General features: G+C 36.4%; 2 protein-coding genes and 1 pseudogene across 4 annotated transcripts; all 3 read left to right on the plus strand.

The window, feature by feature from the left end:
* The first annotated feature begins 1,256 nt into the window (after positions 1–1,256).
* On the plus strand, positions 1,257–27,385 carry LOC138386607 (phospholipid scramblase 1-like). 2 transcript variants are annotated; one of them, XM_069473126.1, is made up of 9 exons: positions 1,257–1,319; positions 6,606–6,631; positions 8,985–9,068; positions 13,258–13,502; positions 15,804–15,846; positions 18,968–19,188; positions 19,307–19,468; positions 24,795–24,956; positions 27,226–27,385. In XM_069473126.1, exons 2-9 carry the CDS (start codon positions 6,619–6,621, stop codon positions 27,280–27,282), a joined length of 987 nt encoding a protein of 328 aa, XP_069329227.1. In that variant the 5' UTR covers positions 1,257–1,319; positions 6,606–6,618; the 3' UTR covers positions 27,283–27,385. The 2 variants fall into 2 exon arrangements, with proteins under 2 accessions (XP_069329227.1, XP_069329229.1); XM_069473128.1 differs by lacking the exons at positions 1,257–1,319; positions 6,606–6,631; positions 13,258–13,502 and having other exon boundaries at positions 8,963–9,068.
* A 19,807-nt stretch (positions 27,386–47,192) lies between these two features.
* Positions 47,193–71,132, plus strand: LOC138386608 (phospholipid scramblase 1-like). Of its 2 annotated transcripts, none has more exons than XM_069473129.1 (7): positions 47,193–47,232; positions 48,924–49,189; positions 51,302–51,344; positions 57,767–57,987; positions 59,306–59,467; positions 66,976–67,137; positions 71,076–71,132. In XM_069473129.1, exons 1-7 carry the CDS (start codon positions 47,193–47,195, stop codon positions 71,130–71,132), a joined length of 951 nt encoding a protein of 316 aa, XP_069329230.1. The 2 variants fall into 2 exon arrangements, with proteins under 2 accessions (XP_069329230.1, XP_069329231.1); XM_069473130.1 differs by lacking the exon at positions 47,193–47,232 and having other exon boundaries at positions 48,935–49,033; positions 49,085–49,189.
* Positions 61,086–62,191, plus strand: LOC138387748 (glutamate dehydrogenase 1, mitochondrial-like; annotated as a pseudogene).
* Positions 71,133–72,089: the final 957 nt, after the last annotated feature.

The following is a 72,089-nucleotide window of genomic DNA, read 5'->3' on the forward strand; positions in this document are numbered from 1 at the left end:
CTATATATATATATATATATATATAAAACATATATGTATATGATAGATATATAATGAAACATTATTCAGCTTTAAAAAAGGAGGAGATCCTTATCTTCCTTAGGGTACATGAAAAAAAAATGAGAGGAGATCCTGACATTTGTCACCACATTGTTGGACCTGGAGGACATTATGCTAAGTACTAGTGAAATAAGCCAGACACAGAAAAATATTGCATGATATCATTTACATATGGAATCTAGAAAAGAAAAGTCAAATACATAGAAATAGAGAATAAAACAGTGGTTACCAGGGCAAGGGGGAGGAGGTGATGGGGAAATGTTGGTCAAAGGATACAAAGTAGCAAATATGTAGGATGAACAAGTCAAAAGACTTAATTTACAACATGAGGGCTATAGTTGATGATAGTGTATTGTATTCAGAATTTTTGCCAAATGAGTAGATTATAGCTGGTGTGGGGGGAGGGGAATGGGTAACCACATGAGATGATGGTTATACTAATTTGTTCCACAAGAGTAACCATTTAACTATATGTGTGTATCTTATGAAATCGTGTGTATACCTTAAGTATACACAGTAAAATTTATTTTTTTAAAAAACTATCTAGGCACAATATTTATAAAAAAGAGCTCTTAAAAAATTAAGATAGTGATTAAAATAAATTAAAAAACAGTAAAACATAAATTTATTGGAAGGAAAGAATGAGCAAGACAGCAAGAGAGAGAGAAAAAAAAAAAACATAAAGAAAAACAATCTTGACCCCTGCTCATTTGTACTCTAAGCAGCCTTCTGCTCCCCTGCTTTAAAAAGCCACAGGAGTCTGAGGGATTCAGGTCAAGGCCAGAGTAATGGAAATTCCCTAGAGGAGGCCAGTCCCCAGTTGTTGACTTCACAGTTCCAGCGGATGTCGAGGTACCAATTCATCTCTGTTGAAAGATTTTGGGGCATCTCTCCAAGGAGCGAGAGAGCAGACGGTGGGGTGGATGGGGGTGGGCGAGGAGCAGCACCCATTCCTCCCTTCAGCTTGGCCGCCTTCAGGAGTGACGCAAGACCTCGGGGACCAGCGTGGGGATCAGCATAGAGACCAGGAAATGAAAACCGTGCTCTACGCGTAGGATGCAGGAAACGAAACCGAGAGCCGTGCGTGTCAGCACCAAGGTTTCTCCGAGGTTACTCCTTTTCCCCGCTGACTTCAGAGGAGGTTGTGTGACATCTGTGCCGGGCGGTTAAAGGGCAAAAAGGAGAAGAGTCACCGCCCGGCGCCCAGGTCCCAGGACCTTGGCTCTCTCCGCGCTGCACGGGAACAACTGCAGCCACAGGTAGGTAAAGCAGGTTTCTCTTTCGCCTCGGGGGCCGAGGGAGCCTACGCGGAATCTGCGCAAGTCCCAGGGCCAGGCGCAGGGGTGGGGGCGGTTTATGCGGAAGGAGCCCGAGACTTGTGTTTGCTCTGAGGATGGACAATGGGGGGTGAAAGTTGGGAGCAGGGGTCCAAGAGGCATCGGATAGGGACCTCGGAAGTGGAGCGGGAAAGTGGAGCTCCAGCTGGCCCGGCGGTACCCATAGTCTGCCCTGGAACCATTCTGATGACATGTGTCCTGCCTGAACACACCTGGCAGGGCTCTGCTTCCCCTTAGCTGCGCTGCTTTACAGGCAGAGGGCAGCCTGAATCATGGTCAGAAGCTGAGCTCAAGAGTTTCTGCCAGCATAGTGGGAGTATTAAAAGGAACGATTCCTAGAGCCTACTGTCTGTCATTTAACAATAAGTATTAATTGGAAATATGACTGGGGCCCCAAACTATGCTGGGCACTCTAGGATACCAGAGCAAAAATGAAAGGTGGAGGCTGTACAGAGCATAATGGCTGAGACCAGTAGCTCCAGAGCCAGGCTGCCTGAGTTTGAATCCTGCTTCTACTATATTTCACATCTGTAGATTCTGAGCCAGTTTCTTCGTGTATGTTACTTCCTTTGCCTCATCTCTGAAACTGTGTAACTGTTAAGAGAATTACAAAAGTTACAGAGTATTACATGTATTGATGTAATGTTATTAGAGTTACTAGCACTGCAGGAATACTCTGTGACAGTTAGCTTTCAATGTTTTAAATATTTGACAAAGTCCCTCCTTCTCCAAGCTCACTATCGGCTGCCCATGTGGTTTTATTCAGGTCCTGTTATTCCTGAAAGTCTTGACATGGCTCCTTCTCAGTTCCAGGAACAGGCAGTCATTGCTTCTTCCGGTTTAGCAATTTGAGATACATGGATAGTGCAAGACACACTTGCTTAATGAGAATTGTCAGGAGGTTTAGGGTTCCCTTTTCTTTCTTGAACTTTCCTACAGTAGATGTTTCCCTTAATAACACAACAATAGAAGGGCTTTGAACAATGAGCAAATGCAAGGAAATGAAAAATAAAATGAGTGGATTTCTGCAGCTGGATAGAAAAGTGGCATTTAAAATAGCTGGGTTGCTATCCGATTTTTCCAGCACCATTTATTGAATAAGGATTTGTTGGAAACTATCAGGAGAGTAAACAGACAACCTACAGAATGGGAGAAAATATTTACATGCTACACATCTGATAAAGGGTCGATAACTAGAATCTATGTAGAACTCAGGAAAATCAGCAAGAAAAACATCAAACAACCCTATCAAAAAGTGGGCAAAGGACGTAAACAGTAACTTTTCAAAAAAAGACAAGACTAATAGCCAACAAACATATGAAAAAATGCTCAACATGTCTAATCATCAGGAAATGCAAATCAAAACCACAATGAGATATTGCTTATCTCCAGTGAGAATGGCCTTTATCAAAAAGTCCCAAAACAATAAATGTTGGCATGGATGCAGAGTGATAGCAACACTCATACACTGCTGGTGGGCCTGCAACCTAGTACAACCTCTGTGGAAAGTAATATGGAGATACCTCAAAGAGCCACAAGTAAGAACTGCCATTTGATCCCCCAATTCCATTACTGGGCATCTACCCAAAGGAAAAACAGACATTCTATGAAAAAGACATCTGCACTAGAATGTTTATACCAGCACAATTCAATTGCAAAGATGTGGAAACAACCCAAGTGCCCATCAATTCATGAGTGGATTAGTACCATGGAGTTCTACTCAGCCACAAAAAACAATGAATTTTGAAGCCATAACTGGAAATCCCCTGTGTTGTTTCTCCCTCTCTGTGGTGGTAGAGGTTTACAATTATCAAATAGTCCAGAGCATCAACGGGGACTTATGATTTCTGATCAAATGATTTTAATAGAGATGTACTTATATGTACACAATGTACCTATAATATATGATGCCTCTATCGCTTCTCAGCCTTTTGGCTAAGATCAAGTGTAATATATGATGCCTCAATTTCCTCCAAAGCTCTCATTTAACAGAGTTAGGAAAAGTATGTAGTAATTATATTTTGAAATTCTGTTGTAAGTATGTAGTACTTGTATTATATTTTGAAATTCTGTTGTTTTGGGGTAATTATGATTGCAATGGTATAATATATAATATGACATTATTATAGACTTTTTTTCTTTTGGGACAGCATAAATATGATTTTCTCTTTCCCTAAAGTATTTGTAAACTTTTTAAAAACTAAGAATGGTAGAAGCCATTGTTAAAGAGTTATCCTGTTAAATTAATTCACTAATTAATTCAACAAGAACATATGCAGTTATTCCTCAAACTGAGTGACATATGTCTTAGAATATACTCATTAAATTTTAGAGAACCAAAGGATCATTATAACAGCAAACAGAGTAGGATCCACATGGTGGATGACTTTATTCATCTGATATATAGTACTTTATTCTACTTGGCACAGGTACAGGTACAAGAATCACTTAAAATTTTGCATAGAGCTTATGACATACCATTTTCAATGCTTGAGATATTATGTAATTGCTAAAATTCTAAAACCTATAGTAAAGTGAGGACCCGGATTTTATTCTGTAGTAGTTTTGTCATAGGTAATCATCCTTGCTAACTTATGTTTATATGACTTAAAATAGTATAACTAAAGGGGAAGAAAAAGAACAAATATGAATAAATGAGCACTATTATATAATCTGCTTAGTTCCCCTTTCTGGGAATTCTGTGCAAGGAAAGAATGAGCTCTGAGCCCATGAAAAATAAATACTGTGTATATTCACAATTAGTACTCATTTGACAAGGACTTGGAAACTTCTGACACTCCGTGGTTAAGATCCTCCACCTGTTCTTAAAATTATGCAGTGTTAGTTTATGAATTCTCTATCTTCCTAGCAGAAAGATTCTTTTATTTCTGTCTTGCACTGGATTTACCAGCCTAAAACAGCTAAATGCTAAGGAGAAATATTTTTTAAATTATAACAAAAATACTGTCCATCTGAAATCTATAGATTTGCAATCTAGAAATTATGAAATTTTTTCCCAATTCAATGGTATGTAAAAAATAAGAAATAAACATTTGCTCTATTTCTCCTCTTAGATATCTCATTTAGGATTTTTCATTAGATGTTACTTAGTGCCTTTCTGACATTGTAGGCAACTTAAGAATAACTGAAACAATAGTCACTTAAAATTACTGTTAAAATTATTATAGTTAAAGGCCATAGAATTATTTTTAAAACTACGAATGTTAAGGAGTGGTGTGTCCTGTAAGAAATGGGTTAGATAAAAACTTTAGAGATGTGTAGTCCAGCATATTAATTAAGGAATACTACCTATTTCTACTCCAGAATTTATCAGTCTTTTTTATATATCTGTTAAAGTATTCTTAACATGTTTTAAGAAAATGGGTATTCATTTTAATGTATATCCTTTGATGATGGAAACATGAGCTTGACAAAAATAATTTGGCCTTTTGTATGTATAAATTTGGTCTCTTTTTGTAGTTTTTTAGATGATGGAATCTGAAATACAAACATGGCCTTGAAAACTTTTAGTCTACTTCAGTTACACATGTTTATTAACTTATTATTTACCTTATAGATTAATTGCAGAAAAATATAAATTTTAATATTTCTGCCCTTCTGACTCGAACACAGCAGTTGATTTCTGACCAGTTAATGCAAACCAGGGTTCCTATTGTTTGAAGAAAATCCAGGAAATTAAATCAGTAGCACAGACACATTTTTGGATTTATTCCAGGTTCAAGTAAACCCATTTGAATTATTCAACCATTGCTGAACTTCCTGTGTAAATATAATTCAGAGGTGACTATAACTGGAATAGTCTGAAGAGTTTTACCAGATTGTGAAATTTTATGCTTAAAGTTGGCAATTATAAAAAATAATTTTGAAACACAGTGGAAGAAAGTGGTTTCTTCTTGGGAACACTAGATTTTAGCTGAGAGTGTAGAGGGATCAGGTGACTTAGCTAACAGTTAGGATTGTTCAGTAGGAGGAATTGGTGAAGGGCAGCCAACACCGGAATGTGCCTGGGAAGGGGAAGGGCCAATTTGGGGAACAGTGTTTTTGCCTGATGTGTAAATTGTAATTAACAAGCATGAAGCTGGTTGGGATTCATCATAGACAAAGTAGTGACTGGATAGTAGTGGGAACAATTAGGATGGGATCAAAGCACTGGAAGGCAGAGTATTGAGTAGATTGTTTATTGTTATTTATTCTGTAGAAATAACCAAGTACAAAGTTTCACTTGAATTGTCAAAGTGCTACAGTTATGCCAACTCTGGAGAGTGGGTTCTGTGGTAGAAAAAAAGAACATGTCTTGATGCAAAGAACAGAGTGTCAAGCCCTCAGATTTGCTATTCAAGTTGGGCAAAACAGGTCCACAGGACCTGGAATTTGCAGAGATAATTGCAACAGTGTGCCCTGAAATTAACCTTTCTTGCTCTCCTGCTGGACCATTCCGGGAGCCTGGCTGAGAGACTGGGCACTGGACTACATGTTTCCTTTAGGTTGTGTAGGTTGTGAAGGCAATATATATATATATATATATATATATATTTTTTTTTAGTTTGGTTACCATTTGGGTTTGTTTGTTTTGTTTGTTTGTTTGTTTGTTTGCTTTTTTTTTGAGACAGAGTCTCACTTTGTCACCCAGGCTAGAGTATGGTGGCATCAACGTAGCTCACAGCAACTTCCTGGGCTCAAGCGATCCTCCTGCCTCAGCCTCCTGAGTAGCTGGAACTACAGGCACGCACCACCATGCCCCGCTAAGTTTTTCTATTTTTAGTAGAGACGGGGTCTCACTCTTGCTCAGGCTGGTCTCAAACTCCTGACCTCAAGCAACCCTCTCACCTTGGCCTCCCAGAGTGCTAGGATTACAGGTGTGAGCCACCATACCCTGCCCACTTGGGATTTTAAGTTCACAAAGTTCCTTTATGGTTGTGTGCTTCATTGAACCCTCTTCCCAAAGACTTTTAGAAAGTGTTCACCATAATGGACTGATCAAGATCTTCTAAATTCCTATTCAGAAACACAGTAAGAGGAATGGGGTCAAGTCCAAGGGGTTTAAATGACTGAATAAGGCTTAACTAGATGAATGAAGAGCAATATCCTATGAGTGTGCCTGTGTAGTTTTAGAGTATCCTGTTTCAGCAGTCATATTTGACCTGTAAATTTGTAGACAATATGTTAATATCAGATCTTCTTTTTCAGAACTATTTAAATCATGGATAAACAAAGTAAGTAATCTACTTTACGTTTCTCCCTATAATATTAATCTGTTGGTAACTTGTTACTTGTTATCATGTTTTAATTCAATTTCTGAAAATATGTAATTTGCTTTGTGTTATTTATACTCCAGAATCCAATATGTAATTCAGTATTTTGAATGTGGAGAGATGTACACAAATATCCACTATCACTAATTTTTTCATTGAAATAAGAAGACTTCAGGGAAAACTAAGAAATTTTAGGTGTATTGGGAAATAGATTGTATAATGTATAGTATATTCCATTCAGAACAATTTTCTCTTTTTTCTGTGCATTTTCTAAACATAAAGATTATTCAAATCATACTAATTGACAGATAATAAATTTAAGATATCAGTTCATTGTAATAAAATCCTTATCTACAAACTCTGATGTATATTTCATTACATAGGCTTAAATAAATATCAATCACTATGTTCTGGCTTTTTTTGTCTCAAGATAATTGTAAATAAGATGGGTACTTATCAAGCATGTAATGAAAGACTTTATCTTATTAAAATTTTAAGGTTTGGAAGAGAAAAATACAACATAGCAAAAATATGAAAAAGAAAATCCTGATCTTCTGAAATGTTTTTTATTCTTTTTTTTATCTTTTTTGACATAGTCAAAAAATATTTATCTCTCACTATAATGTCAGCCATGTAGGTATATTGGATAATCTTTAAAACTAGTCTCCTTACTTTTCTCATGTGAAGTTTTATGATCATTTTATTTATAAAACTCAAAGCTTTTGAAATGTAAATTTACATAAAATTAAGCTATTTTATTTGCTACAAGCTCTAAGATGCTTCCACTCAATTTAAAAATATTCATTTGGCCATGGTCATAGTTACCTTTTAACTCTTCAGTTTTGTATATGTAGTTGTATGTGTCTATGTATATATGTGCAAAAATAGATAAAATGTGTATACGTATAAGAATAAATGTGTATATAATATGTATGTATACACATATAGAAGTAAAAATAAAATATTTTAAGACAAAGTGATAGTCCTATGATTTTTGTAAGCTATTAAATATTTTAAATTGCATTCACAAATACAGAAATCAACATGTAATTCATATACTCATTGCTCTGCTTGAACTCCTGCCCATTAGCTTACTTTCTTTGTATGAATTCCTCCTGTAATTCCTAAAACCAAGATATTTCTCAGGTACCAAAACTGTTGTCCCGGGAAAAGTCCCTGCAGTATCTGTCCGGGGGAAGAGTCTTCATTTGAGTAGGAGAGTCTTTATTGCTTGAATTTACAGTTTCCACGGACTGCATTCTGCTCAAGTTATTATGAAGCCAGTTGAATGGAGGAGAAGGGGTCATGGGGCACACCCCAGCCTTCCTGATAAAACCACATGATTAATGAGTTGAGTGTGCTTTGAAAGTTCATAATAGAGACACATTCAGAAAATGTGTCAGATTGAAAGTTTAGCCAATATATTCTTCTATGTTGATGTCATGTCTCCATGGTTCAAAAATAAGAGATTTTGAATTTTACAATTAGTAGCCCATAAGTAAACAGAGAAGGAGATAAGTGTAGTGTCTACTAGGCTATAAGTTGTATGAATGCAAAGCCACTGTAGCCCCAGAGCTTAACTCGAGGGTGACACAGGAGATGCTCAGTAAATATTTAGAGACCAGCTGGGGTGAATAAAAATGACTGGAGAGACATGGACAGGAAGAACTAGGAGGCTGAATCACTAGTGCATATACCAAGATTACACAAGCCATATTAACTAGCAGGTAACAAAGTTTAATATGTTAATTTATTGTAATTAAATGTTATGGTTTTCATAGGTCAAAATCCATCATGTTTTGTAAATTTCAAATAGTTAAGCTGATTAGTGTAGTTCCAGAGTAAGCATTAAAAAGATAATAAAATACTGAAGTATATACATTATCTTAAATATTTTAAAAAATTCATATAACAATGTTTAGAGATATCTTTTAAGTCACCCATAATCCTACCACTACTCACATCCAACTAGTTTCATTTATCTCTTTCTTCATAGTCTATATGTGATTTTAAAACTACATTTTTTCTAATACCAACAAAATCAAAGTATGGAACTGAACACTCATCTAGCATATTTGAAAACTGTGAATTCAGCTCCAGTAACTCAGCTATCTCATTTTATCTAAAAGAGAATTTATTTGAAACAGGATTCCACTGCAAATTAGCTCTGATGACAGGCACAGTTTATGTTAAGTGAAGAATTTACTTTACCTATTTCAATACACAAGTGAAAATTATCTAAAGACAATGCATTTGTCTTTCTAATGTATATTTTGTTTAAGGAAACATATATTTACCTCTCCTTGAATTGCAGACGTGCTAATGAATGCTCCTCATCCAAGAACAGATGTGCCGCCACCTGGGTATCCTCCTCAGTATCCACCAGCAGCATTACAAGGTAAAATATTTGATTAAAGAAGAAAAAAATATTTCCCAGGGTGAATGTGTGTGTCTTTATTTAATAGTCCTTTTTCTTAAAATCACATTAATGAAATTTTGGCAGCCTAGCTGTTCTTGATTATTTTTTATTTGACTACCTGTTTTCCATAGAAATAATTTTTATTTATAGAGAATAATAAAGGTGTAAAGGAAAGCACATAAAAACAGTAGTGAGATTATATTTAGTAAAAGCTGTATATAAACCCGAAAATACTGATATAAGTAAAATATTTTATTGATCCTCTATCTGTTCTGAAAATTGTGATCATTTAATCACACTTAAGAAATTTATCCCTGGGTGTTTTTGAGTAATATAGTAGTTGGTATTGTGTTTAGTGAGAGTCACAGAAAAAATGATAAGACTGCTTAAAACTGGAAGCAATAAACATGTAGTTACCTGGGGATAATTCTCATTTTAATTTTGTAACACATATGAAAGCTTTTTTTTAATATGCTGACTAATGCCTTGTGTTTAGGAGGAAAGTAATTGAGTCATATCACTACATACCAGGGAGTACATATTTTCTTTTGAACCAATGCATAAAAAAATTCAGAGATTTTCATTTAGACAAATGCAGTTATCAAAATTACTAGAACTTTACAAATGGCAAAGTCCATGCTGCGTCCAGATTTGCTTTGCAAGTAGGCAAGCTATCTACATCTTCTGAAAGAGCATCCTGGGGATTTCTATTCAAAAGGAATGGGGTTTGGAAAGAAGGATATATAAATATATATATATTTTATTAATTTTTTTTTTTAACAAACCAGTCTGCTGGGAGCTTAGTGTTCTGTTTAATTGTCAAGCCAGAAACCTCCCTGTGGGTCCTGGATCTTATTCAGATGTTTGCAATTAAAAGAATATGCGCCAGATAAGCTCCAAGACTCTAAAGTGGTAGTTCTCAACTGTGACTGCACTTAAGCATCAGCCAGAAGCATTTAAAATTACTAGTGCCAGGGTGCCATCCCAGAGAAACAAAATCTGAACTTCTGGTGGTGGGACTCAACATACTCCAGGTGATTCTAATGTGAAGTCAGGGTTGAATATCTCTGCTCTAAATTCTTATAGGATTGGTGTTTGGAGAACTATTAGCAAGTCTATAAAATTTACCCAAGACACGTAGAGAATGATTTAACCCACTTCTTAACTAATTAAAAGTAGATATATACAGATAATTAAATTTAGATATAATCAGACTTGAAATAGCTTGATTTTATTTCTCAAGTCCAAGGCCACATATCTCACAGGTCTTGAGATGACAATGATACTAACAATAACGATAACTTAAAATTAAAAGTTTATTGTGCTTTTTAGGCATTGTTCTAAATGTGGAATTAATGTTGATTAACTTATTTAATTCTCAGAAAACTCTTATGAGGTAAACAATATTAATTATCCTCATTACATTTATGGGAAAACTGAGGCATAGAGAGTTTGGATCAGGCTTCAAGTTCTGCTTTTTGTACTTATAGTTGTGTGGTTGACTTAAACAAGTTGCAGTACCTTGAAGCCTGAGTTTTCTTATCTATAATTGGGGATAATATTTTCTAATTTAGATTGCTTTGGAAATTAAGTGAGAGTATATGTACAACATTGAGTACAATGCTTGCAAATAATAAGTGACAAGTATTTGCTAACATATTAGTAATAATACTATGTTAAATCAATTGAACTTTATATAAATGAAACTATTATCTAAATTTCAGGTAATTCTATATGCTTAATTCATTGATTTGAGGAACAAGCAACCATATTCTCTCTCTCAGAGAGTCCTGAGAGGATTATGATGTTAATGATGTAACCAATCAGCTCACATCTCCACATCCCCACTGGCTTGCCTGTGGTCTGGTCACTGCACTGAAGCCAGTTATCCTTAAAAATGTAAATCTTTTCATATTACAGTTGGTGTTCAGCCCCTACTTGATAAGCTCCCATTACTTTTAGGAGAAAGGCCAAAACCAGACCCTGGATCACCTTTTTCCTGCTGTCTCTTTAACTGTCTCTTAAGTCTAGCTCACTACTGTCCAGCTAGACTGGCTATTTTTCAGATTTTTAAAGGCCTATGTTTGTTGCTATCACAAGACTTCTTCGTGAAATGTTTTTCTGTGCTTCTGGCCTGCTCAACTCCTGTGCATCCTTCAGGTTTCAGTGGAAAGGTGATCCCTCAGGAATGTGTCCCTACTGCTTCCCTCCCGCTCTCCCCATCTCAGTAGCTTCCTTTGGCATATGTAGTCATAAAGCACTGGTCCCTTACTTCAAAGCACTGTCTCCAATTCTAATTAATCAATTAATCACACTGATGTTGTGGCTCCCTAGAATTAAAGAGGAGTATAAAACCGTCTCTCTTATTAGGTAATTATGGCAGAGATTGCATTTGTTTCCTTTTGTAAATCCCAGTGCTCTGCACTCCTAAAAATATTGTAAGGTATAAATGAGATCATGGAACTCACTCTCTTGCTTAAAATCTCCCAATGCTTGTCAATCACACTGGGAACAAAATCCAACTCATTAGTAAGGGCCTACCTAGATGAACTGCTTCCTATTGCCTTAGTGACAGCCATCCCTAGACTTTCTGTCTCTTATGAAATTCCTGTCTCTTTCACAAACATGCCAGATTCACTCCAAAATCAGGGCTTTTATGTATGCATTTCCTTCCTCCTGGAGCATCTCTCACCAGATCTTCACATAAAGCTTTTGCCTTCTCATCTTTTAAATCTCAATTCAAATTATGTTTATCTAAAGTGTCTGCTGTCTCATACTCTTCCATCTCCCTCATGTATTGTCTCCACCACAACAATATGAAATCTTTTTGTTTTATATTTATTTTTTGCCTTCCAGAAGTTGACTGTACTCTGAGAGGAGGTTGCCTCCTTGAGAGCTGTGTCCCTGATTCTGCAACAGAGCCAGTTACATTATAGGTCATCTATACATATTCATTCAATGTAGAACGAATAAATTGTAAAAGCTATATTTAAAAATATTATTATGAGGTTTAATCTGTTTTATAAGCCTTATTTATTTTATATGAATTTTATTCTAAATGCTCCATTTAAAGGTATTTATAAATTGCCTAAGTATAAAATTTTACATGGCCTTTAATATTAAAATATTGAGGAGCACAGTCCTTCGAAATTATATTCGATTTCTGTGGAATTGCTACTCTGTGGACTATACAAATAAGCCTATGAAGCCTCGTTGTAATTACATATTCACAGAGATTATAAAGCATATACTTATTAAATTTTTGCCCCTACTCTGCCTCTTATAACTTTTGCCTTTCTTGTTTCTCCAATTATATTTTCCAGAGTAAAGGGTGCTAAATTGAGAAATTTAAATTTCTAAACTAAAAATCATAATGAAATTTTTTTAGTAGAGAGTGACTTGGGAAAGGAATACACTATAGATTAAAACTCCAGACAAACTGTTAACCCAAATATCTAAAACATACTAGAAAAAATGACATGCTTTTTTCTCTGTATCAGGGTTTCTCAACATGATAATATTGTGATCTGAACAATTCTTTGTTTTCAGGGGGATGTTCTGGACATTTTAGGATGTTGGGTGGCATCCCTGACTTCTATCTAACGGATGCCAGTGTCATCTTCCCCTCCAGCTGTGACGCATTAAACATCCCCAGACCTTGTCCAATATCCCTTGGGGATGGAAGGGGCAAAACTCACTTACTTCTATATATAGGATATGCCATTTATTATAATTCCAGAATTATCACTTTTCCCAGCTGCTTTGGCCCTAAAAATGCTGGCTCAAAGCCTTTATGTTGGGCCTTCTCCCTCATGCCGTCTCTCTTTTACATAAAGGCACACCAGAATCTTTACATACATGTTTTTAGATTATGGCTGGTTTATTATCACTTTCCCAGGTATTAAAGCATATTTTCCAGCGAAGTTTTCAATAGTTTAAGGCTGTGGGCCAACTCTATTCACAGCCTACTACCCTCAAACTAGAAGTGGATAGGAAACTACAGATATTTCATTGAAAAAAATCTCTGAAGATAAAAGCACACATTAAGCTTCACAGATACAGAATTTCTGAGGTGAGGAGTCAGTTTGTAGATAGCTGGGATAATTCTAAAAGGGTTGATGATTTTTTTCTGTGCACTGACAAATTATTTTACCTGTTGCTATTTCAGGACCCCCAGGCCATACTGGATACCCTAAGCCCCAGGCTGGCTACCCAGTCCCACCAGCTGACTACTCAGTTCCACCAGCTGGCTACCCAGTCCCACCGCCTGGCTATTCACATGGTGGCCCAGCTGGCTTTGCTGTTCAGAATCAGCCTGTATATAATCAGCCAGGTGGACCTGCAGGGGTACCATGGATGCCAGCACCACCACCTCCATTAAACTGTCCACCCGGATTGGAATATTTAAGTCAGGTAATTTAAAATACTCAAATTCTCATACAAAACAAAACTGTGCTTCCAATTTACTTAACCAAATTAACAAATGAATAATTCAACAAAGTCTGAAATGGTAAGACTAAATTGCCTGCTAACAGATTACTCTGATTCTTCTACATCAGGTTCTTTTTTAAAGCAAAATACCAATGTCTTAGGAAATTGTGTTTTCTGTAATCTTGATCTCTGATAATAGCCAATAGCAAATATTTAGTAAGCACTATTCTCCAGTATTTGTCCGAAGCCTAATACATATATTAACCCATGTAATCCCTATCGAAAATGTATGATATATAGGTGCTATAATTATCTCCATTTTTCAAAAGAGGAAACTGAGGTCCAGAGAAGTTACATAACTTGTTTAGGGTCAAAAACCTAAGAAAGTAGAGCTGGCTTTTAATCCTGGAACTTCGCTTCTGAACCTCATGCTCTTTAATCTCAACACTGCAAAATTACCCTGCAATTTGAAAGAAACTTTAAATAAAGTTTATTGTTGAGTTTCAATAAGTGACATCAAACAAGGAGTTAGTATTTTGTGTGTCCTGTGGCTCACCTTTTTATTGTAACTAATAAAACTACATTTTTATTATGCTGCTTTTATTCTTCAGAAGACTCAATTTTATAAATGTCATCCATAGGGGAATAAAAAGTTCCAGATTTTGCTGTACTACGTAATAGTTAATCTGAGCAATATGATGATTAACATTTATTTGGTGTTAGAAATCTGGTAGGTAAAATAGAAATATGAATCTCTGTGTGTCCTATAAATATACAAAGATTCTTGTGATATCCAGCCGGTTTACAGTCAATCAATTCTCTCCCTTGCACTATCTGTACTAACTTAATTTCCCATAATACACTCAAAAAATCTCATATTATAGGAACTTTTGGTCATTATTATATTCTCCAAGAAACACATAAAAATAGATATTTTAAAAATCAGGATTTCATCAAATACATAAGGGGAATTTATCACCTATTACAAATGATGATATCAAATACACTTAAAAAAATTTGAAACTTGTTAAAAATCTTTAAATGAATAAAAATTATGATACTTCTTAAGCCTCTTCTAGAAAGAACATTGTTTTCTAATTTCTTTATTGTTGCTTTTGATATATAATAATTGTACATACTTATGTTGTACAATATGGTATTTTAGTACATACAGCTATGTGTGATGATCAAATCAGTATAATTAGCATATCCACCACCTCAAACATTTATCATTTCTTAGTGCTGGAAACATTCAAAATTCTGTCTTTTTGTGTTTTGAGAATGTACAACAAATTCTTGTCAACTGTAGTCACCCTACAGTGCAATAGAACACTAAAATGTATTTTTTTTATCTAGCTATAATTTTGTTTCCTCTCACTATCTCCCCTCATCCCTACCCTTGCCAGTCTCTAGTAACCACTATTGTAATCTCTACTTCTATGAGATGACCTTTTTTAACTTCCACGTATGAGTGAGAACGTGCAGTATTTTTTCTTTCTGTGCCTGGCTAATTTCACTTAACATAATGTCCTTCAGGCTTATTCATGTTGCTGCCAATGGCAGGATTTCATTCCATTTTATGGCTGAATAATATTCCATTGTGTGTATAAAGAGTGAATTTTTAAGCATTTTTCTGTTGATGAACATTTAGGTTTATTCTATATCTTGGCTATTGTGAATACTGCTACAATAAACATGGGAGGGTAGGTATCTCTTTGACGTTACTGATTTCCTTTCCTTCGAGTATATATCCAGTAGTGGGATTGCTGGATCATATGGTAGTTCTACTTTTAGTTTTGTGAGGAATCTCTGTCCTGTCTGTCCTCCATAATCGCTGTACTAATTTACATTCCTACCGACAGTGTCTAAGAGTCCCCTTTCTTCACATCTTTGTCAGTGTTTGTTATTTTCTGTCTTTTTGATAAAAGTCATTCTAACTGGGCTTAGATGTTACCTCATTGTGGTTTTAATTTGCATGTCCCTGATGACTAGTGATGTTGAGCATTTTTTTCATATATTTGTTACCCATTTGTGTCAGTTTTCTAATTTTTATAGGTATTTCAGCATAAGCCAATTTTATTTGACCTAAACTTTCACACATTAATAGTGAACACTTTCAATAAATGTTTTTATCAATTAAAAATATTAACTTTAGATTTACACTAAAAAGTAATATAAACTATTAAATAATTGATAATCAATTACTTGTACTTTTTAAACTATAAATATATGCATATTAACTTGGTTGGCTTAAAAACCTTAATTTTCTTTTTTCTGTAATAGATAAATCAGGTACTGATTCATCAGCAAATTGAACTTTTGGAAGGTATGTATTCATTGTATTCACTATGTTTCTAGAAAGAGAAGAGGTTTGTGAAGAGAAAAGCATGTCAACCTCCACAAATACAACACTAAATCATGTGGGACAGTTAAACCTGGTTATTTACAAACATCTCTCTTCACAGTAATGCAATTATGAACATTGTCAGCAATCCACTTCTAAAAATTAGTAGTCAAATGCCAAAATACTATTATGCTGGGCATCTGTCCTCATGATACAGACACTAACTTAGAAGGAAAACGTAACTTACTTTTGCTTCTCTCTCTCTTTATACATCACTTTAAGTGATTCTATCATTTGACTTTACTTTTACCACCTCAGCTATTTTCTTCCCAATTGCAGTTACCTTGAGAATAGCACAAAACCAAATTCCAAAGGAAAGGATCTTTTTGAACTTGAATTTGGGGATGTTTTGGATAATTATTTCTCATGCCTATAGTTTCTCTTGGGAGTTTAGATGAACTCTATAAAACCTTTGTTACTGTTATGGTCTGAGACGCAAGAAATGACCACCTAAAGACCGAATTGAGCCAAATTAGGAGTCTTTATTAGCTGGCCAGTGACTACTCCTGTGCTGCAGAGAGTACAGACATAGACAGCAGCCCTGAGCCTTCGAAGCAGAAAGCTTTTATCGTGGGTGAAAAATCACTGGGGCAGAGCAAGCATGATTGCAGGGGCAAAAAGCAGCATTACATCACTCTCATGTCCTGGTGCAACTGGATCTGGGCAGTTTAGGGCTTGGTCATGCAGAACATGGTATTGCATTCCCACACTTTGGGCACTGTCTTTAGCAAGCAGTTTTATAGAAGCAAAATAGCAGGCTAATGATTTTTCAGCACGAAACTCACACTGTGACATTACAGAAATAACTTTGACAGTGGTAAAATTTCAGCCTTTAACATTATATGGATAAATTTAACATTATATGGATAAAAGTTATAAGTCAGTAGTCTTGAAGCTTTTGGCCCTTAACAGTTACATGGGCTGTAGATTGATTACCAGCCAAGATGCAGGGGCACTGGAGTATTGGGGGATGCTGACCAGAAGGCCTGCAGGCTTGGCTTCCTAGAAAAGCACTGCTGCTCCTGCTGAATGAGCCTGACGTTTCTCTGGGCCCAGTGCTCCTAGGTGCAAGAGTAAACTTGGGGAGCCACTACCACTAGATGCTTCAGGACAGCTGCCAGGGGAATGAGACCCTGGGTGGATTTATGAACCTTAGTGTCTGTCTTCTACACATAAAGGATTTAGTGAAAACTCTATTTATTGGTTTTTAGAATATGTCTGTTAAATCCATCTTCATCTATCTCCAGAGTTTCTTTCCACTGGTAGAAACTAGAACATGAATTGTACAAGCAAAGTAATAGATTTGGCTAAAATATACAATTGTCACCTCTTACATTTAAATTACTTAAAATGTACATTATTTGATATCTGTAGTGTTCTTGATTTTGTTTAGTTTCTTTAAACAAAATTATCTCTGGAAGAGAGTTCTTTGTTGTTTGATAATTTGTATTCTGGAATTTTTTAATGTTTATTTTGTGGTGTATATTATTAAGGTTATGTAATTCAAACAGACAGGTGCTATACATTACACAGTTCACCATTTAACCTTTTTTTAGATTTATAATCTATATAAATATTTGTAAAATACATGTCTTAATCATAAAATATAAAATAAGTTCCCAATTTACTAGTCTTTAATTCTGCAGTTTTTTAAAAAAGATGTCTCTAATTTTCTTGCCTTCTTTTTCTCCCAAATTGAAAGTCTATATTGTTTTCTCATATTACAAGTAATATAAAGACGATGAAGAGTATTCAGTTTTTTAGCATCTGAGCATATAACAAGCATTTATATTTTCCCTCAATTCAAAACATAATAGACAATAAAGATGTAAACAGAAGTCTTGTGTGCTTTCATTTTTAAGTAACTAGAAGGAAACGTGAGGATCATGTAAACCCATGTTGGTTTACAAATAAACAGCCTGGAGATTTTTGAGACTAAGTTTCTCAAAATGAAACAACTAGTTACATAATATATGTTATCTCAAAATCAGTTTACTTTTTTCTCACCAAACATTTCTTATAAATGCAGTCCAGGGCCTTCTAAGTCCCACCAAAGACCTTAAGGGAGCTCATGGTGATAGTCTTGTGAAGGACATCTCTATCTGACTAAAATTCCTTCCACGCAGACATTTTAGAGTGATTTCACCTCCATGTATTTCTTTTAATCACTCATTATTTGTTCAGGCTTCTGACCTCTATGACCCAACTTGCTGAGGGCTATGGACAAGTGGGACCATTCGTTTCTCCTCTCTGGCTCTAAACAGGGAGAGGCTTTCAATGTGCGGCTCCACATGGGAAACCTTCAGTAAGATATCATATGGCTGTCAGCACTTCTCATCCCTCTGTTCCCTCCATGAAGAGATTAGCCTGTCTAAGGTGCTAAGTTCACTTAGGCTGCCCAGAGCCTAGTTATTCAATGAGTTGAAGCCCTGGTTGTCAAGCACTTTCCCCCTCTAATACCCATCTGCTACTTCTGAAAAGCTACTGCTGAACTAAACAAGGGTGCCCTGGGTCCAATGAGACATTCACCTTTCATTTTCATTCACTCCCTTTTTACATTTGTGCATTGAGAGTAGCCTTCTTATGGCCTTCCTTCAAACATGGTACAAAAATTAAAACAAAGCTATGGCTTATGAAACAAAATCTCAAGCCAGTTGATTTAATATATTTCATAGAGCATAAACAGCAATCATCATGTATTTCCCTCAATAATACATGAACATTATACTGGGTAAGTGGACATTTTGTCCATACAACTAGCGTCAATGTGTCCAGCAGAAATTCTCCCTTTTGACAGGAGTTTATGAAAGTAGGAAGGTAGGACTTGTTTTCTTTTCCCTGTGTCATGTCAGCCCTCTTTATTTCTCTATACATTAGCAGCCTCTCCTCCTCCTTTTCCTTTGCCTTTTTTCTCTGCTTCGATCATCTCTAAACACCTTTTCTTGAAGTATCATCTAAAACTGGTATACTAGATATTATACCTAGGATAGATTCAATATTTTTAACATAAAGATGACTATGATTTTCTCTTTTATATTTTTAGTCTTAACAGGTTTTGAAACTAATAACAAATATGAAATTAAGAACAGCCTTGGACAGAGGGTTTACTTTGCAGTGGAAGATAATGATTTCTGTACCAGAAATTGCTGTGGGCCATCCAGACCATTTACATTGAGGATTATTGATAATATGGGTAAAGAAGTCATAACTCTGACGAGACCGCTAAGATGTTCCAGCTGTTGTTTCCCCTGCTGCCTTCAGGAGGTCTGTGAGCAATTACCAGGGCAGTTTGTAAAGGATTTGCACCCTTTCATTGAACTTTTTATCAAACCTAGATATCACAATGATTATTACGTTTACATATATTCTTTTGCCTTTATAGTTAGAAATCCAAGCCCCTCCTGGTGTACCAGTAGGTTATGTTATTCAGAACTGGCACCCATGTCTGCCAAAGTTTACAATTCAAAATGAGAAAAGAGAGGATGTACTAAAAATTGCTGGTCCATGTGTTGTGTGCAGCTGTTGTGCAGATATTGATTTTGAGGTAAGAGATTTCATAATGTTTATGTGATTTGTTTTCCTAATAAGAAGAATAAAATTTTACAGGATGTTACAAATACATTAACTAAGTATTGTGTACTAATATCTCAATAAAGAGATAATGTTCTCATATATTTAACTTTGGTCAGAGTGGTGGTTACTACTCTCATTAAAGGTCAATGTTAATTATAATAAATGGAAAAAAAGAGAAGTAGAGCTCTGCAGTCAAATAGAAATAAGCAAAACATCTAATATTTACACATGGTGGTTTCTGTACGATGACACTGCACATTATCCATTTTAAATAGATCGTTAACTTTGTTATCTAAGTTTGATTGTCAAAACATATGGATCCTTCCTTTAATCTGAAATACAGGCTGCCATTGCTTGAGACCATGTTCAGAAATTCTGACATCATTGAGTTCCTACATAAAGATCAATTAAGCAAAGACAGTTTTGAGAAAGTTAGTATAATATGTACTACCCAATTGTGCTTATCATATGTAGCCTCTTCTTTATCCCTGTATTAAATTAGGTTGTTGGAAACCATAATATATCTGTATATTTACTACATAGTAGGATTTCATTACAGCCATTCTCCAACAGATGGCCTAGCCTTAAAACCTGAGTTTTTTGCTTGCAAATGTTTAACAATTGGGAGATTTTATGAATGAATCTTGATTTCTTGTTTTTCTTGGAAAATCAGAAAATTGAGTAAACTACCTTTCCACAGAAGGGGCAGAAATCTGCTAAAGTTGAGTAGGGCTGCCCCTTTACAATATGACAAGTGAACTGTACCACTATCTCCACTACTTCGTTAGGTTTTCCACTCTACAGTGTCATTCACTTATATTATCTGCCTGCCTTCTTTAATCATATGGTTTTCAAATCTTCTGTTGGACTCTGGCTATACAAAGATGAATCCTTCATCTTGTTAACTTCATAGTCTAGTTACAGAGATAGGCAGTTCTAAAAAAAACACACATGATGTAGAAACTTTTAAAAAGCTCTTGTAAAGATATTTGTATAGTGTATGTGTGTGTAATATGCATGTATACAGATTTTATATAGAGGTATGAATAACAATAGTTCTCCACATAGTGGATGACATACCTATCATAGATCCAGACGAGTGAAAAGGTAATTGCTCCTTCAAGGAACAATATTAACAGAAGTTTAGCTGACATATATTTTATTTTTAGGAAATAAATATGTGAAAACACTGGAAAAGCATTGTGAAATTCTTACATTTGATGCTAAGAAATTAAATTTCATCCAACAACCTTTCCTGATGGATGCCTTAAAGCATCCATTACATATAATAATTAACTTTTCTTCTGTTCATCTAGAATGATCATATCTGATACTGTCTTGGAGAGAATTGATAAACAGTCACTTGAGTCATTTCCTTTAGGGTTGATGACAGAAAGTTTGGCAACTTAAAGCAGAAATTATCAGCATGAGGAACCACTGAGGAACATGGACTTCATCAGGGTGTCATTGAAGTTAAAAAGAGATTAAAAAAAAAAAAAAAAAAAAAAAAACCTCGATCCACAGCAGAGGCAGAAGTCATTCTAAAGAAAGCAATAATTCAAGAGACATCTCATAGGTGTATTGTGGGGCACTGATTCATGGATTGATGTCAATTGAGGATGAAAGAAAACTTGGAGGATTCTGATGTCTTATTATTCTGATGTCAGGTGTTCAAGCAGGTGAATGAATAATGATACCATTGGCCAAGTTAAGAATCTTAGTGGAGAAACACTTTATTTGTGGAAAGCTCATGATTTGTAATTGGGTCATGGTGGATTTTAGTTATGTAGGGGAAAACGATGGAGAGTTTTCAGCATATGGATAGTAGTTAAAGCTGTAAGAATATTATCACAGTGGTGAATAAGAGTGAGCCAAGTAGATCTTCTATCCAATATAGATGGTAAGGGTGTCTGTCTCCTTCCAGGCCTCTTGATAGGGGAAAAAATATGGCCACATGAAACTGATATCCCAAGTCAGTCCTATCTATGAGTTTGAAGTCTGAATTCATGCCACTAATGTGGTTAAGGAATCTTAAAACATAGAAATTGATTGAGTGGTGATATAGATAGAAGAATCAATGCAAAAGCATACTATAAAGAGATTGATCACCAAGGCTACTCTCTATTTCTACCCCAAAATCCTATCTTCACATGAAAGGATTGAAAAATTACATACAGTTTGAATATCCTTTTTCCAGATATCTTGGGGCCAGAAATGCTTTGAAATTCAGATTTTTTTTTCAGATTTTGGAATATTTGCATCGTGCTTAGTGGTTGAGCATACCTAATCTGAAAATCTGAAATCTGAAATGCTCAAGTGAGCATTTTCTTTCAGCATCAGGTTGGTGTTCAAAAAGTTTTGGATTCTGGAGCAATTAAGATTTCAGATTTTCAGATTAAGGTTGCTCAACCTATAACAATTTAGGAACTAATCTTCAAGAATACAAGTCAACAGATAAAACAAACTGCATGTAATAGAACAATCTTCAACTAATCGTAAAAGATATAACTACATAAATATTAAACATACAAAAGAAGAACAAAACAGGCCATAAGAAAAAATGAGACTATAAATAAAGGACGGGAAGACTTAGAAACAAGCCAAATAGTATCTCTGAAAATGAGAGATGGTCATTGATAAAACCTTGTTGGAAAGGTTGAACTGCAAATTAGATACAAGTGAAGGGAGAATTAGTAAACTGGATGGTATATATAAGGAAACCACATATAAGAAAAAAGAAATATAAATTTGAAGGGAAAAATAAAATCAAAGGGCAATGGAAGCTAGAATAAACTACTCTTGCATATATCAAAGGGAATTATATATATAAAAAAAGAAGACACAATGTGTTGAAATAATATTCAAAGAGAGAAACTGCTAAAAATTTGCAAACTTGATGTCATAGATACTCCGATTAAGAAAGTGAAAGTAGTTCTGGATTACAAAAAAAAGCAATGACACCCAGGTACAACTTAGTTTAACTATGAACTTCAAACTAATAAAGAAAATTTAAAAGCAACAGAGGAGGGAGGAGGTTATTTTTACTTTAATATTTCCTGACTATTAGAGAGTGAGAACATTTTGCTCTAAGTTTACTGGTATTTGCTCTTTTTCTGCATTCGTTTGTCTTTTTATTTTTTGTTGTTGACTTTTTTCTTGTCAATTTATTAAATAATTTGTGTATTGGAGACATTGACTTCGTGTCTGTCCTCTGATATGCAAATATTTCCTCAAATCTACCTTTTGTTTTTAGACTTCATATTATACACACACACACACATGTTATATAAAAATATTTATTTTTATGTAATCAACTATAGCCCACTGATTATTTTTTGCTGACTCCTGACCTAGATTTTTATTAGTATTTGACATATAACTTTCTAAAAAGCAGAATATCATAATGGTCAAGAGTACAGAAACTGGAACCAAATTGCCTGGGTTTGAAACCCATCCCCACCCCACAACATCTTAGCTGTGTGACCTTGGAAAATTTAATTTCTCTTTGCTTTAGTTTTTTCTCATGAAAATTTGGTATAATAATAGTACATATCTTGTAAGTTTGTTATGAAGATTAAATTACTTAATAATTGTAAAGTCTTTATATGTCTTGCATTTACTAAATGTTTTATAAATGCATCATTAGTAAATAAAGAAAATATCTTATCAGCAACCACTGATACAATCAAATGTTACACTTTGTTATATTCCTTTAATATATATCTAGGTTCTATGTGCCATTATTATACATAATTTTTTGCATTTATATTTACATTGTGAGATGAGTCTATGGTTTTTTTAAGAATACTTTTACCAATTATTGATATTAAATTTATGGATTTAAAAGCTTGACATTTATATAACACCAACTTATTACATCCAAAGGTTGAAATTTTATTATAGGGATTTTCTGTTTTTAAAATGTTATCTAGAATTTGCTAAAAAGTATCTAGCCCTAATGACTAGATAATTGGTTGAAAATCATTATTTACACTTCTTATTCTTGTCACAAAAAAACCCCTACATTTTCTACTTGTTGCATAAATTTTGGTGAATTTTTAACTTTCTTGCTGTAGTCATCAAAAAGGGAAAAATGGTAATATCTTTATCAGTGTAGTGTTGGGTTTATGGTGGCTGGTAAGTTGTCAGCTGCACTTTTCATTTTTAAAAATATTTCACAACTAAAAAGCAAAATGTAAGGTTTTCATTACTAGATTCAAGTACTTAGATGACAGCTATAAGCAGATAAAGTACTAACATGGATGAGAAAGGATTTGTATTAGTTTGTTTTGCCACAGTAGTGTTGCATAACACATATAACCCTTGAAACTGAATGACTTAAAACAAACATTTATGTTCATGCTTAAGGCATCTGCATGTCAGCTGTGTTTCATTGGATATACTTAGCTTCTGACTTAGGCTGCAGGTTGGCCTCAGGTCTGCTCCAAGTTTATTTGCTCTAGGGGTGTAGCAGCAGCAGCTACCTGGATTATGCCTTTCTGGTGGCTTATCACTGGAGAGCAAGAGCCAGCCCAAAGCTCTTAGCCATATTTAAGAACACTACTCATAACACATCTACTGACACCCGTTAGTCAAACAAGTTACATGACCAAGCCTAATTATCAATAAGCAGAAAGTACACTATAATATATATGCCTACAGTTGGGAGAGGGAATGAAATGAACATTTGATAGACAGTAATCCACGCTATCAGTTTCATATTAGACATTTGTTTCAGGTTTTTTAAGAACCCATCTACTTTCACCCAAATAAAATGAGTCAAATGTTTTTAGTTTCTCCACATTTATTTAGCTGGTATTAACCTAAGGCAAGTGCTTCAAAGGGTGTTGCTAGCACATGTGGTACCTTGTGCACATTTGAAAAGAACACTCCTCCTCCTTGGTTAACACAACCCTACCCGTGTACATAGCTTAAGGAATGTTGGCTATGCTTAGCTCCCACATGCCCAGTTAAGGATTTTAGTCTGAGCACAATCTGTTCAAATCCATATGATGGCCTTGGACTTTCCTCAGGCGGAATTGTGAAATTAGAAAATATTTACTTTGGAGCTTTTTTTGTAATGCACTCTTATTGTTCACACCTTAAGATGTGAACAATGGTTTTTTTCATTGTATTAAATAACTACGGGAGCTTATTTGTATCTAATGAGGATTATATGTCATAGTTAACATAGAGTACATAATTTTAATACAATATTTATTTCATTTTACTCTAACATTGAAAGTACTTTTGCTATATGTTTTCTAGAAATGTTTGACTTTTTTTTTGTAATTTAGGTTAAATCTCTTGATGAACAAATTGTGGTTGGCAAGATTTCTAAGCAGTGGTCTGGGCTTTTGAGAGAGGCATTTACAGATGCTGATAACTTTGGGATCCAGTTCCCTTTAGACCTTGATGTTAAAATGAAAGCTGTGATGATTGGTGCCTGTTTCCTCATTGTAAGTCTGTTTTTATATAAAAATCTTGATTATAGAAGGTTTCTCTACTATCATTCTGAAATGATTCAAAATGACCTTCTTAAATATATAGGTTTTAAACAAGGGTTCCCATTTAGATCTAGCTCTTAAATTTCATTTGATTCTAACATTCTGGACTCACACGTGACTAGTTTTTGTCTAAATAGTCATTTTCACATGGCAAGAGAAAGACTTCATGTACGAAGGAGAGGTCCTAGTCTTGAGGTTTTTATTAAAAAAAAAAAAATTGGTGCTCTGGGGAAGAAGTTCAATCTGGGCTTATGTGGGAAAAAACTCAATGAAACAGGGAAACTTTGTCCTGGCTCATTATTAAATTAAATTATCTAATATAGGAGTATAAACTGCAATAAGAATATGCAATCAATTAAGCCTTGAGCTTTATCAATTTACAGGAAATGCATGGGATAAATTAATGATTATGAGCTTAGAATCACCCAGGGAGTTATAAAAAACCCTAAGCACCAGGCCATACCCCAATTCAACTAAATCAGAAGCTCAGAATCAGGAGTTTGTATAGTGCCCCAGGTGGTTGCAAAATGCAGCCAAAGTTGAGAATTATGGGGACAGAGCAGTGGTTTTCAACCTTAGCTGTGCAATAAAAACATGCAAACTCTCCATGTCCAGATTGTATCTAAATATATTAAATCCCAAATCTCTGAAGGTGGGACCAAGCCTTCAGTCTGTTTAGAGCTCCCAAGTAAGAAAGAGAGAGAATTAAGAGGTATTAACTTAATACATTTTGTTGATCATGTTTGGATACCAATTCAAATGAACCAAATGTGGCATTCAGGGAAATTTAAACATTGACTGGCTATTTGATGATATGAAAGAATTTTAAAGTTTTTTTAGATGTGATGACAATAGTGTTATTGTATCAAAACAAAATAGAGTCCATATTTTTAGAGGCACATTCTAAAATATTTCAGTATAAAATGGTATGAAATCAGAGATTTAGCTTTAAATAATGGCAGTGAGGGCAGAGGGATCTAGAGGATGGAGTAATAGATGAACTAAGACTGGCCATATTGACAATTTTTATTTTTTTTCTTTCTTTATTTTTATTTCAGGATATTATGAGGGTACAAACATATTAATAATTTTTGAAGCTGGGTAGGTGGTTGCTGGGATTTTTTTTATGCTGTTATATCTAATTTTGGATATGCTTAATATTTTCTTATACTAAAGTTTAAATATAATCAGAGTTGTATGTAAAACTTGTGTTCCCAATGGGTTCATTTCACATAAAAAGTAAACGTTAACGTTAACTTTGAGGGAACTGTTTAACCAAAGGCAGGGGATGTGAAAGGTATGGTGTGTTTTGGGGAAAGAGAGCAATCGGGAGTGTTTGGAATGATGGAAAATGGGGCTGTAAATTGTGGAGGGATTCTTAGGAAATGGCCGTGGACTTCTAAAGAAGCTTTAAAGATTAGACAGCTTTTCGTGGACATTGGTTAAGTGATTGAAAAATTTTTAGTTAATTGGTTGGTCTTAAACTAGGTATTATAAAATAATTATAAATCTAAATTTTAGGAGGATAAATCCTGGTGTCTATGTGGGCAATGGGTGGAAGAGAGGTAAAATTGCAATAGTGCAATGCAAAGGATTGGTAATAAGGGTTAAATTATTTCTGTTGAAGGGGTAAAGGAAAATAATGGAAATATGAGGAATAAATTTCATAGGATTTGACTGAAGCCATAGAGGAGAGGGTCTATTTAGAAACTGATAAAATGAAAGCTGGGGAACATAGTGGACAAGTTTGAAAGAGAAATGATGAACCCAGCCAAAAAGTTCTAAGTCTAATGCTTTCTACTCTTAAGATCGCTGTCATTCTCCTGAAAAAATCTAAAGCTGAATGTGAAACTCTTAGTCACTAGAAAAGTTAAATTATTAGAGAAGGACCACAAAAAGTTGAGGAAGAAACATTGAAATAGAAAGATTCCAAGAGGGATGAGAAAAAGTGACATTTAGAGAAATTACCAGAGGGTTAATTAAACACATACAGGTATCAATAAATGAATACAATTATAAAATTTAATTACTGTTCAAATAGAAAGCTAACGCGAGGATTTATATAACTGTAGGCTTTTCCCATATTTACTTATTACAATTTATTTTCTTGGTTAACAGATATATTACTGTGTTTCGTTAGATCCCTTAGCAGTTCTGCACCTGGGAATTGATCTATGTTTTGTTGCTGAAAACTCATTTCTGTATTTTTGTTTTTATCTAGGACTTCATGTTTTTTGAAAAAACTGGAAACCGAGAACAAAGATCAGTACTGTGGTAGTAGATTGGTGAAAGTCTCCTCAGAAATTTGCAGTCTATATATTAGTTGGGACTATCTAAAAGGAAAAAGTGTGTTTCTCCTCCCTTTTTTTTTTAATTACTGATACCTGTCTGAATTAAGCTGTGATGCCTTTACCTCTAGTTGTATGATTTTTCTTTTACAATTATAGAGTTTATTTTCTGTATCACTGATTTATAAATGTAATATTCATTGAGAATTTGGGAGAAAAGACATAGGAGTTTTTACATTTATAAATGAAACTTCCTATTGAAAACTGCTTTGAATTATAATCTCTGATTTATTTTCTATTTTCATAGCAAAATTAAAGCCTTTTTAGAATAATCTTAAAAAAAATTATATTTTACTCTATTAAATCTAGTTACACTTTATTTCAGACATACCAACTAGTGTTATTTTGCAAATATGATATATTCAAAAAAATTAAAAAATAAGTTTTTTATCATTATGTTCAGATAATACTCAATATACATCTTATCCAGGATAATTAAAATGTTCATTTTTTTTGATCTTCAGAAAATCACACTATGTTTAACTTCTCCTATAAGCTAACCTATTACTATAAATATTTTCATATTGACAGGACAATAAATTACTCATTTTTAAATGACTTTCAGGAAAGAAAAAAAGACATGATTTTCTTTCAGAGAAAGACATATTTTAAAGACTCACTGGCTCTAAAACTTTGGTATTTTAATGAATTTTGATGTTATTATTTATACATGGAATGTTTAACTCCTATATTGTATCATTTCGAAAACAAGGTAATTGAGATTACTCAGGTATTAATTAAATAGAACATATATATTTCTTCACAGAGTATAAATCTAAATAATAGTCTATTAGATTATTTATACCAATAAACAAATATTTTAAATAAAATCTTGTTGATATGTTTTTTGCATATGTGATTTTTGTTTTTAAACAAAATGTACTTAATCAGTTCAGGTGGTATTCTAAACAGTCATTCAGCTAAATAAGGGCACTTTTAATTGTCCTTTACATTCAAATCTCCTTTAAAATGAAAAAAGGCATATGATACCTTTAGTAAAACCTGTAGCAAGATTGCAAATTAGGATTCTACCTGTCTTAAAGGAATTTTGTAATCTGTTTTGTAGGGAATATTAAATTGAGAGAGGAGATTATCAAACACAATTTGCCTCATGCAAAGGAAAAGTGTGCTTAGGAAATAAGGGCACCCCCTTTCATCTCCAACAGAATGCCTCCAACAGCCGCTCTCCTCATAAGTGTTAGTGACAGCCAACACGGTAGCTCCAAATGGCAAATGAGGAGGACGCTGGTATGGCAGGTCAGCTACAGGAATAAAGCAAAGTCTAGATGACCTCCCAACAGCCAAAATAATTCACCAGATGCCAAATTCTACTGCTGAGGTGTACCATGGCACCTTCTCTAGCATTTGCTTAGTACAGACAGACAGCATGCCAGTAAAGTGGGGGTACTTGCATAGCTGCATCCCAGTGGCATTAGCTGCACTAGTTAGAGAAGCGAAGACCTTTCCAAGCTTGCTATCAGGTGCCAAAACCAACCCTAAATGAGGCTTAGAGGTACTGACATTATCTCTGTGACAGCTACATCTTACTTTCATTTCAGGCAGTGAAATGGCCAGAAAATCACTCTCTGGGCTCCTGGATAGTTAGCTGTTCTCTGTAGGTTAACTGAGTTTGGACTCAAAAAGAGCTACTGTAATTTTAGGGTAGTTAGAAAGAACTCAATAGAGAACATCTGCCATCATTTAAGGGAAGAATGTTTTAAAATTCTTCCAGGCACAATTAATTGCTCCTGGTGCTGTGAAGTGCCAGAAGAGTGCGCAGAAGGTCCCTCTATGTCCTGCCTCACTCCTGCCCCTGTCCCGGCCCACCATATACTAGCTGCTGACTCTCCTAGGAGAATGTTCCTGCACCTGACCCTGTCTCTTTCAAGCTCTGTGTTCCTCTCTGTGCCTTAATTTCTCTCAATTGTCAATAGTATAGTATCTACCTCATAAGGTCAGTGTGAAGATTCAGTGATCTAATACCGGTCCAGGAACATGAACAGGTTCCTGCAGAACTAGAGTAGAAAATGAGAATGGCTGCATATTGGTAACCATCAGTGGTTTTCAAAACACAGGGAAGTGTGTCAAGCCAATGTGGAAGATTTTGAGTAAATTGGATTTCTGTATTATGGCTTTGGATGGCATATACAATTTATTCTGAACCCTAAGATGATACTGAGTCTCCCCTCAGAAGAAAGAAGATGTCTCCACACAAGATGGCAAACGAGGAGATGATTCTCATCTCACAGAAGTGTGAAATATTATCTGGCCACAGTGACATTGACTTCCTTTCCCAGCCTCATAGCCTCAAAGTGGGGCAAGCCAATGAAGGAGAGAAGCAAAAATATGGCCCATGCAACCAGATGAAATATAACTGAATACAGAACTTGAACTCAAGGCTCTGTAATTAAAAGCTGAAAGGGCCATAGGTTGATAAGCAACAGAGTTAATTGGTCACAAAGCTCTGAACTTACCTCTCCGCATACCAAGCATTCAAGTTAAACTTTAACCTACTTTTAATGTTTATGTGGTGCTACAAAATGTTCTATTTCTGTCCAAAAGGTAACTTATAAATTTACCCAAGTTGAACACTGACTAGACTTGTAAAATTGAAGGACACTCCCTATCCCAAACATCCAAGTTAAACTTTAATCTACTTTTCATGTTTATATGATAGTAAATGTCATATTTGTGCCAATGATAGCTTATAAATTATGCAAGATTCGGAAAATATGCTTGCCTATTAAAGGCAATTTGTTTCTGCCTGTGGGTTCTGGTTTTCCATCATTAACATATTGAAGTTATTCTGTCTGGCAGTGATAGGGAACAAACGTTGGCATATTTCTTCTTGCAATAGAAGTTTCTTTTGTAAATCAGTTGGTCGGAAACATTTCAACTGTAATCAAGCATTGTCAATAGACTGAAGCCATCTAAAAATAGTTTAAAGAAAGTCCCTGTTATATGAACTTTAAAGAGTAAATTAGGTCTTAGTCTGCTATGTATCTACTATCTTAGTCCATTTGTGCTGCTGTAACAAAATATCTTACACTGAGTAATTTATAAATAGCATAAATTTATTTTTTACAGTTAAGGAGGCTGAGAAGTCCAAGATCAAGGTGCCAATAGATTCAGTGTAGGGTGAAGTGTATGTTGTCTGCTTCCAAGATGGCACCTTGTTGCTGCATCCTCACATGGTGGAAGGCAGAAGAATAAAAGGGATGAATCTTGTGCCCTCACATGGCAGAAGGGAAGAAAGGTCAAAAGGGGCCTAGTTCGTTTCTTTGAGCCCTTGTTTAAGGTCATTGATCCCATTCATAAGGATGGTGCCCTCATGACTCAATCACTTTCTAAACGCCCCACATCTTAACACACATTGGGTCTTACTTTCCAGCACATGAATTTAGGGGACACATAAAGCATAGCACCTACTCAGTGTATTTCTGTTCAATCTTACTGCCAGAACTCTATCCCCAATATTGCTATTCATAAACAGAAGAAGATTTACTTGCAAAAATAATTTTTTCAGTCTATTTTGTTTTTTCTGAAATAGACTTGAATAATTCACATGAATGTATTTATAGCTTTTATTGTATTAGAATTGAATATAAATATAAAAATGTAAAATTGATTGATTTAGAAGCTAAAACTAGTCATCCGTTATTTAATAAATACATACAAAACTGCTATACTGGCTGGGCCAGTGGCTGTGTTAGGTACATTGGTTGAAATAAACAATAAAAATAGTTTGCTACAAGGTGCTTCAGGCCAATCACACATGTGCAAGGTTTTATGATAGGGTACAAGGTACAAGGTACTATGAAAAGTAAGCAGTAAGGACACTTAACTCAGTTCTAAGGGTCAGGAAATTAGGGAAAGTGACATTTAAACTAAAACAGGAAGTTTGCTGGGCAAAAAGAAGTGAGGAGAAGAGTGTTTCAGGCAGAGGAAAGAGCATAGGTAAAAGTCACATCAGGAGTCTCTAACGTGGCTGGACCACTGGAGGTGTGTTCACATGTACCCTGTGAATGACGAACAGGGAGGGCGTGGGACCAGTGAAGAAGGACTAGATCGTGCAATGCCCTGTTAGCCACATTGAAATTTCAGGTTGTATCCTGAGAACAGCAGTGGAGGGTTTTAAGAAGGGAAGTAAAACTGGAGGGTTTTTAGAAGGAGAATGAAATACTACCTGCTCCAGTGGCCAAATGTCTTCCACATCCGAATGGAAGATATAATATTTACAGCAGGTATTTTTATATTCTTTGAGGATAAGAGAGTTTACACTATGACTTTTATAAAGGCTTTTAATAAGAGCTCCTTCTGAAGGATTGTGAAGAACTTCCCTTATCATAGCTCCATATGCCTTAACTAAATTGCAGTACCCACCAAAATCTGTTCCTATAATTATTCACTTAGTTTTATTTTCCATTTCTTGCCCATATGAGAATTTAGTGAGAAATTCAGCTTTATCTCATTTCTCTACTTGAGCATTTTTGATTCCCTTTCTTATAAATGCACCATGATCATTGCTACCTCTGGCTTAGCCATGCTGTTCCTCTTGACTGGATTGTCTTTCTTAGAGCTTCCAACCATTCCTGGAAGACCGTATCAATGTCCCCTCCTCCAGTGACACTCACTCTCTCAGTCTCCAGGAAAACTTGATGATGGACTTCTCTGAACTGTACTTTTTGATTTTTTTCAGCACTATGGCTTGACTGATTATTTTCTAGGAATCATACCAGTCTCTTCAGCTAGAGAAATTCTTTTGTGTACATAAAAAATTTCTTATAGTGATTTGATATTTCCCTCATCACCAAAAACTGGATACATGATAGATGGCTTAAAATTGTTGAATTAGCTATCTTTCAAATTTTCAGGGTTAATTGATTCATGCCACACGTCCTGAAAGTTCTCAAAATAACCAAAGCCCATTTATCTGAGGACATTGGGATTAAAATTGGTTACTTAAGTAAAAATATCAATAAAGGGTAAGAAATCATTTTTTAAAGATGCATACATTCTTTAAAATAAATTAAGGATAAATTTTATTATTATTATCATTAGTATTATATCATTCATTCATACCAATCTTTTGGTGTAGGGTGAAAGGCCAAGTATGGACCTGCTATCCTGCCTTGTTTTTGTTGTTCACAGACAATTTACTTTTGTTTAAACGGAGTCAGAATTCAAAGACACTTGAAAAGTTATCTTAACACAGAGTACCAGATTTGTACTATTCTTTTCTAGTCTTTCATATTTGCTTCACCCTTAACTAACTCAGTAGCAGTCAACTTTACTGACTAGATTTGATAAGCATTTTTTTTCCTTGAGACACAGCCTTGCTTTGTCACCCTGGCTAGAGTGCAGTGGCATCATCATGGCTCACTGCAACCCCAAACTGCTGGGCTCAAGCGATCTTCCTGCCTCAGCCTCCCAAGTAATTGGGACTACAGGCACTCACCACCATGCCCAGCTAACTTCTCTAATTTTTGTAGAGACAGGGTCTCGCTTTTGCTCAGGCTGCTCTCAATTCCTTACCTCAAGCGATCCTCCCACCTTAGCCTTCCAGAGTTCTAGAATTACAGACATAAGCTACTGCACCAGACCTAATAAGCATTTTTAAAGAATTCAGCTTAGTTTCCATAGAAATAATTTCTTTTATATTACTATTTAATAAAAGTAAGTGATGCATTTATTTACTTGCTGTAATTACAATAATAGGTATAATTTACATGAACTGGTTTAAGAATAAATGTAAATCACTTTCGTTAACGTAGAACTTGGGAGAGCAGATATACCTTAGAAACTAAAGAGTCAGTAGGGACCCTCTTAATGTACTAGTCACAAGTATTCACCATAACTTGAGCTAATAAGTAGGTTTTATAGAGGGAATAGAGAATGAGCTGATCTTCGTTCGCTCAATACAATGAGTTGGGTAAATGAAGATCAGTTAAGAGTGTCTATCTTGACACCATTTATAATTATTCTCTGACAATGAAGACAATAGTCACCATCAATCCAGTAAGCAGAATGATAGGATAATTTTTGATATGATTCAAGAATCCCTCAAGAACTTTCCTGTTCAAACATAGAAAGAAAAAAAGACACAAATAAATGAAGGAAGGAAGGAAGGAGGGAAGGAAAGGAAATAAGAAGGAAAAGGATTTTATTGTTGTTTGAGGTTGAGGCCAACTAAAAAACATAGAAGAAATGATGGAATTGGAAAACAACCACTTCACAATCATCATCACAACAATTTAATGCCAGCAAGGAAATCTTAATGGCTGCTAAAATTAGTGGATGAAAGCTTAAGGAGTAACAGTATATAGTATTTACATTGTCTCAAAGTAGCTCCCTATAAGATACTTATTATTAATAATATAAAAAGAGTAAAATAGTAACTTTACAGTTACTACAGGATGCAATTCAGCTGAGCTGTCTACCACTATATGATAAAGATCCTCTTTCCTCCAGTTTCCAATAGCTTGTTTTTCCTGTTCATCTGAGCCCTCACCTGCAATGAATTTAACTCCATATTTCTACCATTAGTCGCTTCATGATGATGCAGATATTCTGTAAGATGACACATATTATCTTTACCATGTTTCTCACTTCCTTTTGAGTACATACCAGCAGAGTTATTAACATACAAATTTCTTCAGTCTTGTCTTCATCATCTTGTGCTGCTATAACAAAATACTGTAGACTGGCTTAAACAATAGACATTTAATTCTCACAGTTCTGGAGACTGGGAAATCCAAGATTAAGGTGCCAAAAGATTTAGTTTCTGGTGAGGGCCCCCCCTCCTGTCTTGCAGAGGGCCAACTTCTCTCAGCATAGCAGAGAGTGCAAGCTCTGGTCTCTCTTCCTCTTCTTGTAAAACACTCATCTCATAGGACCCCCACCCTCATAAACCTAATTATTTTTGAAAGGCCTTGCCTCCAAATACCATCCCATTGAAGGTTAGTGTTTCAACATATAAATTTGGGGGAGGAGGATCACAAATATTTAGTCCAAAACATTCCACTTTGGTGCCCCTTCATTCATGTCCTTCTTTGTTTTTTTTTTTTTGAGACAGAGTCTCTCTTTGTTGCCCAGGCTAGAGTGAGTGCCATGGTGTTAGCCTAGCTCACAGCAACCTCAAACTCCTGACTTCAAGCAATCCTCCTGCCTCGGCCTTCCAGAGTTCTAGGATTACAGCCATGAGCCACTGCACACAGCCCATTCATGTCCTTCTTGCATAGAAAATATATTAATTCCATCCCAATAGTATTAACATTTTTAACTCTTTTTATCATCAATTCTAAAGTCCAAAGTCTCACCTAAGTATCATCCAAATGAGATATGGGTGACATTCGAGGTACAGTTCATCTTGAAGTAAAATTCTTTCCAGCTATGGACCTGTGAAACTGTGAAACCAAATAAGTTATGTGCTTCCAAAATGCAATGGTGTGACATGAACAGAATAGACATTCCCATTACATAATGGAGAAGTTAGATGGAAGAAATGGCCGACTGCCCTCAAGCAAGTCTAAAACCTAGCAAGGCAAACACCATGCGATCTTAAAGCTCAAAAGTAATTCTTTTTGGTTTGATGTTCTGTCTTCCAGACCCACTGGGGCAGCAGTCCCTCCTCCAAGACTCTGTTGCACGGGGGTTGTACCCTCAAGGTTCCGCCATGTTGGAATCATGCACCCAAGGCTCAGCTGGGCATTATTCCTGCCCCACAGCTCCAGGCAGCCACTGTCTATCCTAATGAAGCCAAGGCAATGGCTTTCTACCTCCACTGCACCCCCATCCCCCCTGCTCCATTTGAAACCAACAAGGCAGACTTGATGATCTCTGAACTGCCATCAGGAATATTCTTTTCTTGTCTTAAAGAATAGAGCACATCTGCAAACAAATAGCTCCATGATCTGATCCAGTAGCCTACAGCGTTCTTTCAATTCATACAATTTCCATTCCCTTTAGTTCAAACTGGCAACATTTTTGCTGGGGTAACTTATTAGGTCTGTGGTTCACACTCATATTAATCTCTTTATAAAATTTCTTTATAAAAGAAATTAATCTCCCTCCAGGCCACACCCTTAGTATTCTTTTTAGAATCAGAATTCTCATTTTTTGCAATTCGGATAGGCTGAGAGCTTTCCAAATCTTTAAATTCTTCTTTATTTATGCTTAACAATTCTACTCAGACACTTTAGACTCCTCATGCCTCTGACTCAATAGGGAAAGAAGAGAGTTACTGTGTTGGCTGGGGTGATTGATCCTAACTACCATGGGGAAACTGGACTGCCACTTCACAATGGAGATAAGAAAGACTATGTCTGGAATACAGAAGATCCCTTAGGGCATTTCCTATTACCACACACTATGATTACAGTCAATGCAAAACTACAACAACTTAATCTAAGCAGGACTACTAATGGTCCTTTGGAATGAAGGTTTGGGTCACCTTCTCCGGTGAGAACCACAACTAGGTGAGGTGCTTGCTGAGGGAAAAGGGGATATGGAATGGATAGTGAGAGAAAGTAGTTATAAATTCCAGTTATGTCCAAGTGGCCAATTACAAAACTGAGAACTGCAGTTGTTATAAGTATTTCTTCCTCATTTTGTTATAAATATGTTTGTCTGTCTGTGTATATCCCAAATACCTTTGTTTCCTTCCCTCTCCTATCCCCTTAACATGCAACATAAGATGTATTGATTTTATATCATAGTATTTAAGTATTGTTATATTTACATGATAGTATTTAAGTTATGGGATATCAAGGGGCAGAGTGAATATCACTCAAGGACTTTGTACTCTCTTTTGGGAGGTCCAAAATCTGTGAGGCAGTCTAGTAGGCTGGAGACCCAGGTAAGAGTTGACGCTATACTTTGAGTATGAAGGCAGCCTGCTGGGAAAATTCCCCTTTTTGTAAGGGAAGTTAGCCCTTTTATATTGAGGGCAGTGTGTTTTGGGTCGTACACAGGATAGTTGTATCCTATTAGTGAGAAGTATAACGTTTTCACTGTCTTCATTTGGAAAGTAAACATGCTTTAAGGAAATGTGTATGAGTGTTAAGTTGACAAGGGGGTAGATCACAGTACACAGATGTTTGTTCAAACATTATTTTAGATATTTCTGTGAAGGTATTTTTTGGATAAGATTAATATTTAAATCAGTATACTTTGCATAAAGCAGATTACCTTACATAACATGTTTGGACTTCATCAAATCAATTGAAAACCTTAATATAAAAAGCCTAACTTCCCTCAAAGAAAAGGGAATTCTACCAACAGACTGTCTTCAGACTCAAACTACAGTATCAATTCTTCCTTGAGTCTCCAGCCTACCAGACTACCTCACAGATTTTGGACTTGCCAGTCTCAACAATCACATCAGCCAATTCCTTAAACTCTAGATAGATAGATAGATAGAAGGATAGATAGTCAAAAGACAAAATTAAGCCACAACAAAAATAAACAAATGGGACCTGATCAAATTAAAAAGCTTCTGCACAGCCAAGGAAACTATCATTAGAGTGAATAGACAACCTACAGAATGGGAGAAAATATTTGCTTTCTACACATCTGATAAAGGGCTGATAACAAGAATCTATACAGAACTTAAGAAAATTGACAAGAAAAAATCAAACAACCCCATTAAAAAGTGGGCAAAGGACATGAACAGAAATTTTTTAAAAAGATAGACTAATGGCCAACGAACATATGAAAAAATGTTCATCATCTCTAAACATCAAGGAAATGCAAATCAAAACCCACAATGAGATATCACTTAACTCCAGTAAGAATGGCTTTTATCAAAAAGTCCCAAAACAACAAATGTTGGTGTAGATGCAGAGAGATAGGAACACTCATACACTGCTGGTGGGACTGCAAACTAGTGCAACCTCTATGGACAGTAATATGGAGATACCTCAAAGAATAAAAGTAGAACTACTATTTGATACAGAAATCCCACTACTGGTCCTCTACACAAAGGGCTAAAAAAAAGACATTCTATAATAAAGAACCCTGCGCTTGAATGTTTATAGGAACACAATTCATAATTGCAAAGATGTGAAAACAACCAAGTGCCCATCAATACATGAGTGGATTAACACAATGTGGTATGTGTATACCATGGAGTACTACTCAGCCACAAACAACAATGATGAATTCACACCTCTTGTATTACCTGGATGTAGCTGGAGCCTATTCTACTAAGTGAAGTATCACAAGAATGGATAAACAAGCACCACATGTGCTCACCATCAAATTGGTATTAATTGATCAACTATGTGCATATATGATAGTAACATTCATCAGGTGTTGGGCAGGTGGGAGTGGGGAAGTGGGGATGGGTATATTCACACCTAATGGATGTGGTGAGCATGCTTGTAGCTCTGACTCAGATGGAGCAAAGGCAATATGTGTAACCTAAACGTTTGTATCCCCATAGTATTCTGAAATAAAACAAATAAAAATAAATAAAATAAAATATTATTTACCACAAATATTGTAAAATGCCCAAGAATAAAAACCTAAATAAATTTTTGATAGCTAAAATAAAATGATAATGTTTTTCTGAGAGCCATTAAAGAAGATGTAGAAAAACAGAGATGTTTTAGTGTGTTATGAACTTGATACATTGATTTTAAAATGTATGTGGAGGAATATATATGAAAAAATATATTATATTAACATTAAATAAAAGCAATGAAGATATCTAAACATACTTTATAACATTTCACTATAAATATTGAAAACACAGTAATATTGTACATTGTGCTTTAGAAAAAAGGTTAAAAAAATGGTACAAGCTAGAGATTTTATATATGTATGTGATTACAAAGATGGTAAAATTGGCATTAGAAAGGAGTGGAGAATAGTTAATCACCCTAAAGTTTTAAACAAAAATTATGAAAGGTCATCCTTTTAGACTGAGTTTCTGCACTAGGTCACAAGAGACCAAACTAAAATGGAATCACTCATGCTAAATGCCACATAATCAAACTGAAACTTTAAGAAAGCAGATACATCCCAAAACAGACCAGTTTTTCTTGAAAACAGGAGATTCTAGTCTACTTGAGTCAATATTAATAAGAAAGTCCTCCCTTCTTTAGCCCCGTGAAAGGTAACCTGAAGTATTCTAATGTTAACCAATCTGTTAACCAATCAGTTATTTTCCTATTGTTCTGTTTCCTTGTTCCTACCTTATAAAACATTGTTCTGGTATTGCCTGTTCGGAACCTTTCATACAATTTTGTAGAATGGAGACTGCCCTAATTTATAAATTTTGAGTAAAAATCAATTATATTCTTAACTAAATTTGTTATGATTTTGTCTTTTGATAGTTCTGGTGACCATGAAGTGACCTGAGGGAGACTTTTGATGACCCTGAGACCCCTTGATCACAGGAAAGGTGCTGGCTGACCTCCTTTTTGAGGTCCTCTGTCTTCCTCATGGCACTCTAAGAGTCATGAGTAAGTTCCTCTCAGGTCTGAAGCTCTGCTCTTTTTTGCATTGAGCACCCTAATCCCTTTGGCTTTTTTAGGTATCACTGGTTAGTTTGTGCAGTCAGAGGGCACTTGACCAGCTGACAAGTCACTGGCAAGAACTATAGTTTTAAAGGTAACTGACAGCAGTTGCAATAAATGGTTGTTATTACAGGAGGCATGAACTCTGCCTTTCAGAACTCAACAGGTATTTGTAGTCTATCTTCTTCATTTCTTTTTCTTGCACTCTTAAGCAAGAAAGGTATCTGACTGGGTCAAACAGAAACTGGAAAATTATTGGCTAAGTTTGTCAAAGGGATCTCATAGCCTAAGCCACAATTTGACTGGTGGGCATGGGTTGGACACTTAATAGCTGAGTGCTTGCCACCACAAAAATGAGAGTCCTGTGAAAAGATAAGCTGGTCATAGAAGCAGCCAGTTGGCATTAGGTGCCCACCAGCTATAAGAAATGTCTGTGAGGTGAGGTACATCAAAAAAGCATCACACAACCCAATGCCATAGTATTTCCTTCTTAGGTTTTTTATCTCAGCTCTGAGAAACTCAAGACCCAATATGAAAATGGGATCCTTAGTTTCTAAAGATCTGAGAGTCCACTTTTTGGTATATCCGCCTTTTTCATGTATATGAATTATGGTTCCAGAAGCTGTACATATTTACAAAAGTAACAAAATCTTACTGTAAGGGCGTGGAACTCACTAGGTGCTCATGGCACAGGTAGAGAAAGATTTCTGACACAAATATTAGGATATAAAGTTGTAAAAACTTTATTTTGTTTTCTTACCAAGAGAGACAGAGAGAAAGGGAGAGAGAAAGAGATGGAAAGAGAGAGAGAGAGAAAGAGAAGGGAAAGAGAAATAAAGAGAGAGAGAGAAAGAGAGAGGAGGAGGAAGAGGCAAGAGGCCACTGCACAGGAAGGAAGAAAGGATGTGCCAGGCCTGAGCAGAAGGTGAGTGTGGTTTTTATGGAGACAAAAAGAAGGGGGAAAAAAATGGTTATTGCTGTCAGTTGATAACAGAAGTGGTGGGCCACCATGTCTGGATTTTCTCTTCTTTTTCCTTCCCTGTGGAGATGTTCATATCTGTATTCTGGCCTAACCAGTCTGGCAAGGAGGATTTACAATTCTTTTCTATCTGCTCAGCTCTTTTCAGATGCTAAAAAAAATTCTCATCAGGTGATTAGTTAATCCTAAAAGACAGGTAATCAATCTCAAGAATAGGAGTTGAGTTTAAGGTTAACGTCCCTGCCTTCAATTTTGGAGTCAGACAGCTAGAGACAGCAAGTTAGATGGTTTATATTTTTCTGTGAGATAGTTCATTGGCAAAGTCATCCTTTCACTTCCTAAAAATAATTTAGAATTATAATAGCCATTTGTGAAATGTTCCAGTTGAACAAAATTGTCCATCTAAGAAGTGAACTTGATTCCCAAAGCCTCTTGAATTAGGAAGAGAGAATGGGATTCCTATCTTTTAGTTGGCATTCAGAAGCCTCAAAGAGACAAAGGGATTATAAATGGCTTCTTTTTTTTTAAGGATTCATTTTGAACCTTTAGGCCAAAAAATATGTAAGGAGGCAGCTTTAGGCTAAACTTAACAAAAAACCCAGGTGGCTTATCCTTCATAACTCCTTTTTCCACCTTTCTCAATTTCTTTCTCCACCTTCCTCCCTTCCACTCCCCTCCCCCCCTTCCCCTCACCTCTCTTACTAAATCTTCAAGTGTCTGTTAACCTTGGCTAGCAGGGTAATGGGGACAAAAGTGGGAGAGAGGAAGGTTTCACTTCTTTTCTCCATACGTGATTTTACAGTTCAGAAAATCATGTGTTACTTTTTAAATAAAATTCTTAAAAGAAAAAATATCAGTGATGTAAAGCTGGTGGCAGGCACCCTCCCCTCCCTAATGGAAAAAGAAGCAGCCCACGAGACCTGCCGAGAACAATGCCTGCAAGGCCCAGCTAAATTAAAGGAGGACCACACCTAGATGGTTACCCTGATAAGGGTCTCAGCTTCTGGAATCCACACGTACCACCAGCCCCTCCTATTTCTCAATACTCCCCTTAAACTGCAACGGAAAATTCCTTGCTCTTCTCCACCATAAATCTTCCTGACAAAGAAACCCCTACCCCCAGCCCTAAAAACATATATAAACCCACTCAGACTTCTGGGCGATGCAACTTTTCAGGTCTCTCTCTCTCTTTCTACCTCTCACCCCGGAAAATCTCGCCGGGGTCCCTCTCTTGGGACTCGTCACCCTCACCCAGGAGCGCCCCAATAAAGCCTCTTTACTTATCCCTTTCAACTCTGCTCCTCTTTCTTTCTCTGGCCCCCCGCCAATCCAAAAAAACCTTACATTTGGTGCCTAAACCCTGGAGGGTGCTTTAACTTTCAGCTGCGCCGCCCCTCCCGTGAACTCCGGTCTTAAAACCTTACAAGTGACAACTTCAGTTCAACGAGTATTTATTTACTGTATGTTGGTGTGCTAGCCGCAAGGCCAGAAAGCTAAAGATTCTACACATCTGCTTACTTTCACCCTTAAAAAAGTTAAAAACAGCTTTTGGTGGAAAGACAAAGGAAGAGAGCAAGGGCTAGAAAAAAAGGAGGCCGTCTAGAAAAACAATGTTGACTCCCCGCCCTCATTTGTACTCTAACAGCCCCCCTGCTCCCCTCCGCCCACTCTGGAATCCAAGGCGCCGAGGTCAAAGCCAGAGTGAAGGAAACTGCCCTCAGCCGCTCCCAGACGCCCCGCCCTGGAGGCCGCCACTCTCCAGCTGACGACTTTCAGTTCTAGCTGCTGTGGACTTCCTTGTTGATCTCTGCCCTTAACCACAGAACATTTCCAGAGCCTCTCCAAGGAGCGAGAAAAGGGACGTGGGGTGGGGAGGGCGACTCCGCTTTGCTCCTGGCGCGGGGACTAGGAGGGTGCAGAAAACGAACCCTGAGCCGCCGCGGGCGGTGGGCGCCACGGTTACTCCGAGGCCTCTTTCCCGCTGACTTCAGGGGAGGTTGTGCAACAACTGTGCCTGGCAGCCAAGGGGTCGAGGGGAGGGGAGACACCGCCAGGCGCCCGAGTCCGGGACCTTGGCTCCCTCCGGGCCGCACAGGCGGTTTCTCTGCGGACTCGGGCTCGGGGTGGGCGCGGCTGTGGGGGAGGGGCTGGTCATTGTGTTTGCGTTAGAGGGTGGGGCAGGGGTCCCGGGGGACCCTGGAAGCGGCGCAGGAAGTGGAGCGGGGACTCAGCAAGGGGTCCCAGCTGGCCCAGCGGTACCCTTGATCTGCCGCAGAACCATTTTAATGAAGTGTGTTCTGCCTGACAACACCTGGCAGGGCTCTGCTTCCCCTTAGCTGCGCCGCTTTACCGGCAGAGGGCAGCCTGAATCATGGCCAGAAGCTGAGCTCAAGGGTTGCCAGCATAGTAGGAGTATTAAAAGGAAGGATTAATAGCGCCTACTGGCTGTCTTTAAACAGTAAGTATTAACTGGAATAATGGAGCCCAAAACTATGCTAGGCACTCTCCGATAGCAGAGCAATATGAAAGGTAGAGGCTGTACATAGTACAGTGGCTGAGACCATTAGCTCCAGAGTCCGGTTGCCTGAGTTTGAATCCTGCCTGTACTACTTCATATCTGTGGATTCTGAGCCGGTTTCTTCATGTATGTTCCTTCCCTTGCCTCATCTCTGAAACTGTGTAATTATTAGAGTTACAGAATATTAGATATTAATGTAAAGTTGTTAGAGCAGTGCCTAGCACTGCAGAAAGTACTCAGTGAAAGTTAGCTTATATTACTTTAAATGTTTGACAGGTCCCTGTTTCTCCAAGCTCACCGTCTACGTGGTTTTATTCCCGAAAGTCTTGGCATGGCCACTGCTCAGTTCCAAGAACAGGCAGTCATTGCTGCTTCTGATTTAGCAATTTCAAAATAGTTAGTACAAGTGACTTTTGCTTAGTGAGAAATGTCAGAGGGGTTAGGGGCTCCTTTTTCTTGAACTTTCCTAACAACATAACTTTCTCTTAATGCCACCTTTGTGTTTACAAAAATTGGAGAGCTTTGAACAACGAACAAGTACAAGGAAATGAAAAATACATGAAAAGAGAAATGAGTGGATTTCTGCAGTTAGATAGAAAAGTGATGTAAAACAGCTGGATCTCATCATAGAGTAAGCAGATTGTAATTTGCAGTTCTGTGTTTGTCGTGGAGTAATTATAATTTCCAGTGGTACAATATATGATTTTATTACAGGCTTTTTTTTTTTTTTTTACTACAGCATAAATATTATTTTCTCTTTCCCTGAGGTAGTTACAAAATTTGTTTTTTAGTAATAATGGAAGCAATTATTTAAAGTTATCATGTTAATTTAATTAATTCAAGCAGGGAACAGCCCAATCATTTCCTAAACTTAGTAATGTTATGTCTTGGAATAGACTCGTCATATTAGTCAGAGTTTTCTAGAGAAATAGAACAAAAGAGATTTATTATAAGGCATTGACTCATGCAATTTGTATGCTAAAAAGTCTCACAATCAGCAGTCTGTAATCCAGAGACCTCGGAAAGCCAGAGGTATAATTCAATCTGAGCTCAAAGGCTGAGAATCAGTGGAACCAATGATGCAGGTTCCAATCTGGGTTGAAAAGATGAGAACTTGGAACACTGAGAGCAAAAGATCAATGTTCTAGCCCAAAGAATATGGCAGGAAGATGTGAATTTCTCTTACTTCCCCCTTTTGTTCTATTTAAACCCTCAAAGGAGTAGTTGTAGCCCACCCACATCCACATGGAGGAGGACAACCTCTTTCCTCCTTCCATGGATTCAAATGCTAAGCTCATCCAGAAACACCCTCTAGACATACCCACATACAAAGTTTAATCGAGTATGAAGTGGCCAGTGAAATTGACATATGAAATCCACCATCCCAGGTCTACCCCTTATCAACTTGGCACCTATATGCATGTTCTTAAACTATACTTAGTCTTACTATAAAGACAAAACAAGGTTATAATTCCACGTAACATAATACGATTATCCTGAGCACAACTGTACACTAATCCCTTCCCCAGAAGAGGAGGTAAAGTCTTTGAGTGATTTTTATTCTCCTTGCTATCCCGTAATTTAAATACTATGATGTAAAATTAAAAATATTTAAACACTATGATATAAAATCAATAACGTCTTATGTTACATGATAAGAAATTAAGAAAACAAATGCACACATTATACACAGCAAAATAAGGAGAAAATGATTATGACAATTACAGTCCTTATTTCTGTAACTTGTCATGTGGCTGTACTGGTATTTGTAACAATCTTTTTTTTTTTTTTTTGAGTCAGAGTCTTACTCTGTTGCCCAGGTTAGAGTACCATGGGGTCAGCTTAGCTCACAGCAACCTCAAACTCCTGAGTTCAAGCGAGCCTCTTGCCTCAGCCTCCTGAGTACCTGGGACTACAGGCATGTACCACAACACCCGGTTGATTTTTTTTTTACTATTTTTAGTAGAGATGGGGGTCTTACTCTTGCTCAGGCTGGTCTCAAACTCCTGAGCTTAAGAGATCCTCCTGCCTCAGCCTCCCAAAATGCTAGGATTACAGGTGTGAGCCACTGTGCTGGGCCTATAACTACCTTCATCTACTACCCTTTCTGTATTCCCTATGCCTTCAGCAAGCTCCTCAGGTGGTGTTGGTTCTTTACCTGGTGGAGTGACCCAAATATTCATTCCTAAAGGGCTGGGCCCTTCTTAGTCCTGCCTGGATTGGATTGTTGTAGTTTTCCGTTTTCTCTAATCACAGAACATGGTAATACTGAGATATGCCTTATGAGAATTCCTGTATCCCAGCATATTCTTCCTTACCTTCATTGTGGAATACTAGTCCAATTTCACCTTAGTTGTGAGAATCAGTCACCCCAGCCAGTACAGTAAATGGGTTCTTTGCTTGCTGATTTAAGGCATGAAGAGTCTAAAATGGCTCAAGAAGTCTTAACTTCCAGTTCAGTAAAATTATTATTATTATTATTGCTGTTTCTAGTTGGAAGATATGCTTCTTTTGGTGTGAGATTGACAAAAATGATCTTTTATATGTATAAATTTAGTCTTACTTATATAATTCTTCATCTAATAAAACCTAAAACACTAATGTAGCTTGAAAACTTTAGTTGACTTTGGTTACATGTGTTTATTAGCTTATTGTTCACCGTATAGATTACTTCAAGAGAAATATAAATTTTACTTTTTTTGCCCTTCTGGTCTGATGAGGTTCATAGCAGTTGATTTCTGACCAATTGATGCAAACTGAGGTTCCTTTGGTTCTAAGAAAATCCAGTAAGTTAAATCAGTAACACAAACACATTTTTGGATTTATCCCAGGGTCAAGTAAACCCATACTGAATTATTCAACCACTGCTGAACTTCCTGAGTATATTGTCAATGAAAAACAACCCAAACTCTGTGAAATAATTTAAAGAAGTTTATTTTGAGCCAAATATGTTTGAACATGGCCCAGAGAGCCACACCCAACAAGACTTGAGTAAATGCTCTCACCAGGGTTGGGTTATAGTTTAGTTTTATACATTTTAAGGAGACAGGAATTATATGTAAAGTCATAAATCAATACATGGAAGGGGTACAATGGTTTGGCTCCAAAAGTCAGGACATCTTGAAGTGGGAAATTACAGGTTATAAGTGGGTTTAAAGATTCTTTTATTTGTAATTTGTTAAAAAATTGAAGTTTTGCCTAAAAGCTTGGAATGTTTTAAGATAAGGAAATCTGTTAATCAGAGACAAGCCACAAGGAAATCTGTTAACCAGAGACAAGCCACGGGACATATACAGAGACTGTTAAGTAAATTGATGACCTGCAGGTATGATTTAAGTTTTGTCTTATATAGCCTTCGCCTGTTAATGAGTTACAAAGGATAGCTTCAAGAAGGGAGAGGGGCATTCATGACGCATGTCTGACCACCCTTCTCATGGCTAGGCTAGCAACTCAGTTTTAGGGTATTTCTGGGGTCCTCTGGCCAAGAGGGGGGCCATTGAGTCAGCTGAGGGCTTAAGATTTTATTTTAGTTCACAATTTAAAATTCAGAGGTAAATATAATTGCAATGTTCTTAAGAGTTTTACTAATTATGAAATTTTCTGCTTGAAGTCAGCAATGATAAAAAATAACGTTGAAACAAAGAAGAAGGAGGCAGTTTCTTCTTGGGAACACTAGATTTTAGTTGAGGGTGTAGAGAAATCAGGTAACTTAGATAACATTTAGGATTGCTCACTGGGAGTTTATAAAAGGACAGCCAACAGTGGAGTGCACCTGGAAGGGAAAGGCTAATTTGGATTAGTGTGTGGGTCCAAGATAAAAGAGTTGGGTAACAGAGTTTTTGCCTGATGTGCTAATTGCAAGTAACAGGCTTGAAGAGGGTTGGGATTTACAATAGACAGAGAAAGTAGTGGCTGCACAGGAGTAGGAAAGACTAGGATGGATGGGATCAAGGCACTGGAAGGCAGAGGTATTGAGTAGAATATTATTGTTATTTATGTTTCTGTAGAAATAACCAAGTACAAAGTTTCACTTGGATTGTCAAGGTGCTACAGTGATGCCGGCTGTGGAGAGTGGGTTCTGCAGTAAAGAAAACATGTCTTGATGCAAAGAACAGAGTGTCAAGCCCTCTCAAATTTACCATTCAAGTTAGGCAAAACAGGTCCACAGCACCTGGAATTTGCAGAGATAATTGTAACAGTGTGCCCTGAAATTAACCTTTCTTGCTCCCCTGCTGGACCATTCCTGGAGCCAGGCTGAGAGGTGGGCACTGGACTACATGCTAACTTTAGGCTGCATAAGTTGTGAAGGCTGTTTTTAGCTCGGTTAACTTTTGGGGTCTTTAGGCTCACAGTGTTCCTTCTTGGCTTTCTGCCTCATTGGACCCTCTCCACAAAGGCTTTTAGAAAGTGCTCACCATCATGGGCTGACCAACAAGGTCTAAATTCCTACTCAGAAAGAAAGGGAAATGGGGTAAATCACAAAGGGCTTAAATGACTGGCTAAGTCTGCACTAGATGAATAAAAATGAATATCCATGAATAGGAATGTATGGTTATAGAATATTTTGTTTCTCCAGTTGTATTGGACCTATAAATGTATAGACAACCTATTAATATCAGGTCTTCTTTTTCAGAACTATTTAAATGATGAACCAAAAAAGTAAGTAATTTGCTTGTGTTTAATTTCCTTCCTATAATATTAAATCTGTTATTAACTTGTTCTTTGTCATTTTTTTTAGTTTATGAAAGAATATTATTTGTATCTGTGTTTCCCCATTGTAAATCCCAATTTCAGCACTTCTAAAAACTTTGTAAGATATAAATGAGACCATGGAACTCACTCTTCTGCTTAAAATCCACCAGTGCTTGCCAATCACACTTGGAACAAAATACGAACTTCTTACTAAGGGCTTCCCTAGATGAACTGCTTCCTGTTGCTTTACTGACAGTCATTCCTAGTCTTTCTGTCTCTTATGACATTCTTCTTTCACAAGCATGCCAAATTCATTCCAAAATCAGGATTCTTACATTTGTTTTTCCTTCCTCTTGGAGCATCTCTCAACAGATCTTCACATAAAGCTTTCCTCTTCTCATCTTTTAGATTTCAGCATAAATTATATCAATCTAAAGTAACTGCCTTGTACTCTTCCCTTTCCCTCATATATTTTCTCCATTACAACAATACAAAAATCTTTTTATAAAATTTATTTTCTGTCTCTCAGAAGTTGACTGTAAGTTCTCTGAGAGCAGATTGCCTTTTACATAGCTGTATCCTCTGATTCTACAATGGATCCAGTCACATTATAGATCATTTGTGTATATTTATTCATTGTGGAAGGAATAAATGAAAAAACTGTATTTAAAGTCATTTGTATGTGGTTTAATCTGTTTGCTAAGTCTTAGTTTTTAATGGTATATGAGCCTGTCATTAGTGTTCCAATTAAAGGTAATGCCTATTATAAGTATTAAATTTTTCATGGCTTTTAGTGTTAAAATATTGTGGAACACAGTCTCTTGACATTATATTCCGTTTCTATGGAACCACTACTCTGGACTATACGAATAAGTTCACAAAGTTTAACTGCAATACACATTTACAAGGAACATAAAAATTACATTTATTAAATTTCTCCCTCTATTGTGCTTAATAAGTAATTTTTACTGTTATAACTTTTGCTTTCCTTGTTTCTCAAATTATACATTCCAGAGAGCTGAGAATGCTAAATTGTAAAATTTAATTTTGTAACCTAAATATCATAATCAGTGTTTTAAGAAAAATATTGAGAGGAACTTAAGACACCATGGATTAAAGCTCCAGGCAAACTGTTAACCCAGACAAATATCTGGAACCTATAAGAAGAAATGACATGGTTTTACCATTGTACTAGGGTTTCTGAACTGTGGAACTATAATATTTTGGGCTGGACAGTTCCTTGTTTTCAGGGGAATGTTCTGGGCATTTTAGGATGTTAGGCAGCATCCCTGGCTTCTACCTAACAGATGCCATTATTGTCCTCCCCTCCAGTTGTGACTAAGAAATGAATCTCTAGACCTTGTCAATTAGTTCTTTGGGATGGGGGGCGGCAAAACCTCCCCTACTTCTGTATATATAGGAGGCTCCATTTATTAGAATTCCAGAGTTATCAATTTTCCCAGGTGCCTTGGCCCTAAAAATGTGGCTCAAAGCCTTTATTTTGGGCCCTCTACCTCATGCCATCTCTCTTTTCCATGAAGGCATGCCAGAATCTTTATGTAGGTGACTCTAGATTATGGTTGGTTTACTGTCATTTTCTCAGGTATTAAAGCATTTTGAATGGTGAGGTTTAAGTCTGTGGGTGAACTCTATTCACAGCCCACTACCCTCAAAATGGAAGTAGATAGGAAACTGTGGATATTTCATTGAAAAGTCTTTGAAGATAAAAGCACACGTTAAGCTTCACAAATGCAGGATTTCTGACCTGAGAAGTCAGTTTGTAGATGGCTAGGGTAATCCTAAAAGGGTTGGTGATTTTTTCTGTGCAGTAACAAATTATTTTACCTGTTGCTATTTCAGGGCTCCCAGGACATACTGGATACCCTAAGCCCCAGGCTGGCTACCCAGTCCCACCAGCTGGCTACCCAGTCCCACCAGCTGGCTACCCAGTCCCACCAGCTGGCTACCCAGTCCCACCGCCTGGCTATTCACATGCTGGCCCAGCTGGCTTTGCTGTTCAGAATCAGCTTGTACATAATCAGCCAGGTGGACCTGCAGGGGTACCATGGATGCCAGCACCACCACGTCCATTAAACTGTCCACCTGGATTGGAATATTTAAGTCAGGTAATCTTAAATACATAAAATATTCATAAAAAAACAAAACTGTGCTTCCAGTTTACTTACCAGATGAATTATAGTTAAGTAATTACTTATTTACTTACCATTATTAAGTAATTAAAGTCAGAAATGGTAAACAACATGTTCTGTTAACAGATCCTTAATTCTTCTGGGTTAAGTTCATTTTTAAGCAAAATATAAATGTCATAGGTAATTGTTTTCTATGATCTTGAATATAATGTGTTAATAGTCAAAAGCAAATGTCTATTAAGCACAATTTTCTAGACTTTGTCCTAGAAAGCATGATACATGTATTAATTCCCTTAATGGTTATAGAATCTCTATGATACATGGGTGCTATAATTATCACCATTTTACACAAGAAGAAACTGAGGTCCGGAGAAGTTGTATATCTTGCTCAATGATAAAAACCTAAGGAAGTAGAGCTGGCTTTTTAATCCTGGTACCTTTATTCTGGATTTTGTGCTTTTAAATTTCAATATTGAGGCCGGGCGCGGTGGCTCACGCCTGTAATCCTAGCACTCTGGGAGGCCGAGGTGGGCGGATCGTTTGAGCTCAGGAGTTCGAGACCAGCCTGAGCAAGAGCGAGACCCCATCTCTACTAAAAATAGAAAGAAATTATATGGACAGCTAAAAACATATATAGAAAAAAATTAGCCGGGCATGGTGGTGCATGCCTGTAGTCCCAGCTACTCGGGAGGCTGAGGCAGGAGGATTGCTTGAGCCCAGGAGTTTGAGGTTGCTGTGAGCTAGGCTGACGCCACGGCACTCACTCTAGCCTGGGAAACAGAGTGAGACTCTGTCTCAAAAAAAAAAAAAAAAAAAAAATTTCAATATTGAATAATTTCCTTGACGTGTGAAGGAAACTCTCAGTAAAACATAGAGTTCAGCTTTAGTATGTGGTACCCAAAAAAGAGTTAATATTTTGTGTGTCAGGTGACTAATATTTTTGTATAATTATTATTTTTTTTTTTTTTGAGACAGAGTCTCACTCTGTTGCCCAGGCTAGAGTGAGTGCCGTGGCGTCGGCCTAGCTCACAGCAATCTCAAACTCCTGAGCTCAAGCGATCCTCCTGTCTCAGCCTCCCGAGTAGCTGGGACTACAGGCATGCACCACCATGCCCGGCTAATTTTTTCATATATATTTTTAGCTGTCCATATAATTTCTTTCTATTTTTAGTAGAGATGGGGTCTCGCTCTTGCTCAGGCTGGTCTCGAACTCCTGAGCTCAAACGATCCGCCCACCTCGGCTTCCCAGAGTGCTAGGATTACAGGCGTGAGCCACCACGCCCGGCCAGTATAATTATTAAAATTACATTTTTATGACATTACTTCTGTTCTTTGGAAGATTCAGTTTTACAAATGTCACCAATAAGGGGAAAAGAAGTCCTGGATTTTGCTATACTACATGATAGACTTCCTCAGCAATGTGAGGTTTAATATTTGGTTTGTGTTAGAGATCAGATAAGTAAAATAGGAATATAAAGTTTTTGTGGGTCCAATCTATGAACAAACATTTTTATGATGTTCAACTTGTTTTCAGTCAATGAATTCTCTCTCCTACACTCTCTCTAACTTAATTTCCCACAGTGCACCTGGGCAGTGTACACTATAAGAATATTTAGTAGTCCATATTTTTCTAAGAAATGCCCTAAATAGGTATTTTAAAAAATCAGGGTCTCAAAAAATATGTCAAAGAAGTTATTAGCACACAAATGATGATATTAAGTACACTTGAAAAGAATAATTTTCAGACTTGCAGAAGTGGTAAAATGGAGTAAAAAATATCTCTATACATCATAAGCCTCATTTAGAAGGAACATTATCTTCTGATTTTTAAAGAGATTTCAGTATAAGTGGATTGACCTAAATTTTCCCACTTTAATAGTGAATGCTCTCAGTAGACATATAGTATTTTTAATTAAAAATATGTTAACTGTAGTTTAACACTAAAAAGTAATATAAACTATTATTAAAATTTAATAATTATAATTGATGATAATTCAATACATGTAGTATTAAACAAAAACATGAATATTAATTTGGTTGGCTAAAAAACGTTTAACATACAATTTAATTTTCTTCTTACTATGATAGATAGATCTGATACTGATTCATCAGCAAATTGAGCTTACAGAAGGTATGTGTTCATTGTATTGACCTTATTTCTAGAAATAAAAGAGATTTAAACAGATAAAGACACATCAAATACCACAAATATAACACACTGAGTGATGTGCTGTGGTAAATCTGATTACTTACAAATGTCTTTCTTCACAGTAATGACATCAGCAGTTCATTTCTGAAAATTAGAAATCAAATGGTAAAATACAGTTGGCCCTCCTTCTCCTGGTGTTCTATAGGGAAGGATTCAATCAACCATGGATCACCTATGTTAAAACAAAATTGCATCTGTACTGAACATGTGCAGACTTTTTTCTTGTCTTTATTCCCTCAAATAATCCAAATATAACAATTATTTACATTGTATTTGGTATCGTTACTAAAAATTTGGTACTTGTCCCTGTGGCCAAACGAAGAATGAGGACATGTGGTTTGAGGAAAAGGAAAGAAAATTTTATTAATTTGCTGGCAAATGAGGAGGACAGCAGATTCTCATCTTAAAGAGCCATCACCCTCTTTTTAAGCAGAAACACAGAGCTTTTAAAGGTGTTTTCAGCTTTGAGCTATTGCTATTTAACTCCTGTGAAGATAATCTCCTGATCCCTGACAATTTTGTTGAACCATCTCCTGTAGTTTAAGGTGCTAGAAAACAAAGAACATTCCTTTGTTCCTCTGATTACTGGCCTCAGGCAAGAATGCAGGTTTTAATTCCCAAAGAGGGTGAAGGATTTTAAAGAAACAACTCATAAAACATCTTGCCCTTTTTCAGACCCTTACTTCTGTTACAGTATTATAAGTCATCTAGAGATGATTTAAAGTGTACAGGAGGATGTACACAAAGTATATGCAAATACTATGCCATTTTATATTAGGGACTTGAGCATCCTGGGATTTTGGAATCTACAGGAGGTTCTGTAACCAATCTCCCACGGACACTGAGGAATGGCTGCATTATGATGATGGACATCTTTCCGTATGTTATGATGCTGACTTAGAAGGAATACAATCAAGACTTCTTACATTTGCTTCTCTCTCTATAAGTCACTGTAAGTGATTTAATCACTTTACCTGACTTCTACCACTTCAGTTCTTTTCTCTCCAATTTGTGATCACCTTGAAAATGGCACAGAATCACATGTAATAGTTGAGTTACCTTAGTACATTTACAAAGCAAGTGAACTTTTTGAATTTGGATGGGAATGTTTTGGAAAATTATTGTTCATGCCTAGAGTTTCTTTTGGAAGTCCAGATGAGCTATATAAAAACTTTGTTCCATGGGCTGTAGATTACCAGTTTGGATGCAGGGAGTGTTGAAGGATGAAGGATGCAGACTTGGCTTCCTAGAAGAGCACTGCAACTCTTGCTGAAAGCCTGGATACTACCAGATGCTTTCCTGGGTCCAGTGTTCCCTAGCTGCAAAAATAAACTTAGGAAAGCACTAAATGATTCAGAATAGCTGCTAGGGGAATGAGACCCCGGGTAGATTTATGAACCACTGTCTCTTCTTTCTAGATATAATTAAGATATTCCTGCTAGGTATAATGAAAACTGCTGATTTTTAGAATATATCTGTTAAATCCATTTTCACCTATATGTAGTTTCTTTCACTGGTAGAAATTAGAACATGATTGTACAAGCAGAGAAATAGATTATGTTAAAATATATTGTCAATGGATAAGAAGCCAAATTCTGTAGAATAATTTGAAGAGGTTTATTCTGAGCCACATTTGAGGACCATGTCTTGGAGCCATGCTCAAGAAGCCTTGAGCAAGTGGACTCGCTGTGGTTGGGCTACAGTTTGGTTTTATACGTTTCAGGGAGACAGGAATTACACGTAAAGTCATAAATCAGTACATGGAAGACATACATTGGTTTGTCCTGAAAAGGGGGGGCATCTCAAAGTGGGGACTTACAGGTTATAGGTGGGTTTAAAGACTCTTTGATTTGTAATTGGCTAAAGAAATGAAGCTTTGTTTAAAAGCTTGGAATGTTTTAAGTTAAGATAAGGAAGTCTGTTAACCAAGGACAAGCCATGGCCATATACCAAGACTTAAGTGATTTGTTACATAAATTGAGGACCTGCAGGTGTGGTTTAAGCTTTGTCTTGTAAAGCCTTAGGCCTGTTAATGAATTACCAAGAATATCTTCAGGAAGGGAAGAGAGCATAATGAGGCATGTTTGACCTCCTTCTCATGGCCAGCAACTCAGCTTTAGAATATTTCTTGTGTCCCCTTGGCCAAGAGGTGGTCCATTCAGTTAGCTGGGAAGGGCTTATTATTTTATTTTAGTTCACAATGTGATTGTCACCTATTACATTTAAATTGCTTATAATGTACATTATTAGATATTTATAATGTCTTGATTTTGTGTAGTTTCTCTAAACTAAATTTTCTCTGGAAAGGAGCATTTTTTTTTGTTAATTTTTATACTAAATTATTTAAAATACTTTATTATATGTTATCCATTATTGAGATTTTAAAATCCAAAAGACCAGATACTAAATATTATATAGCACTCCATTTATATTTTTTAGACTTATAAGTTTTAGGTATTTGTGCAATATATGTGTTTCATTGTGAAATGGAAAAGTTAGCACTTTTTAATTCTTGAGTTTTTAAGTGGTCTTCAATTTTCTTGTTTTCTTTTTTTTCCTCAAATTGAAAGTTTATATTATTTTTTAACATTATGAGTAATACGAAAAGATAAAGATTATTCTGTCTATTTTTAGCATATGGGACTAGGACAAGCACTTATACCTTCCCCCAGTTGGAAAATTAATAGATGCTAAAGATATAACCGTAGAATTCTTTTGTTTGTTTTTATTTTTCAAGTAATGGTAAAGAAACTTTGAAATTGTATAAGCCCAATGATCTCATTTTGCAGACAAATAAATTTAAGATTTTCAATATTAAGCTATATAATTAATTAGATGGATAATAGATGCCCTCTCCAGAATTAATTTCATTTTTTTAATTAGTTTTAAAATATTTTCACAAACATTTGGCTGTGGCAGATATTGAAGTCAAGTATAGTTCCTATAAAAGCAGAGTCCAGGCCCTGTTTGAGTCCCACTGGAGACATTTAAGAGAGTTTGTGATGATATAACTTGTCGTTAACTTAAACAGTAAGTAACAACATGTAACACAGGGAATACCTTGGAAAAAAAAAAAACACACAAAAATGTTTTCTGTCTCTTTGAATCTTCTCCCACTCATTTTGGGAACTGGAGCCTGCATCCTCAGGCCAGTGGTCAAGTGAGGCAAAGGAGTATCTTTGTTCTTTGCACTGCAGGGAATGGCCTAGCAGAGCCATCCTGGCAAAGGTCCAGGTGGTAGAGTTCCCAGCAGATTCTGGAGATAAAAGGATCAGGGCCATCAGCTATAGTTGAACAGCAATTGCCTGAAGCTGAATGGCTTCCTTCTAAAAGCTCTGTATTTCTGCTTATTATTAGGATAATGGCATCATAGACGGTAGTCTCCATCTTCCTCATTTGCCAGCAAATTAATGAACTTCTCTTTCTTTCTCCTCAAACTGGTTATTCTTGTTCTGATGTGGCTTCGAGGACAGGTGCTGAGCTTTCAGTAACAAGAAAACAAGAGTCACACTCAACTGAGGTTTATTAAGCCAAGATTTTAAGCAGGCGCCTGGGAAAAGCACAGCCCACAAAGTCTCTGTTGTGGACTGGGCTCTCCTCAGAAGGTTTTGAGAATTTCACGTTTAAAGGAAAAAAAGGGTGCACAGAGAAAAGGTGAGGGGTGAAGGAGGTGAGCAGTGAGCCAGTTGATGGTACTGTTGTGAAGTTCTAGTTGGTACTCAGAAAATCTACATACTGTAAGGTGAACATTCAAAACAGGGGATGGAGGAAAGAGTCAATGCTGTGGTATTTTCAGGGTGGGTAGCAGAGTGACCATATCTCTTCCTTGGCTTACATCTGTGGAGACAAACTTGTAATCAACATTTAAGGGTTTATGCAGGCTACAGTCCTAAGGTTATAATTGGCATGCACTCATTTTATAGGGGCTATGTATCTTGAAGGGTATTTTAGGGCTGAAGGAAATAAAAAATATTTTACCCCAAAATACATTTCTTTGAGATATTTTGAGATGGTTATGGGCAAACGAATAATACTATAAGGCTGTCTGGAGCTGGGGGAGAAATTTGCTTCTGTAGATAATCTCTGTTAAATGCAGCCAGGCCCTGACTACTTGATCTGGGACAGGTTTGCTGAGAGTCTGACACCCTAAAAGGTCTGAACAAAAACATTTTCGTGAGGGCTGTTATCGTGAGGTTTATCTGCATAATAAGACCACCTTGCCAGCCAGGCATTCTTTCTGCCTTACATACCTTGTCCACCAAAAAGAAACCTTGTTTAGTCATTTTATAAGCCCTTTTGTCAGGTTTCAGTCTGAAATGATGGTTCTTAGTGCACTCATGGCTGAAGAATGACCAGACACACCAAAGTAAGGCAAACATGAAAATGAGGTTTATTGAGGAGAGAAAGATAGGATTATAGGGCAAAAACAAGATACAGGTTTACAGAGCATGATACATACACACATACGACCAGAGATTGTCACAGCAAAGGGAGAGCAAAATGAAGGTCACAAAAAAAGGGGTTTGGTTATGGTCTATATCTTGTTTTATAGTGTCTGGATTGGGACCTCCCTAGTGGCTCAGATGTCATCATGGAACCACTTTGACTGAAAAGTTGGGAGTTGCATTACTATGCATGCGATTTGTTCTAGGTCAAATTCTAGACTCTATGTTACCTATGCTGCTTGGCCATGGACTAAGAGAGTCCTCTGCATTCTTTTGCAGCTGGTGCACTGCATTCTGATTGGCAAATTCATAGGGTATTCCCTACTCCCTGAGGTATCATGGTAGTTCAGGGGAGGATTAGGGTGGAGCAGGACCAAGATGCGGGCAATAGCATCCACTTTTGTCCCTAGGAGACCTGGAATCCCTCGCTATCTACCTCTAACACTTTCATTTCTTAAAAAAAGATTCCTGTACCTCACTGGGGAGAGAATGGTAGTGCTTGTGCAACTCAGTTCTTAGGCTCAGTTCTCTCTTTTGCCAGAATGAATTTTGGGGCATCCTGAGATTTTTATTTTTCCTTTACATTGTGAAGGACATACCTGTATCATGCCCTTCTGTAAACAAATGAGACCATTCATTGTTCCTTCCTGGCTCTAAGCAAGGAGAGAATTCCAATGTTTGGATCAATACGCCAATCCCTTTGGTAAGATACCATGTGGGTGTCAAAATTAAACGTCCTTCTGTTTCCTTCATGAAGAGATTAACAAATCTAAGGTGCAGAGTTCACTGAAGGTGTCTGTGGTCTAGATATTGTATGAGTTGAAGGTCTAGTTACCAAATACCCCCTGTTCTTGTCTGATACCCATCTCCCACTTCTGCACTATTTCTGAGCTAAGCAGGGGTGCCCTGGGCCCAATGTGATATTCTAATTCACCTTCCATTTTCACTTTTTCCCTTAAAGTGCCATATTCAGAGTAAGCCCTCTTGTTGCCTTCATTCAAACACATTGTAAAAAATAAGACAAGTATGGCTTATGAAACAAAATCTCAAACCACTTTATTTAATGTATTTCATAGATCAAAAACATAGCACTCTTCTTATATTCCCCTCCATAATGGATGAAAATGTTATCAAAACTGCAAGGAGATTTCGTCCTAGGTCCAGTCACTTATTGCCCAAAGATCCAATTATTGAGACTAGGGAATTTTTAATATGAAAGATGTCTTGATTGGAGAACATAGAAACTGCTTCAAATCCATCTCCTCTACTAACAGAGATCATGGGCTTTTTAAGGAGGGGCCACATGCCTTGGGGCAGGTCCAGGGTGATGATGAATCTTGGCGTCAAAAAGTCTGCTCTGGAGCCTTCAGAATCTCGACTCCTTTGGCTTGCAGAAAATCCATCATTTCTGGGAAACAACTCAAAAGGTCAAGTAGTTAGTTAAGGGAGAGGATTATAAAAAACATATAGGGGTCATTGAAATTTGTTCATGGAGCCAGTTATAAAAATTCTACCAGATAAGTGGACATTTTGTCCATACACCTAGCACCAATGTTTCGACCTGTAGCATCTCCCCAACTTTAGCAGCAATATCTCCCTTTCTGACAGAAGTCTATGGAATTAGGAAGATATGACTTGTTTTCTTTTCCGTGTCTCAAGTAAGAACTCCTAATTTGTTGATACCTTAATAGATTCTCCTCCTTTGCTTTTGCTTTTTTTTTTTTTCTGGTCTGGATCATCTCTAAACACCTTTCTTTTTCCTTCTTCCTGTGCTGATATTCCTATGATGATATTTCAAAATATCATCTAAATCTGATATAGCTAGATATTATAGTATCCTTAGAACAGAGTTAATGTTTTTTAGCATAGAGGTGACTAATTTCCTCTTTTTGTTTTTAGTCCTATTTGGTTTTGAAAGCAATAACACGTATGAAATCAAGAACAGGTTTGGACAGAGGATTTACATTGCAGCAGAAGATACTAATTTTTGTAACCGAAATTGCTGTGGGCCAGATAGACCTTTTACCTTGAACATTCTTGATAATATGTGTCGAGAAGTCATAACTCTGGAGAGACCACTAAGATGTTCCAGCTGTTATTGTCCCTGCTGCCTTCAGGAGGTCTGTGAGCAATTACCAGGGCACTATGTAAAGTAGTTCAGCAAGAATTTTCACCCTTTCATTGAATATATATAATCAATTGAGATTTAAAGGAAAGTGAATCAACAAGCCATACGTTTAGTTTCCTGAGTCAATTGTATAGGAAGGAAGGCAAGTGAACAATAGCTAATGGTTAGCCCCAAGTCCCTGAGTAGTCTTCCTCCTGGGGTTGAGCAACAGGTCTGAGAATTGTTGACATTCAGGAAAGGTCAGATAGAGCATCTCAGTCTAATCACTTACTGCAAATGACTATGAGAAACATGGCCAAAGCCAGCGGAGTTACACAGTTGAGAACATCCTAAAATACTCTTCTAGGAGCACACAGACAGAAGAATGAGGGAAAGAACAGATGTGTTCACCTCACAATTTTGGCCAAGCTACTAAGCCATAAACCTAGGAAAATCCCTCTCCAAAAAATTGCATCTCCTGTGTTTTTCATTTCTCATTTTTCAAATAAAAACTTATATTATGTGTGTCATCTGTAATAGGGATACTTGAGGTGAGAGTATCTTGATCTCTGTAAAGACCAGCTGCTTCTGTTTCATATTATTTGGCAGCCTAGAGAATATGGCTTTCAGAGGAGACACCAAAGCACAGAGACTTTATAGGAAAGTTGGCTTTGCCTGGATCCCATTGGCTGGAGTCTAGCTGTGCCTGGGTAACTCAGTCATCCCATGCAGGTTCCTGTGACAGCATGACACAGATAGAGATACAGGCACATAGTTATTTATAGTCTAATACTGTACTTATTTTGAGAGGATAACTGAAGTTATTTATAACGAAATACTTTGTTTTCCGTTTAGGTTAGGTATTATTTTATAGTCATAAAAATACCTGAGGAAAAACTGAGATTTTGATGGGAAATTCTCTGCAACTTGAATGCCATATTAACATACATTACACTATTTAGTCTTTAATAGAGGTCCTAGGAAGTCCTCATTTACAGATGAACATACCTAGACACTCTCAAAGTTTCACAGCTAATAAATAGCAGAGCCCAGATTTCGGGCCCGTATTCTTTTTGTTATAGCACCATTGGCACTCGTATGTAAGAACTGTACCAGTGGTCAGTGCTCTCTTCATGTATATAAACCACTGTTTTTAAAGGAGTTTAAGAAAACAGTTTCTTAGTAATTTAGATGTGTAAGGATGTGTTGTGAATTAAGTGGCATTTAGAACAATGTCTGGCATTTAGAAGGTGCTCAATAAATGAGAGCTATTATTGGACATTTTTATTATGATGATTATTCCATTTACATATATTCTTTTGTTTTTGTAGATAGAAATCCAAGCTCCTCCTGGTGTACCAATAGGTTATGTTACTCAGATCTGGCATCCATATCTGCCAAAGTTTGCAATTCAAAATGAGAAAAGAGAGGATGTACTAAAAATTACTGGTCCATGTTTTGTGTGCAGCTGTACTGGAGATATTGATTTTAAGGTAAAAAATGTCATAATGTTTATAGGATTTGCCTTCCTAATGTTAGTAAAATATAATTTTTCAAGATGTTACAGATGCATTAAATAAGTATTTGTATACTGATAGCTCAAGAGGGAGACAATATGCTCATATATTTGGTCAGAGAGGTAGTAATTACACTGATTAAAGGTCAGTTTTGATTACGGTAAATGAGAAAAAAAGAAGCTGAGTTATGTCAAACAAAAATACGTAAAATATCTAACACTTAAACATGGTGATTTCTGTATGGTGACACTGTATATTATCCATTTTAAATTGACCATTAAACTTGTCATCTAAGTGATTGCCAAAGCCTGGATCCTTTCTTAATCTGAAATACAGGCTGCCAGTGTTGTAGGCCACATTCAGAAGGTCTCACATCTTTGATTTCCTACAAAAAGCCCAATTATGCAAAGATAGTTTTGAGAAAGTTTGTATAATTTATATACCCAATTATGCTGCTCTGTGTTCTCTCCTTTGTCCCTCTATTAAATTAGGTCATTGGAAACCATACTATGTCTGTATGTTTAATTTATGGAGGAATTTCATTATAGCAGTTCTCCAACAGATGGCCTAGCCTTATAATCCAAACTCTGGAGATTTTATATTTAATCTTGATTTTTTGATTCTCTTGGAAATCTAGTAAATCTGATAAACTAGTCTCACAATTTCACAGAATGGGGAAAAAATTACCCTAACGCTGAGCAGGGCTATACCCTTATGATAAGATGTGGGAACTCTGGCAGTATCCCCCCACATCTTCCCCAAATTTTGCACCATACAGCTTCATTCTGTTATATCATCTGTCTGCCTTTTCTAATCATACGGTTTTCAATTTCTTTGTTAGAATCTAGTTATACAAAGATGACTCCTTCTCCTTATTGACTTTATAATCTAATGATAGAAAAGGGCAATTCTAAGAAAACACATGTGATGTAGGGACTTTAAAAAGGCTCTTATAAAGAGATACATATTATGTCATGCCTGTGTGTGTGTGGGTATATGTGAAGTGTGTGTGTGTGTACGTACTGTGTTTGTATAAAGAGTTTATACTGGGATATATGTAAAAATAGTTCTCCTTGCATGCCTGTCAAAAATCCAGACAAGCTCCTTCCATTGCAGGGCTCCTAAGCAGGTCTTTTCCGCAGCCTGCAGGCACCTCGCCTCCATCCGCTGTCACATCCTGCTACCTGGACAAAGTGCTGCTGCTGTCAGGGACCCGCTGCCCTGGCCTCAGAGGCTGCCAACTTGGCCAGGCTGCTGGGCTGGGCCCACCAGCTGCCCATTGTTTACTGTAGCCAGTATTCACACCAGACACCAGTCACCACTATGGCAAGGCAGGAGATGGCCCTAACTTCTTCAAGATAGTGAAGGACTTATTTGCCCGTGGTGCCATCATCTTGGAGAACAAGCTGATGAAAGACCTGAGGACCCAGAAGAATGGGCAGGAGAAATGAACCTTGTGTGCGGCATTCTGCAGATCACCAAACCATGTGACCATGTGCTGAGCCTCCCCATCCCATCCAGCACAATGACAGCTCCTGGGAGGTCATCCAGGGCTATGGGGCCCAGCAAAATCAGCATTGCATGCCCTGCACTGATGTGAGTGTAGATGAAGTAAAGGCTTTGGGTTCTCTGATGACATATAAGTATGCAGTGGTTAATGTGTCATTTGGGGGCGCTAAAGCTAGTATTAAGAAGATGAAGCCCAAAAACTGTACCGATAATGCAAGGAGATTCACCATGAAGCTAGAAACAAGAATTTTATTGGTCCTGATATTAATGTGCCTGCCCTGGACATGTGCGTGGGTGGGCAGGAGATGTCCTGCATTGCTGACACTTATGCCAGCACCATAGGGCACTTGATATTAGTGCACATAACTGTGTTACTGGTAAACCCCTCAGTCAAGGAAGCATCTATGGACCATCTCTGCTACTGGCTGTGATGTTTTCCATAGGACTGAAAAATTCATCAATGAAACTTCTTACATGAGCTTTTTAGGAATGACATCAGGGTCTGAGGATAAGGCAATTTTTGTTCAGGGATTTGGTTGGTGTTGGTCAATCTCATGGGAGTGTATGGAATTCGGATGATTGGACTCAAAGGAATTGGAAGACTACAAATTGACATGAATAAAGTCTGGGCTTCTCCAAGGCAAAGCCCTATGAATGAAATGTTCTCAAAACTGCAAGGGTATTTTGGCCTAGGTCCAGTTGCTTGCCTCACAAAGATCCAGTTATTGAGACAAGGACCATATCCAAGGAGGAAGGGAATTTTTAACATGAAAGACATCTTGTCATGAGAACTGAGAAGCTTCCTCAAATCCATCTCTCTGACTAATGGAGATCATGGGCTTTTTAGGGTGGGGCCATGTGGCTTGGGGCAGGTCTAAGGGGATGGCGACTTTTGGTGTCTGGAAGTCTGCACTGAGGCCTTCAAAATCTCAACTCCTTTGTCTTGTAGAAAATTCACCATTTCTGGGAAATAACTCAAAAGGTCTAATAGTTAGTTAAGGGAGAGGATTGTAAAAAACCATATAGGGGTCATTGAAATTTGTACATGGAGCTGGTTATAGAAGGATCTTGGAGGCTGACTGTGACATACTGATTTTTGCTGCCAGCGAGAAGCACTTGACCAAATCCAGTACACTCAGAGTCAAATCCAAGATCATCGCTGAAGGTGCCATAGGCCAACAGCAGAATTAAGTCTGCAGGCATGCAGAATGCAAGAGTAGTGGAAGCTTGGTAGTTTCCATCTAAATTTCAGAGGATGTTTGAGAAAGCCTGGGTGTCCAGGCAGAGGCCTCCCCCAGAGAAACTCTGCCAGGGCAGTGCCAAATGTGGTGTTGGAGCCTCCACCCAGAGTCGCCACTGGGGCACTGCCTAGACGATATATGGGAATGGGAGGGGACCACCACCCTCCAGACCCTAGAATGGTAGAGCCACCAGCAGCTTGAAGGCTCAGCCTAAAAAAGCCACAGGTGCCAGACTCCAGCCCATTTGAACAGCCATGTGGGTTGTGCCCAGCAAAGCCACAGGGGCGGGGCTTGCCCAGGGCTTCAAGGCCTACCCCTCACACCAGTGCACCCAGGAGGCAGGACATGGAGTCAAAGGAGATTATTGTGGAGCTCTAACATTTAAAGCCTGCCCTGCTGGGCGGGGCCAGGTGAGGGAAACATGTTCAGTCTACCTGTTTAGTCAAAAGATAAGGAAATTTTGCCCTTCTTTCTTCTCACCAGCTAAACAGTTGTCAGGGGTTGTCATGAACATGTATACTTGTATCATTATTCCAAACTTCTGTTGAGTACAAAGAACACGAGGCAGTGTGTGTTTATTTTGCAGCTATTTTTTCTGCACCTGTGCTGTAGGTAAATCCCATCCTTCTGCAATTCTTTTATCAGAGAAAGTAAAAGTTGAGTATGAGGAACCTGGAAATGTTTTCACAAACAGTATTTGCCATTGACACCTTGACATTGGTCCTCTTTTTCAAAAGGAAAATTTAATATTCCTCCTCTATATTGGAATAATAGAAGCCAGGAACTCCTGCTGATTCTAGCAATTATCCCTGGAAACTCTAATGGCCAAGAATGTTGGTGCTTGTTTTTAGTGGCATCTAACTTTTGCATTCAATGTTGCCCTGACTCTTGTATATACCAAGAGTTAAATGATTTGAGAATATTGGTATTAAGATCTACAAGTTCAAAAAATCATTTGAAAATGTGTCTACAAAAGGATAAATACTATATGATTCCACTTATATGAGACACCTAGAGTAGGCAAATTCATGGAGACAGAAAGTAGAGTGGAGGTTGCCAGGGACTGGGAGACGGGGAGATTGGAGAGTTAATATTCAATCAGGACAGAGTTCTAGTTTGGGAAGATGGCAAAGTTCTGGAGATGGGTGGTGGCACAACAATGTAAATATATGTAATGCCACTGAATTTACACCTAAAAATGGATAAAATGCTAAATCTTATGTGCATATTACTACAATTTAAAAAAACCTCTCATTGTTGAATCTGCCTCAATACACAAAGTCTTAACTAGCCAATGGAATTGGACAGCGCTGCCTTTCCACTTTGTGGTAGGCTGAGTAATGGCCTATAAAAGCATACGGGTCCTTATACCTGGAACCTATGACTGTCACCATATATGGCAGAATGGATTTAGCAGATATGATTAAGGATCTTGAAATGGGAAGATAATCCTGGATTATCTATAGGGCCCTAAATATAATCACAAGTGTCCTTATAAGAGAGGCCAGACAGTGGTGTGCTCCTGTAGTCCCAGCTACTGGGAGGCTGAGGCTGGGGGAATGCTTGAGGCCAGGAGTTCAAGACTTAACCTAAAAGACAAAATAATCATAATGGACAAGAGCACAGACTCTGTAGCCAGAATATCTGGGTTTCAAACCCACCCCTATGACTTCTTACCCATGTGACCTTGGACAAATCACTTAACCTCTTTGCTTGATTTTTTTATATGAAAATTGGTTATTATTATAGTACATATCTTGCAAGGTTGTTATGAGGTTTAAATTACTTAATGATAAAGCCTTTATATGTAATGCATATACTAAATTTTATATAAATGTTAAATTTGTAATTAAAAAATACCTTTTTAGCAACCTTTGTACCATCATATGTTCTGAATTATATAGACTTTTTAGTATTTTACACTTTATTATAGTATATTCTTTTATTTATTTATCTTTTTTTCAGGAAATTATGGGGGTACAAACATTTTGATACATAGGTTCTTTGTGCTACTGCTCTATTTGAATTTTTTGCATTTATATTTACATTGTGAGTGAGTCTGTAGTTTTCATTTTAGAATATTTTTACCAATTATTGGTATCAAATTTATAGATTTATAAATTTGGTACTAATATAATACACCATGATTCTTTTTTACTCACACTTCCGATACCAAATATGTGGATTGTTTTGCCCACATTAACTAATTCTCCAACTCTCCAGACACCAAGTGGGTGTTCTACAACTCAATTCAATTCTGACACCCCTAGAGTTAATGCACACCCCATAGTTTATGCTCTCAGTCCCATAAAACTGTCCCCTATTTCAGGACCTTCTGTACTTTTGACCAAGTGGCTAAAAATTGGGGTTCTTACAATAGTTTGATAATTTGCTACAACGGCTTACAAAATTTAGATGTACACTTTAATTATGTTTGTTCGTTTATTATAAAAGATACAGATGAATAACCAGATGAGAGGTAAATAGAGTGAGTTCTGGAAGGGTCCTAAGCACAGGAGCTTCTGTCCCATGGAGTTGGGTTAAGCCACCCTCATGGAACATATATATGTTCACCAATCCAGAAAATCTCCAGACCTGTTCTTTAGAGTTTGTAGGAAGTTTCATTATGTAGGCATGTTTGATTAAACCATTGGCCATTGATGAGTAACCCAATATCCAACCTCACTCTTATCCCTGGAGGTTGGAGTTGAGACTGAAAGATCCAACCCTCTAACCATTATGTGGTTTTTCTGGTGTCCACTCCCCCTTACTAAAACTGTCAGGAGCCCCCAACCAGCAGGCATCTCAATATACAAGATTTATCGTGCAGAAGGGTCCAAGGATTTTGAAAATGTGTGGAAGGAACCTGGGAGAAAGACCAAATATTAAAAAAAGACTTTCCTATCACTCAGAAAGCTAGAGGGGTTTTAGAAGCCCTATGCCAGGGAGCAGGGACAAAAGCTAAATATGTATTTCTTATTGTGTCACAAATACCAATTTATTATTTCCAGAAGTTTAAATCATTTTACTATAGAGATTTATTTTTGTTTTTAAAATGTTATCTAGAATTTAGCTAAAAATTATCTAGACCTTATAACTTTTCAGTTGTAGGTCATTATTTATATTTCTGATACTCCATAAAATATATTTTCTACTTCTTATATAAATTTAGGTGGATTTTTAAACTTCTGGCTGTAGGATCAAAATCTATTTAGTCTAGTGGTAAGTTTATGGTGGCTGATAAGTTATTGTCTGCATTTTTCATTCTTATAAATGTTTCAAAATTCTAATATTTTTTTTAAAAAAGTAAGCTTTTTATTATTAGCTTCAAATGCTTAGATAACAGCTATTGGCAGAAAAAGCACTAAGATGTGCAAGATGGGATTTCTGTTAATCTGTTTTGCCTCAATAGTGTTATATACAAAGAACCCCTAAAACTCAGTGGCTTAAAACAACCAGTATTTATTTTTGTGCTTATTGCTCTGCAAGTCAACTCTGTTTCAGTGGATATACCTAGACTCATTTAGAGGGCTTTGATTTAGGCTACAACTGGCTTCAGGTGAGATCTAGGTGTGTTTACCCCGAATTTGTAGCACAAGAGGCTACCTAAGTTTTGTTTTTCTAGGGGCTGTTTACCTGAGACCAAGAGCCAGACCAAACCATTTAGCCATGTTTAAGGTCACATCTACCAATATTCCATTGGTCAAACAAGCCACAAGCAAAGCTGAATTATGAAGGAACAGGGAAATATTTCAGATTACAAAGGAAGGGAGAATGAAATGAATATTTGATGAACAGTAATCCTTGCTATCACAGTTTCATGTTAGAAATTTATTTCAGGTTTTTTAAGAAGCCATCCACCAACACTCAAATAAAATGAATCCATTGTTTTTAGTTTCCCCACATTTATTTATTTGATGCCAACCTGAGGCAAGGACTTCAAAGAGTGTCACTAAGAAAAGTGGTACCTTGCTCATATTTGACAAAAATCTCCTTCCCTGGGTTGACATAACCCTTACATGTACATAGGATGGTGAATGTTGACTGTATTGAGCCCCTACCTGCCTGACTGGCTAGATGTTTTTGTCAGGGCACACTCTTTTCAATTCTGTATGATGACCCTCAGCTTTCCTCAGGCAGAATGTTTACTTTTTTTTTTTTTTTTTTTTTTTTACAAAAAGAGAAATTTTTTATATTGGAATTTTTCTTCACACATCTTTTCTTTTATTATGTTGTTATTCACACTCCAATAGTTATGCAGTCTTATCCTAACCCTTGACCTGGGGTATTCCATCAATTTACTTATTGTTTATTTTCATTCACTCTTAACAACCAATCTTTTCTTTCTAGGCTCTTAGCATTTTATGCTTTCCAAATGACAGTAGGTGATAATAAGCCTTCCTATCATACTTAAACTTTAAGCCTATGTAAATTATCTGTGTTGCTCTTAAAGGACATCTAATCGGAGTTGTGTTTATTACCATCCTGATGGCTTCCAGAAATTTTATCAAAGAACCATTTCATATGTGTATCCTTTTATACTTAAATTTTTTGGATCAATTAAATAATTTATTACTGTATTAATATAAAATAAAAATGTTAAATATGTAGTTATATATGGTGCATAATTTTAATATAATATTTGTTTCATTTTACTCCAACTTTGAAAGTACTTTTGTTATAGGTTTTCTAGAAATCTTTAAGAATTTTTGTTTGTTTGTTTTTGCACTTTAGATTAAATCTCTAGATGAACAAACTGTGGTTGGCAAGATTTCCAAGAACTGGACTGGGATTTTAAGAGAGGCATTTACAGATGCTGACAACTTTGCAATACAATTCCCTAGAGACCTTGATATTAAAATGAAAGCAGTGATGCTTGGTGCTTGTTTTCTTGTTGTAAGTCTATTCTTGCTAACCTTGGTTATAGATGGTATCTCTAATATCATTCTGAAATATCAGTAAATTTTACATTTTAAGATTACTTCCTATAGTTTATAGGTTTTATACAAGGATCCCATTTAATCCTAGCTCTGAAATTCTATTTGATCCTGACACTCTGGATTCACAGGTAACTAGTTCATATCTGAAGAGTCTATGCCCTTTCAAATGGCAAGAGAAAGACTATATGTTAAGGAGAGGCCCTGGTTTGGAGGATTTTTATTAAAAAATATCAAAGATTGTCCTTAAGAGAAGAATTTGAATCTAGGCTTACATGAAATAAAACTCATTGAAACACAGAGATTTCATCTTGACTCATTGCTAAATTAAATTATCTAATATAGAAATATAAACTGAGATAAAAGTATACATCCAATCAAGCCTTTAGCTCTAACTACCAATTTACAGGAGATACATGGGATAAAACTGTGATTCTGAACTTCACTGCACATTAGAATAACCTAGGGAGCTTTTGTTAATAAAATCCTCAAATACCAGGACATACCCCAGTTCAATTAAATCAGAAGTTCAGAATCAGAAGTTTGTATAGTGCCCCAGGTGATTCCAAAATGCAGCCAAAGTTGAGGGTTATGAGGACAGAGCAGTGGCTTTCAACCTTAGCTACACAATAGAAGCACCTGAGTAATTTTTCAAACTCCCCATGTCCAGATTGCACCCAAATCTATTAAATCAAAATCTCTGGAGATGGGAACAAGCTTTCTAGCTGTTTAGAGCTCCTAGATGATTTCAATACCACCAAGGTTTGGAAGCACTAGATGACTATCTTAAACATTGATTTGGGAATGCAGTCAGAAAAAAAAAATAGACGGTGAGAAAATATACAACCACCACCAAGACCCCCCAACAAACCAGTAGCGAGGAAAATAGAGACACACACACACACAGAGAGAGAGAGAGAGAGAGAGAGAGAAGGAGAAAGTGAGAGAGACTTGAGAGATTTCAACCTAATACAGTTCATGGACCATGTTTGGATATTGATTTGAGCAAACCAATGTAAAAAGACATTTACAAAACATTCAGGGAAATTTGAACATTGACTGGCTATTTGATGATATTAAAGACTTATTAATACTTTTAGATTTGATAATGATATTGTGGTTATTTAAGAGCAAAACAGTATCCAAATCTTTTAGAGGCACAGATTGAGGTATTTCAGTGGATTTGCTTTTAAATAATGTGGGTAAGAACAGGGAGGATCTAGGGCATGGTGTAAAAGATTAAACAAATAAAAGTTGAGCAGCCCAAATCCAAAAATCTGAAATACTCTAAATCCAAAACTTTTTGAGCACTGACATGATACTCAAAGAAAATGCTTACTGTACTATTTTGGGTTTCAGATTTAGAATGCTCATCTGGTTAGTATAAATGCACATATTCCAAAATCTGAAAAAGTCCAAAATTTGGGGCACTTCTAGTCCCAAGCATTTCACATAAGAGATTACTCAACCTAGATGGTCATGTCAATAATTATTGAACTAAGTGAAGGGTCACTGGGACTTTATTACTCTATTTTATCTAATTTGGGATCGGTGTAATATTTTCTGTAATAAAATGTTAAATATAACCACAGCTCTTATTGTAGTTTTAATTGACAAATAATAATTGTATATATTTATGGGGTACAATGTGATGTTTCAACATATGTATGCATTGTGAAATGATTCAGTCAAACTAATTAATATACTCATCACTTCACCTACTTATTTTCTCGTGATAAAAACATTTAAAATATATTCTTTTAGCACTTTTGATGTATGCATTATTACTAACTATAGTCACCATACTGTGCAATAGACCGTTAAAACTTATTCTTCCTAACTGAAACTTTGGAGCCTTGGAATAACATCTCCCCTCCCTCATTTGCAATGCCCCCCGCCCCCCTGCCCAACCATGGGCTCTGGTTACCACTATTCTACTCTCTACTTCTATGAATTTGACTTTTTTTAGATTCCATATATAAGTGAAATTGTCCAGTCTTGTTTCTGCTCCACTTATTTCATTTAGCTTAATGTCTCCCACGTTTATCCCTATTGTTAAAAATAACACAATTTTCTTTTTTACGGCTGTATAGTATTCCTTTGTGTAACATTGTGTATATATACCATATATTCTTTGTTTTCATTCATTGATGGGCACTTGAGGTTGTTTCCTTATCATGGCTACTATGAATAATGCTGCAGTGAATATGGGAGTGCAGATATCTCTTTGGTATACTGATTTAAATTTCTTTGGACATATACCCTGAAATAGGATTGCTACATTATATATTAATTCTTTTTTCAGTTTTGAGGAACCTCCACACTATTTTCCATAATGACTATATTAATTTATATTTCCACCAACAATGTACCAGGGTTCCCTTTTTTCCACATTCTTGCAAACATGTATCTTTCATCTTTTTGATAATGGCCATTATAACAAGTGTGAGGTGATACCTCATTGTGGTTTTAATTTGCATTTCCCTAATGAATAATGATGTTAAGCATTTTTTTCACATATCTATTGGCCATTCCTATGTCTTTTTTTGAGAAATGTCTGTTTATGTCCTTTGTCCATTTTTAAATTGGGTTATTTGTTTTCTTGCTATTGAGTTGTTTGGGTTCCTTATATATTTTGGATTTTAGCACCTTATCAGATATATGGTTTGTAAGTATTTTCTGCCGATGAACAGGCTGTCTCTTTACTTTGATAATTATTTCCTTTTCTGTGCAGAAGCTTGTTAGTTTGATGCAATTCCCTTTTTCTCTTTTTTATTTTGTTGCTGTGCTTTTGGGGTCATATCCAAGAAATCATTTCCTAGACCAATGTCATGGAGATTTTCCCCTATATTTTCTTTTAGTAGTTTTATAGTTTCAGGTCTTACATTTAAGTCTTTAATCCATTTTTATTGATTTTTGTATGTGATGTTAGATAAGGATTTACATTCCCTCTTCTAAATGTGGATGTCCAGTTTTCACAGCACCATTCATTGAAGAGGCTGTTCTTTCCCCATTGTGTGATATTAGTACCTTTGTCAAAAATCAATTGTCTGTAAATGTGTGGATTTATTTCTGGGCTTCCTATCCTCTTCCATTGGTCAGTATGTCTGTATTTATGACAATGCCCCAAGCTATTTTAGTACCTTTGTAATATATTTTGAAATCAGGTAATGTGTGATGCCTCCCTCTTTGTTCTTCTCACTCAAGATTGATTTGCCTATTCCAGGTCTTTTGTGATTCCTCACAAATTTTAGGATGTTTTTTCTATTTCTGTGAAAAACATCAGAATTTTGATAGGGCTTTCATTGAATCTGTATATCACTTTGGGTAGTATAGACATCTTAGCAATATTAATTCTTCTAGTCCATGAACAAAGGATATTTATTTGTGCCTTCAATTTCTTTCATCAATGTCTTACAGTTTCTAGTGTGCAAATGTTTCACCTTCTTGGTTAAATTTATTCATAAGTATTTTGTTCTTTTTGATGCTTTTATAAATGGGATAGTTTTCTTAATCTGTTCTAATAGAATTCCAGCAACAAGAAAAGTTATTTACTAAAGAAGAACTATAAAATGTTAAGGAAGAAAGATTGAAAGAGGAAGATTCCAAGGGGGATGAGAAAAAGTGGCATTTAGAGAAATTATCAGAGGATTAATTAAATCCATGCAGTGTCAATAAATGAATATAATTACAGGATTTAATTGCTACTAAAATAGAAAGCCGAAGATAGAGCTTATATAGCTGTGAACTTTTCTCACCTTTACTTGTTATAGTTAACTTTTCTTATTTAAAAAACATGTCACTGTGTTTCATCAGATATCTTAGCATTTCTACATCTGAAAATTAATCTCTGTTTTGTTGCTGAAAACTCATTTCTATATTTTTGTTTTTTTCCAGGACTACATGTTTTTTGAAAGCACTATAGGCAAAGGCCAGAATATAGGAGTGTGGTAGTGAATTAATGTAAGTTTCCTCAGAAAATTTGGAATGTGTTTATTGATTGGGATTATCTAAAAGGAAAACTCAGTGTTTTTTATTTTCTTTATTGAAATTACTTATACCTGTGTGAATTAAGCTGTGATGTCTGTAGCTCCAAGTGTGTTTTCACTTTTCAAATTATAGAGTTTGTTTTCCTTATCACTGGTTTATAAATGTTCATTGTATACTTGGGGGAAAGGAAATAGGAATTTTTTTATTTAGATCTGAAAATTCCTTTATAAAACTGCTTTGAATAATAGTCTGATTTTCTATTTTATAAGCAAAAAATAAAGCCTTGTTAAAGTAATTTAAGTATAATTATATTATATTATATTAAATACAATTATAATTTATTTTATATGTAAAATTAATATTGTATAAATATTATATACTGAGAAACTTAAAAATTAACATAATTTTCAGTTTCCTTTACCATGTTAAATATCAATATTCACACTTGCAAATAAAAGTAAATGTGTATCTTTTTTAACTTCAGGAAAGTACACCATATTTAACTTCTCCTATAAGTTAATCTACAGTTATAAATTTATAAGATTTTCATAATGAATATATGATAAATTAGCAGTTTTTGATGGTTATCATTGAATAAAGAAAGATATAAGTCTGTTGAAAGGACACATTTGAAAGAGTCATTCACTCTAAAACTTTGATGTTATTATCATTTTTGGAATTATTTACTTCCATGTAAAATTGTTAGGTTCTGTATTCTACCATTCTCAGAATATGTTAGCTACTAGATTACTCAGGTGTTAAATAAATCATATGTATACTTTCACAGAGTATACTTCATTAATGGTCTTAGGTTATTTATGCCTGTAATCAAATACCTAAAATAAAAATTTATTGATATTATATATTTGATTTTTGTATTTGAACAAAATGTAGATAATCAATTCAGGTGGTATTTTAGAC

The sequence above is a fragment of the Eulemur rufifrons genome, chromosome 7 (assembly GCF_041146395.1).
Source record: "Eulemur rufifrons isolate Redbay chromosome 7, OSU_ERuf_1, whole genome shotgun sequence".
NCBI classification, from domain to species: Eukaryota; Metazoa; Chordata; class Mammalia; order Primates; family Lemuridae; genus Eulemur; species Eulemur rufifrons.

Excerpts from the sequence above, each read along its gene's own strand:
- LOC138386607 (XM_069473126.1), top strand. Across the intron at positions 13,503-15,803 it reads GATTGGAATATTTAAGTCAG|ATAAATCAGGTACTGATTCA; the intron begins GTAATTTAAAAT and ends TTTCTGTAATAG. Across the intron at positions 19,189-19,306 it reads TCCCCTGCTGCCTTCAGGAG|TTAGAAATCCAAGCCCCTCC; the intron begins GTCTGTGAGCAA and ends TTGCCTTTATAG.
- LOC138386608 (XM_069473129.1), top strand. The coding sequence starts at position 47,193 with ATGAGACCATGGAACTCACTCTTCTGCTTAAAATCCACCA. Across the intron at positions 51,345-57,766 it reads GCAAATTGAGCTTACAGAAG|TCCTATTTGGTTTTGAAAGC; the intron begins GTATGTGTTCAT and ends TTTTGTTTTTAG. Across the intron at positions 67,138-71,075 it reads TTGGTGCTTGTTTTCTTGTT|GACTACATGTTTTTTGAAAG; the intron begins GTAAGTCTATTC and ends GTTTTTTTCCAG.